The sequence below is a fragment of the Oryctolagus cuniculus genome, chromosome 2 (assembly GCF_964237555.1).
Source record: "Oryctolagus cuniculus chromosome 2, mOryCun1.1, whole genome shotgun sequence".
NCBI lineage: Eukaryota > Metazoa > Chordata > Mammalia > Lagomorpha > Leporidae > Oryctolagus > Oryctolagus cuniculus.
In genome coordinates, this window is record NC_091433.1 from 159,797,524 (window position 1) to 159,867,520 (window position 69,997).

Below are 69,997 nucleotides of genomic sequence, written 5' to 3' on the forward strand. Positions count from 1 at the left end.
AACTTACTGAGACTTGATTTATGGTCTCACATAAGATCCATTTTGTAAATATTCCATCTGCACTTGCAAAGAATGTGTATTTATTTTTATTTATTTTTTAAATACTTATTTATTTGAAAGAGTTACAGAGAGAGAAGCAAAAGTAGAGAGAGAGGTCTTTCATCCTCTGCTTCACTCCCCAAATGGCCACCAGGAGCCAGGAGCTTCTGCCGGGTCTCCCATGTGGGTGCAAGGACCCAAGGGCTTGGGCCATCCTCCATTGCTTTCCCAGGAGCATTAGCAGGTAGCTGGACTGGAAGAGGAGCAGCCAGGACTTGAACCAGCGCCCATATGGGATGCCTGCAACATAGGCAGTGGCTTTACCTGCTACGCCACAGCGCTGGCCCCATGAATGTGTGTTTAAAGTTATTGGGAGCTGAGTTCCGTATATATCAATGAATTAGAGATTGTTAGCCTTGTTTCCCAAACATTATAACTCCTTCCTGGGGTTTTCTGCTTGGTCTGGCAATCACAATTGAGAAAGGCATGTAAAAGTCCCCCAGCTATGGGACTGTGTGTTTCCCGTGTTTCCTTTAAGTTCTGTGACTTCTCTGAGGCAATATTATTAGGTTTCTACAACTTCAGAGTTGTTTTCTCTTCCTGGTCTATCGCACCTGCAGTAGCACAAACTCTAGTAATCGTGTTTGCCGTAAAACCTGCTTCACTTCGTGTTAATACAGCTGCCACAACTTGCTTTGTGCAGTATTTATTTCCCTTCCAATAATTCTGTTACTTTATATTTAAATTACATGTAAGCAGGGCGCAGTTAAGTTTGCTTTTGTCATTTTCTCTGACCATTATATACTTTATGCGGAATGCTAAGCCTTCTAATTTTATCATAATTATTATTCTATGGTTCTTCATCTTATTTGCTTTGTATGTGACTATTTTATGAGCCTTTCTTGCCTCCTTTTGGATTGAGCCAGTATTTTTATAGTATCATTTTTATCCACTCTTGAGAGTAATACATCTCTGTTTTGCTTTTAGTGGTTATAATCTGCATCTTTGAGGGGAAGGCATTGTGGCATAGTGTGTGAAGCTGCCACCTGCGATTCCAACATCCCATTTGGACACTGGTTCATGTCCTGGCTGCTCCACTTCCCAACCAGCCCCCTGTTAATGACCTGAGAAAAGCAGTGGAAGATTTCCAAAGCGCTTGGGCCCCTGCAACCATATGGGAGACTTGCAAGAATCTCCTGGATCCTGGCTTCAGCCTGACCCAGCCCCCGTCATTGCGGCCATCTGGGAAGTGAACCAGCGGATGGAAGACTGACCTGCGTGTGTGTGTGTGTGTGTGTGTGTGTGTCTTCTCTCTCTCTCTCTCTCTCCTTCTTCTTCTTCTTCTTCTTCTTCTTCTTCTTCTCTCTCTCTCTCTCTCTCTCTCTGTTACACTGACTTTCAAATAAATAACTATATATTTCTTTGACTTTCCAATGTCTAATACAAAGAAGTGTGTCTGCCACTTTCCAGGTAACACAAGAACCTCAGGCTACTTTAGGTCTTTACTGTCATCTTCCAACATATGCTGTCATTGTCAGATCCTTTAATTCTCCACACTCTTTAGACTCCACAGATATCATTTCTGTTGAACAAGGGGACTCCAAAAAGCTCATGGAAAATGTGCGTGATCTTTTGCCTTTTTCCCATGAACTTTGCAAAGCACCCTCAGATACACAGTCAGTATTCACTTAGATTTGCAACCATTTGTACTTTCTTCATTGCTCCCCATCCCTTTCTACATCTCCTAACTACATCTTTTTTAGGAAGCTGTTATTTAATAAATCTAAATTTCATAGGTACAGCTCCTGGAATATAGTGGTAGATTACATCTTTAAAAAAAAAAAACACTCAACTATTTCCCGCTAACTGCTACAGACCAGCCAGTGATGAGATTTATCAAATTCTGGTTTTCTCTTTTAAAAAAACATTTATTTCATTTAGTTGAAAGACAAAGTTATAGATAGAGGTAGAGACAGACAGAAGAGAGGTCTTCCATCTGCTGGTTCACTCCCCAGATGGCTTTGACAGCCAGAGGTGAGCAGATCCGAAGCCAGGAGCCAGGACTTTCTTCCAGGTCTCCCATGTGGTGCAGGGGCCTAAGGACTTGCGCCATCTTCCACTGCTTTCCCAGGTACATTAGCAGGGAGCTGGATTAGAAGTGGAGCAGCCGGGACTAGAATCAGAGCCCATATGGGACGCCGGCACTGCAGACAGCAGTTTAACCCACGACACCACAACACTGGCCCCCAAAGGGCCATGATTTTTGTCTGTTTTGATCACTACTATAACCCAGCTCCTTAAAGAATGCCTGGCATTAGCAATGTTCAGTAAATATTTATCAAATTAATTGAATAGAATAAACGGGGGAGGGAGGCTGCCTCAGTAGATTCCTTCTCCTCAGGCAGGCAATGTGTTTGCCTAGCCACCCACTCTTCTCCACAACCATCAATGATTTCTGAAGCACCCCCCCCCCCATACAAAACCCTGTGACACATGATTGGCTGCGTGGATCCTGGCTGGTCACCTCTCCCCACCCGCATCACACACAGCTCACATCTGGCCTCCATGTATGTTGTAGCAGCACGTGTGGGCAGGTGCACAAGACAGGAACAGCCAAGCCGCAGGTGATCCAGATAACACTTTTACTGTGAAACAGAGGAAGCCCCTCTGATGGAATATTCCTCTCCGAAATTGTGCCTTTCCTATTACAACCTGCGGCTGCCAGAAAACCGCACCGACCACAGCGAGGGCAGAAAGATGGCTCCTGGCACCGCTGGTTACCCCAAGAACGCACGCCGCCAGGAGCCCCACCCACTGTGCGCTCAGCTCCAGACAAGCCTGGGGTGCAGCAGACAGCGAGGACACAGAGCTGTGAGAACACGCCTGGTGAACCCCGTGTTCTCACGTCTAACCTTGGAAAACTGGCGGCAGAGAGACAGAGAGCTCCCAGGCTGAGAACCCAGAGCAGGAAAGGTACACCTGGCACGGGCCCGCCCGGCCCTCGACAGGGTCAACAGAAAGGGCAGAGCCCAGACACGGCCAGAAGCCTGGGCCCCCCACCGGGGCGGCACTGCGCTCCCCGTCTCCCGGCGAGGAGGAGCTACTGCTCAGTCCCAGGCACACTTCTCCTTCTGCCTGGGGCTGCCAGGGGTGTTTGTGTCTCAAGCACCACGGGTAACTCAGTCTGGGACGGAGCTCAGGTTCTCGCTGCCCTGACGGTGGTCTGAGTCCACAGATCTTCCGACACAGGTGGAAGCAGCGGGCCCAGCAAACTGTTCCGAGTGAAGACGCTGCATCCAGAGTGGGCCGGCGCTTTGGCAGTCACCTCTGGGCTGGCAGGGACCAGCATGGGGCCAGCTCCTGCTCACCAGGGGTCCTCGGATGTGCCACAAACAGTCATCTCCCTGTTTCTACATAAACACTCCCTGGACACCCACTGCTGGCCATTGGAGGACTCCTGGGATTCGGAACCTATTTTCTGAGTGGCCTCAAAGGTGCCGGTTGAAACGAATGATTCTTTCTGGCGATGAGGACTGGACATGTTGCGCTGGGCATGTCCAGTGCTCTCGGAGGGTGCTGGCCCGGCCTGATGGACAGAGCTGGCTCTGCTCCCCCGGCTCCGCTGCACCCTGGAGAAGAGTCAGGGTCACAGCCCTCAGAGGACAACCAGCCGTGGTCTGAGGACAAACGCCACCCGGTCTCCCGGTGGCCCTTGCACAGCGGCGAGGACTCCGCGTGGGCCCCGGTAAACCCAGCCCCAGCGCCATGCCCTGATCTTGGCCCTCGGAGCAGGAGGGCGGGCTAAGGTTTTCTGTTCCTCCAGAAGAAAACGCACAGCCTGGCCCTGGGGGGACCTGGCCCCAGGGGACCTGTGTGGCTGTGTGGGACAGAACCGCAGGCTGTTTCTGGGTCTGCTGCTCCTCCAGGGGTGGGGCGGGCAGGTGAGGGGACACAGCATGTGGCCAGCTTCTGTTCTCAAACCCCCACTCTCACTTCTGACCCTCACCATCAGCAGGGACTTTGCCTTAGTCCACCATGGCTATGGAAAGCTCCGCCGCTGGGCGGCTGAAACAGCGCCGCCCTGGCCATTCTGGAGCCTGGGAGCCTGTGGGGTCAGGCTCCGGGCAGGGCTCCCTCTGGGGCTGCGGGCTGCTGCTGTCCCCTCAGCTGCCGGAAGCTGGCTGATGTCTCTCAGAGGGGTCCTTATCCCGCTCAGGAGGCTCCAGCGCATGACCTAAAACCCCGCAAACCCCCACCTTCTCACGTCGTCACATCCGGGCCCCTGTCCTGGTGGACAGAACCTTGGGCGCACAGTAGGGTTACTGTCCTCATTTTATGAGGGAGGCACTGACATGGTAACAACTGGGCAGCTGCAGAGAAAGTCCTGGGGCCTCAGCTCCCGCTCGGGGCCTCCTCTGGGCTTGCTCTTAGGGAGTCCCTGGCGGGGCTCTGCCCATAGCTGACCGTGGCCTTGGACGCATCCCTTGTTCCCTCCGGCCCCGGCTTCCTCCTTTACAGGTGGGCACGGGAATCCTCACCTTGCCTAGCTCCACCAACCCGGGAGGTGGCCTGCCCAGTCTCTCTTGCTCCTCTAGTCATCAGCCTGAGGCTCGGGAAGAAGCCCCTCCCCTGGGCACTCCCTCCCCCTGCACACACACCACACAGTGGGGTCCACTTGCCTGCCGCCCGGCCCCCAGCAGGACACCTTATAGGGTGAGGTGCTGTGTGACCACCTTTCCCGGGGCCTGCAGGTGAGGAGGCGGAGCCAGCTCACCCCCAGCTGCTCTGGGCCGGCCCTGCCCACAGATTCACCCGGGAGCCCCTCTGGGGCTGCGTCCTCTCTTCCGGCAGCTGTGGGGGCCAAGGCTAGCCAGAGACGAGGGCAGCGCTGGGGGCCTTCCCCCCGGGCCCCCTCCCTGCCCCTTTCCCTGCCCCTTCACCTCCGAGGACCTCGGTCCTCACCTTAGTGGCCACAAGGGACTCGCTCTAGCGTCCAACCTCCCAGAGGAAACAGCACCAGTGCAGGACCCCAAGGCAGGGGTCCTCTTGAAACGGGGGCGGGGATGACCGGGTGGGGCCCACGTGATGGGGAAGGCTCTTTCCCGTCCCCTCAGGGCCCTGGAAGCTGATGACCATCTGCACCTGCCTGCGAGTTAATGAACGTGCTTGTACGGGAACTGCCCGACTGACGGGGTGGAGGGGCCGGGCCAGCACCCTCGGGGAGGGAGTGGGTGCGGCCCCTAACTCCCGTAGCAACTGGCTCCCGGCTCCCGGCCAGCCCGGCCCACCTGCAGGAGGAGGAAGACAGGGCCGCTACAGCTCTGTAATCACTGTTTTCGCTCCGCTCTGTTTATTCTGTTCAAAGCATGTTATAAAAATGTTCTGCAATTAAAGAAAAAAGAAACAGGAAGTCTTGTTAAAAACAGGCCTGCGGGAAAGAGCAGGTTCATTCTCTCAGCGCAGGGCGGGCGCCTCCTGCCGCACAGGAACCCCGGGGCTGTCGGTGTTGGGGCTGGGGACAGGAGGCAGGGAGCCTCCGCGCTGTGGCCGGAGCCCCAGGGAGCCAGAGGCGCGGCCTGCTCTGGCCAAGCGGCCTCCCCACGGGAAGTCCTGCCCAGCACCCTCAGTCCCAGGCCAGGGTCCCACTGTGTCTGCCTGGCTCCTTCCCCTCCAGGAGGGACGGCTCCCGCACCTGGGCTGTGGCCACCCATAGGCCACCCACTTGCTCGCAGTGCCCGGGCAGTGACCCTGTGCTCTGGCCTCAAGTCCATGGCCACAGACTCCGGGGGGCTCGCCTCCCCACGGATCCCCTCAGGGCTGGCTGAGATCTTCGGCAGGTGCCACATAGGTGGTCTGGCCCAGGGCCCTCAGCTGCAGAGCCACTGTCCCTGTTGTCACAGGCCCCGGCCAACTCCACGGCCACACACTCAGTGAGCTTCCCGCCTTCCTTGGGCTCACACAGACCCCAGCGTGGATCCCACCCACACAGCGCGGACATGCAGGGCCGCTGGAGAGCACTCTGCTAGGGCCCGCCCCCTGCCTGGTCCCCACCAGTGGGGGCCAGGGACTGAGCTCTGAGGTGACCTCCTCCAGGCGCCCCTGCCCTCGGCATCCCCGCAACCAGACCAACGCACCCTCTGCTGGTTTTCTTCCATTTGAAGGGAGAGAGACAGAGATCTCCCATCTGCTGGTTCATGCCCCAGGGACCCACAATGGCCAGGGCTGGGACAGGCTGGAGCCCCGGACTCACGCCGGGTCTTCCCCGTGAGTGGCAGGCACCCAAGCACCTGAGCCAGCGTGCGCAGCAGGAGGAAGCTGAACTGGGCGCATCTTCTACTGCTTTCCCAGGCCGTTAGCAGAGAGCTGGATCTGAAGTAGAGCAGCTGGGACTCGAACCGGCGCCCACATGGGATGCTGGCACTGCAGGTGACAGCTTTACCCACTACACCACAGCGCTGCCCCCAGACAGCCTCTTAACCCCTGCATCCACTGCCTCCCCCAACCTCCCCCTCCCACCAGGGCCCGCGACCTGGCTGCCTGCCCCTGCTTCCCAGCAGCCCTGCACTTGGAAGGGGCCCTGCGCAGCCTCCTGCAGCTGGGGCGTGGGGCGCCCTGCCCGCAGCCACCACCTGACCCTCCGTGTGCCCAGGGAGGCTGCCCGGTCATCTCTGCCGTGCGGTCAGGGCCGGCAGCTTGGAGCCCAAACGTGGCTCTCGGCCCAGCCCTTTCCTGTGGCCCCCAAGAAAACACGATGGAAAGGGCACTAGAGAAAATTCACTCAAACGGCTAAGACAGCAAAGTGTGTGGGGTGTGGGGTGCGTGCGTGTGTGTGTGTGTGTGTGTGTGTGTGTGTGATTATTGAGAGACAGGGAGGAGGGGAGAGAGCTTCGTCTGCTGGGTCATTCCCCCAGCCGCAAGGGCTGCAGCAGGCTGAAGCCAGGAGCCAGCAGCTCTTCCAGGTCTCCCATAGGAGCGGCAGGGCCCCGACTACGGGAGCCGTGCTGCCGCCTCCCAGGGCCACATTAGCAGGAAGAAAGCCGGAGTCAGGGGCAGAGCCATGCCTCACTCCTACACGCTCCGACATGGGACGTGGGTGTCTGAACCGGCTCTTAATTATGCTACATCAAATGCCCACCCCCATTATGCTTTTAAGCACAATTTTTAAAAAATTTTTTTATCGGCCGGCACCGCGGCTCACTAGGCTAATCCTCCACCTTGCGGCGCCGGCACACCGGGTTCTAGTCCCGGTCGGGGCACCGGATTCTGTCCCGGTTGCCCCCTTCCAGGCCAGCTCTCTGCTGTGGCCAGGGAGTGCAGTGGAGGATGGCCCAAGTCCTTGGGCCCTGCACCTCATGGGAGACCAGGATAAGTACCTGGCTCCTGCCATCGGATCAGTGTGGTACGCCGGCCGCGGCAGCCATTGGAGGGTGAACCAACGGCAAAAGAAGACCTTTCTCTCTGTCTCTCTCTCTCACTGTCCACTCTGCCTGTCAAAAAATTTAAAAAAAATTTAAAAAAATTTTTTTATCAGAGTTGGTGCTGTGGCATAGCTGGTTAAGCCTCCACCTATAACACCGGCATCCCATATGGGCGCCGGTTCAAGTCCTGGCTGCTCCACTTCCGATCCAGCTCCCTGCTTATGGCCTGGGAAAGCAGTGGAAGAAGGCCCAAGCCCCTGGGCCCCTGGACCCATGTGGGAGACCCAGATGAAGCTCCTGGCTCCTGGCTTTGGCCCTGACTAATGCAGCCATTTGGGAGTGAACTAGTAGATGGAAGATCTCTCTGTCTTTCCCTCCCTTTCTGTAATTCTAACTTTTAAATAAAATCAATAAATCTTTAAAAATTTTTGACCAGTATTTTAAAAGAAATCAGTTGGAACTGTTTTCCCAATGATTTCCGCCTTCTATCACGAGGCCCAGGAGAGACGTGCAGTGGTGTGGGCCGACGCCATGAGAACCCAAACATCGCTTCTCTTCAATGGGGCTCCCACCGCTGCTGCTTCCTCCCTCTCTGGGGTTCTGAGAGCCCTGACTGGCCACATCCCCCTAAGGAGGAAAAGGGGCTTCCCCCAGCCCGCTGGGTGACCTCCCATCCCCACCCCCAACAAAACCCTCTAACCCCCTCCCTGCCACAGGCACGGGAACTCAAGGATCTCCACCTCTGCCCTGAAATGCTCGCTGGCACCCGGGAACAGCAATGACCACCTAGGACAGAAACACAAATAACAGTGGCTCAAACAATTCAGGAACTTGTTTCTCTTTTACATAATGACAAGATCAAAGGTTGGAAATTCAGAGCAATTTATCATCACCTCAATCTAGCTTTCTCCCCTGCCACTGGAGGGTGTGACTTTTGAACTCATGCTCATAAGATGGTTTCTGGAGTTCCTGCCATCACACCCACAGTCCAGGCAAGAGGGAGGACTTTGGGCTCTATTGTGTCCCCTGGCTGAATGCTCGCTCCTGCTTAAGGGTCTCTCCTAGATCCCCACTTCCGCATCCCTCTTGTTATATGCAGGGTGTGGCTATGGCCAGCTTCAGAGTGAGGCTGGAAAATGAAGTGTTTTAACTGGGCCACTGACAACCCTAAAAGAACCAAGATTCTAGACGGGAAGAAGAGAAAAGGCGGGAGGCTGGCCAGGCGCTGGCAGCTCTGTCACACGTTCTTAACTCCAAGGCCCCCCCCATCAGAAGCCCGGGGCCGGCTTCACTCTCACTGCCTGGTCCCCGACCCAGAGGATGAACCCCCAAGAAAGGGAAAACGTGGTAATGATTTTTGTCACTCCCTCTTTGCTGCCCCCACCTGATCCTCCAGCCCCAGCAGCACTGTTTTTCACAACCAGCAGAGGAGGCGGGCACGGTGGCACCGCCTGCCAGGCGGCAGCTTCCCGCCTCCCGCGGCTGCACCGATAGCCATCCAGCTTCCAGCTAACACGTCCGGGGAGCCGTGGGGGACGGCTCCATGCTGAGACACTCCCACCACGTGGGAGGCACGCATGGCGCTCTGGGCGCCTGGCTTCAGCCTGACCCAGCCCCCATTGTTACAGACATGTATGGAAGATCTCCCCCACCTTGTTTGTTCAAACAAGTAAGTAAGCATTTTTAAAAATAGAGAAAAAGCAGCCACTCCCACTGCTACCCGTGGGAGCCTCAGACAAGGTTTCCATCCTCGCCGAGTCGTCCTGCATTCGCAGGGATACGCAGCAGCTCCTCCACTCGCTGTAAAGCCCTGGGCGCCTGCACGTGCCCGTCCAGCGGCCTACGTGCTGGATGCGCTGATGAAATGGGGAGTTTGCATGGCCCAGGTTCGAGTCCCGGCAGCACCTTCATTACTAACGTGTGACGTCGGTGACGTTTCCCGGGCACACCGGCCCCTCAGGGTGCATCCGCTCACTCAGTCTTCCAAGGAGCTCCTTGGAGCGGTGCTGCTGCCGTCAGTCGCCTTCCCAGGTGCGGAAGAGGCGGCTCAGCGCAGGTGCACAGGTGCGCAGGTGCGCAGGTGCACGGCTCCCCGGAGGCACGCGATGAGTTCTTGGCCTGGAGCTTCAGCGCAGAGCTTTTGACCTCGAATCGCGCACCTTTCCAATGTTTCCATCAAACTTCCGCCTTCAATTCCCTCACTTTCAAAATGAAGGAATTAATTTGGATGATTTGCGATGCACGGCGGTCCATTCAACACAGCATGGGAGACACACTCAAATCTTACAGCAGTCACATTTACAAAGTAAAACAAGTGGAATTAATTTTTTTTTAAAGATTTACCTATTTGAGAGGTAGAGTTACAGAGAGAGAGGAAAGAGAGGTCTTCCATCCACTGGTTCACTCCCCACATGGCTGCAACGACCGGAGCTGTGCCGATCCGAAGCCAGGAGCTGGGAGCTTCTTCCGGATCTCCCACGTGGGTGCAGGGCCCAAGGACTTGGGCCATCTTCCATGGCTTTTCCAGGCCATAGTAAAAAGCTGGATCAGAAGAGGAGCAGCTGGTACTAGAACCGGCGCCCATATGGGATGCCGGCGCCACAGGCAGAGGATTAACCTACTGCGCCACAGCGCCGGCCCCAGGATTAAGTTTAATAATAAAGTTGAAGTATAATTTCAACATGAAATCGTAATGATTGAATCTTTGCCTGTTCGTTCATAAAAGCCAGTGTGTTTACCACGCCTTCAGCCCATGCCCACTCAGATCAGCCACACTCCAGGAGCAAAAAAGTTGCCACTCTCAGCCAGTGGTCACCATAGCTCTAACATTAGCTCTAATGTTTGAAAGGGAAAATTAAAATTAAGCTCTGCTGGGGCCGGTGCTGTAGTGCAGAGGGTTAAGCTGCTGCCTGCAATGCTGGCATCCCATGTGGGCACAAGTCCCAACTACTCCATTTCTGATCCAGCTCCCTTCTAATGCACCTGGAAAAGTGGCGGGAGATGGCCCAAGTGCTTGGGCCCCTGCACCCACATGGGAGACCTGGAAGAAGCTCCTGGCTGCTGGCTTTGGCCTGGTCCAGCCCTGACCATTGCAGACATGTAGGGAGTGAAACAGCAGATGGAAGATCTCTGTCTCTCCCTCTCTCCCTCTGTCTCTCTGTAACCCTACCTTTCAAACAAATAAAGTAAATATTTTCAAAAAATAAAATTAACCTCTGTAATTCAAGTTTTCATTACCATTTATTTTATAAATTATTTAAAATAGTTATTTTCTCTCCTTTTTTGCTGTAGAAAACTATAGAAAACCCAGGGAGCTTTACTTAGCGCCATCACAAAACACTACTGCCATCTGGTGGCAGTTCTCTGAATTGCAAGCAAATTCCCCAAGAGTTGATAATCAGGTTCTAGAAATGTTTTTCAAAGCATGTTCTGCTGACCCTATCTGGTCCAGAGGAGCTGGTTAAAACTGCACATTGCCTGGCCCCACTGAATAAGAAGCTCCAGGACAGATCTCAAACACCCACATTTAAAATAAAGCACCCAGGGGTGACCTTTAGCATAGTGAGTAAACTGGCCTCCTGCAGTGCCGGCATCCCATTTAGGTGCAGGTTCAAGTCCCAACTGCTCCACTTCTGATCCAGCTCCCTGCTAATGTGCCTGGAAAAGCAGAGGAGGATGGCGATGGAACAATGACATAAGGTTCAGCCAGTATAGCCCATTGCCTGAAAGAGAGACAAAATCGGAATTTATCCCTTGCCCCTGAGGATCTCAAGTGAGTCTCACACCCATTTGTCTTCACCCCACCCCTGAATTCTTCCCCAGGTTCAGAAGCCTTGGGGCCAAACTTGAAAGACCTGTATGAAGGAATTCACCTCCACCAGCCCACCTAAGATATTAAAAAAAAGCCCAGAGCTGGGGTCTGGGCTCTCCGCCATGTGTTGGGTCTATATACATGTGAGCAGCTGGTTGACCTCTGCGAATTTGTTTTCTCTAAATAAATTCAGTCTGGCTGCAAGTTCGTATTCTGTCTCCTCTCTGTTCCGCATCTCTTTTTCTTACAGATGGTCCAAGTGCTTGGCCCCCTGCACCCTCATGGGAGACCCAGAAGAAGCTCCTGGCTCCTGGCTTCGGATCAGCCTAGCTCTGGTCATTGCAGCCATTTGGGAAGTGAGCCAGTGGATGGAAGACCTCTCTCTCTCTCTCTCTCTCTCTCTTTCCAACTCAGTCTTTCAAATAAATAAATATTTAAGACAATAAAAATAAAATTAAAATAAAGCACCCGAGTTTTTGTCACATGCACTAAAACTGGAGAATGGTTGCTCTAACGGAGGTGCAGAAAATTCAGTGGCAGCAAACTTGGGGAGGCGCCCGCTTTCCCAATCTGCTCTGAGATGCAGGCCATCTCAGTCTACCAAGCTCCAGGCAGCTGTTTCTAAACCCCTCACTCCCAATGCACACACAGAAAGCCAAAAAGAATCCACAACCCACTCCAGTCACCACACCACACCTCCCTCCCTGATGCAGCCCCCACCCCCTTCCCTCACCCTCGCTCCCTCCCCGCAGGGTCCAGCCAGGTGAGTCCCCTTCCCAGTGAGCAGTGAGCCCCGCCACTTCCCTTCCCACGGCAGACCAGCACTCCCTGCCCCCAGCCCCGGGGAGAATTTGTCCCTGGGAATGCAGTCCAGGTAGCACCTGCTCCAGAAGCCCCACCTCTACGGGGGGGGGGGGGGGAACCTGTAGGCTGAGCGGTGCTCCCCTCCCCCCAGGGTGCCCGCTCTGGGGATTGCACGTCTGACCCCCACACAGCTGTAAGCTTGAAGGGCAGAGCTGTGTCCCTGGTCTGTCACTCTGCAGCCTGGCAGGACGCGGCCACAAAGCAAGCATCGGTACCTGTTTGCTGGTTAATAACCGTGCCTGACTTTTTTTTTTACAAGGCAGTAGTGAAAGCTACCAAGGAGAGGGTACCCAGGGGGGGTCTGCATTTCGCAGGCTTCATTCGAAGGCCCTGGGGACTTGGTTGCCGGCGCTAAGGCACCAGGACAGGCTGGTCGAGCGCCTGAGGCAGGGTGGGCCGCAGTGGGCACAGGGAGAGGGCAGGAACACAGCAAGCCCAGAACGTCCTCGCCGCCTCCCAGGAAGGGAGCCATTTCCCCAGAGGACAGAGGCCTGTCGCATCTCGCCCCGCTAATCTGACGGGAGCCAGCCAGGGAAGGCGTGCTGAGGCTGGGAGCCACAGGCTGCTGCGGCCTCCGGGGACAGGGGCACGAGGGGAGGGTAATTGACTTGTCTCCCAGATTTATTTATTAATTCCTAGCTGTGCCATTTGATGTGGTTTCCAGGAGGCACGCCGCCGTGGAGATGTGCCCCCTCCCTGCCCGGGCCCCCTGTGCTGCCGTGGCCCTGGGGGAGGGCTGAAGCTCAGAGCCAGCCCCCCAGGGAGCCGGTGCGGGCGGAGCCCAGGCGGGAGAATGAGGGCCAAGGGTGCGGACCCCGCACAGGCCTGCCGCGCTGCGCACAGCATGTCCGGCAGGGGGCGCTCGGCTGTGCTGGGGGCACCTCTCGGCTTCAGCTTCTGCAATTAGTACGAGCGAGTGTTATAAACGGGACAGCAGGGTAAAGCAAACGTGGGGCGTCCGTGACCCCGAGAAGCAACGCGGGCCGAAGCTTGCATCCTGCTGGAGCCGAGGCCACACCTGAATGTGAACAGTTACAGGGTGGAGAGGAGGGGCGCCCACCGCAGCGGGGATGCGGAGCCGGAACGAGCCCCTTTGATGCAGGGTTGGTGTGCGGCAGGATGAGTACGGAGCGGGGAGTAGCAGCCGCAGCCCCCAGCCAGGCAACGCTGGGGCGGTAGGGGCCGAGGGGCGGGGCCGAGGCGCGGGATTCGGACCTCCACCAGGAGCCCCAGGCAGCAGGGTCCTGACCTTCAGCCAGCACCGGGTCAGTCCGGGAGAGCTTTCTGTGCCCGGCAAGCTTCGTGCTGTGTGGGTCCCCTCCCTGGACCTCCAAAGACCCCTCCCAAGCAGAGGGGAAGTGACAGCAGGGGCCTGGAGCGCCTGCTCCTGCACACAAGCCGGCTGGGCAGCCCAGGCTCGCTGTGGGCTGGGGCCCCGGGCCCCTCGGGAGGCCGTCTCCCTGCAGGAGAGCCGCTGGCGCTGGCCAGGCCCCTCACCACTCCCTCTGTGTCACCTCTGCTCCCCGTGTCCCAAGATCTCGGAAAGGAAGGTCCTGGGGCCTTCGAAGCAACAGGACAGAGCTGAGGAGCGGAGAGGCCTGCCCTTGTAGAGAGCAGGACCAGCCCACGGCCTGAGGCTCATGCCCAGCTCCTGCCTGTGGGCCCTGGCCTCTAGGAAGGCCCCTCCTGTCTTCCTCCCCGCCAGAGGGCCCCTCACTAAGGCAGGTGCATGTGGGGTGGACCCTGCAAGGGCGACCTGTGACTGCCGATGCTCTGTCGCCTCCCCAAACCCTCCTCCACAGAAATGAATTCTCCCCTGGCTTCTCCAACGGCCTCCCCCACCCCCACCCCGATTCTGCTCCCCACTTCTCTTCCCCCACCAAAGCCTCCCCCAGTGTGCCCCAGAACCATCAGCAGAAACTCCAAAATCCCAGAAATCTGTCTCCCTCCTCGCCCGCCCACCCGCAGCCCCACGCACACCAGGCTCCGCCAGCCGCTTCCAGCCCTGGGGATCTGTGCTCCCCAGCCCACCAGGACCCAGACCAAAGAACCCTTTCTCTCTGCCTCTCTCAGCCTTGCCATTAAGGTGAGTGAGGGACCTGCTTTGGGCACAATTTTATTTTTTAACATATACTTATTTACTTGAAAGGCAGAGTTACAGAGAGAAAGAGATCTGGTACACTTCCCCAAATGGCCATAAGGGCTAGGGCTGGGCCAGACCAAAGCCAGGAACCTGGAACTACATCCGGGTCTCCCACGTGAGTGGCAGAAACCCCACTACATGGGCCATTTTCCACTGCTTTCACAGACGCATTAGCAGGGCACTAAATCGGAACTGGAGCAGCCGGGACTCAAACTGGTGCCCATATGGGATACAGGCATTGCAGGTGGCGGCTTAACCAGCTGTGCCACAGTGCTGGCCCCTGGGCACAGATTTTAGGGAAATACCAAAAAGCTCAGTAATCCAGACAAATCATATTGTAACCAGAGGTGGGCCTGTGGCAAGGACAGTTTCAGGGGCTATGCCGCCCGTCAGAGTGCTGTCTGCTCATCGGGCCTGAGCTGTGTCTCCATTCACATTCATTCACCCAACAACGCAGGCCCTACTATGCGCAGACCCGGGCCCAGCCTGGCCAGGCTGTGTGCATGCTCGCGCTGAGTGGTACACATGCAAGCCACACTGTGTGCACACCCAGGTGGAGTGGGATCCGCCCCTTCGTGAGGCCTGGCCGGAACTCGCACTCAGGTTCCCACCCCAGCCGGGCCTGGCCTCGCTGGGCTGCGGTCACACCCAAGGGCTCCCTTGGCTTTTACCTCTTCCCACTGGTGTGACAACCCCCCAGTCACAGGCGCTACCTGTCCAGAGGCCAGGCCACTGTGGGCAAGGACGGCACAAGGGGCCGCGGCCTGGCCTCTGTCTCCCAGGCCCATCCAGCCCAGCTGGCACGTAGGGGAGGGGCTGTCTCAGCGCTCTCAGCTCCGGGGCCTGCAAACACAGAAACAAGACCTGAAGAGCCCCCAAAATGGGAGCGGGACTCTGGCTCCGCCCCTCCGCCCCGCCCCCACCAGCTTGGGTGCTCTGTCCAGGGCGCCTTGGTTACTAACACCCCTGCCTCCCCACACCACGGGGGCCTGCTCACTAACTCCCACTTCCATCGGGTCACTCCCCTGCCTTGGGGCTCCCCAGCCGCTCAGGCTGAGCGGGCACCCGAAGCCCTGCCTCCCCCTTGCCCCTCCCAGCTCCTCGGGAGCAGGGCCGCAGCCATCCCATAAAGCTCTCGCCTTTTCCAAGGCAAAGCCTTGCTGAGCCTCCTCCTTCCCCTCCTCCTCTTGGAATGGGCTCCTGCCCTTAAGTCCTCCCCACCTCACAGGGCACACCTCCTCCGAGAAGCCTTCCCTGATGACCACAGCCCCAGGGACCGCTCCACCGGGCCTCCTCTCTGTCCCAGATGCCTGTCCAACCATGATACGCCAGCCCCTGCTGAGGATTTTGCCCTCGCCTCCTGGACTCCCAGCTCCCTTAGGCCAGCACACACACACTGAGCAGGCACACAGGCTGCTCTGGGCCCTGGCCCCCGGCAGCACACAGCCTGGGTGACTCTCTCCCTGCGGTGCTGGTGCCACCGGCAGGGCTGCCCTTGCAAAGCTGCAGGCTCCCGGTCAGGCTGGGGCCTGCTCGGCTGGGCGGACCCACACACATTCTTTCAGAATTAAGCACGACCCGCTGGCTCCGGATTCCAGGACAAGCATCATCCGGTTTGCTCTTGGAAGCAGCTTGCTCCCTCCCTGGGTGGGGAGGCCCCCTCGGTTCCAAAGGAAAGCTCTCTGGTCTCTGGGGCAGTGACCTCAACAGTTGCAAAGGAGGGTGAAAGGTCACATCTGTGGCGCTTTGCAAACCTCACTCACCTCCTGCCCGGTGCTCATGTGGCACACGTCCACTGTACTTGCAAACATGCACGGGCACACACACACACATGTGCATGCAAGCAGTGGGGACAAACATACATGCACACACATGAACACATGCAAGGCATAGCCCGAGATGTGCACACGCGTGCATGTGAACATACATGCACAGAGAGAACACACATGTGCACATACAAATGTAAGCATGCCAAGATGTGGTGAGCTGCGGAAAACCACCTCAGCTCAAGAGACAGAACACTTTCAGCAAAGACAAAATAACAGTGTTCCAATCACACTGCCCCCTCCCGAGTGCAGCAGGAGAGAGCTTGGGGGCCATCGCTGTGGCATAACAGGTTAAGTGCCGCTTGAGATGCCAGCGATTTGTGTCCTGGCTACTCTACTTCTGATCCAGCTCCCTGCTAGTGCACCTGGGAAAGCAGCAGAGGATGGCCCAACTCCTTGGGGCCCCTGTCACCCATGCGGGAGCCCTGGAGGCAGCTCCTGGCTCTTGCCTTCAACCTGGTCCTACCCTGGCTATTGTGGCTGTTTGGAGATTGAACCAACAGATGGAAGAGTCTGTCTGTCCATCTCTCTCTCTCTCTCTCTAACTCTGCCTTTCAAATAAATAAACGTCTGGAACAGGCTGCAGCTGCCTGTGCCTGCAGGGTGGATGGCAATGTGGGGGCTCCAAAGGATCCCCCAAATACACTCAACACTCGGCTCCCAGTGTCACCCCCATGACTCTCTTTGCTTCACAGACTCCTCTCTCTCTCTCTCTCTCTCTCTCTCTCTCCCTTCTTCCCTCCTACCAACCTTCCTTGTGCTGGGCCCTGAGTTGGAGGACATCAGGGTCCAGAACGGTCCTGTGCATAAGACAACAACATAGGCAATGGGTAAGTCTCCTCCGGAGGTAGATGAGTTCCGGAAGCCTCATGGGGCACTGGGGAAGGCTTGGGTGGTTGAGCCAGCCTCTGCCATGGGCTCCCAGACTGTTCTGGAAGGTTACAGAGAGAAAGGGAGAGACAGAGATCTTCCATCCGCTGGTTCCCTCCCCAAATGGCTGCAACGGCCGGGGCTGGACCAGGCCGAAGCCAGGAAGCAGGAGCTTGTTCCAGGTCTCCCGTGTGGATATGAGGCCCAAGCACTTGCACCATCTTCTGCTGCTTTCCCAGGCACATTAGCAGGGGGCTGGATTGGGAAGTGGAGCATCCAGGTCTCCACCCAGCACCCATATGGGATGCGGGCATCGCAGGTGGCGTCTTTACCAGTTATGCCACAGCGCCAACCCCGTGGTACCTTGTATAGGAAAAGAAACTGCTTTTTTGAGATATCTTATTTCTATAATGGAATAGTGTCTGAATAAGTATATCAGTTGTATCTACTATAGGAAATCTACTATAGGAAATTGCTATCTACTATAGCAAATTGCCACCTCTAAACATATGGAGAGCCCCCAGTGATGAAAGCACCCATGATACGAACAGCAGCGTCCAGCTTTGGTCCCTGGGCACTCCCCTGGAGGCCCTGCATCCGGCCTCCACCACCCCCGCTACCGGCTGAACCATGTCTCCCCCAGATGCCTGTGCTGAAGAGCTAGCCCCAGGCCCCCTAGTGTGTAGCTGTACCTGGAGATGGGGCCATCAGCGAGGTCGTTACATTTACAAGGGGTTGTCCGGGTGAGCCTCAACCCAGTCTGTCCCATGTCTTCAGAAGGAGAGAAGAGCGGGACCTGCGGAGACAGCAGGGAGCTCGGGCACAGAGGGCCAACAGCAGGGCAGCCAGCTGCCCGCCATGGAGAGGCCTGAGAGGAATCTGAATGAGCTTTGACCTTGGACTCACAACCCCCAGCAGCGTGAAGAAATGCATTTGTGCTGTCGGGGGTGGCCGCCAGCTCCAACGCAAGCCTTTTTCTAGTTCCTGTACCAGTCCCACACTCCCATCCCAGGGAGGACCACGGCCACCCTCAAGAAAAAAGCGCTGGGGACAGGGACCCTCAATGGCCCCGACCGTGCAAGCGGTCGCCAGCTCTGACAGTGCCAGGCCACAGCCCCCTGACAGCTGCCCCAGGGCCCTCTAGGGGACACTTTGCCATCGTCCACCCTACACCAAGCAAAGTTGCCACGAAGGATGTGGGCCGAGAGGAGCAGCTTGGGCCACGCATGCTGAGTCTGGCGCAGTCTGGGGACACAGAGCTGAGGGGACCCTCGGCAAGCCAGGGTGTTCCTAGGAGTCCCCAGGCCAGGGCTACAGGAGCATGGCGCTCCCCACCCCCTCCTTCCCAGGGATCTACAAGGCAAGCCCCTCGGCTCAGGCTGCCCTCACTGGTCCCTCAGAGCTGGCACAAGTCCTGCTCCACTTCCAATCCAGCTCTCTGCTGTGGCCTGGGAAAGCAGTAGAAGATGGCCCAACTCTTTGGGCCCCTGCACCCAGGTGGGAGACCCAGAAGAAACTCCTGATTCTTAGCTTCAGATCGGCACAGCTCCGGCCATTGCAGCCAATTGGGGAGTGAACCATAGGATGGAAGACCTCTCTCTCTCTCTCTCTCCTCTCTCTCTGCCTCTCCTCTCTCTGTGTAACTCTGACTTTCAAATAAATAAATAAATCTTTAAAAAAAAAAAAAAAAAAAAGAAAAGAACTCACTCCAGAGGCCACCAGGGGAAGCAAGGGCAAGGGTTCTTGAGCCAGGGTCAGCACAGGGGCCGGGCCAGGCCTGCAGCAGAGCAGTGCCCCCGCTGTGCTGCTCTGATTCCATTCGGAGCCTGCAAACCCTGCTGTGCAGGCCAGGTTCGCCTGCCTGCCTGCCTGCCTGCCTGCGCCCCGCTGGCCGCAGCCGGTTCGCTTTGAGTGCTGATTTATGGGAAACACAAGGTTGCCTGAAATCCCCTTGAATTCCTCCTCGGTGAGGCAATGGTTCTGGGAGGGAGGGCAGGACTCTGGCATCCCAAGCAGGATGGGGAGATGGAGGCGGGTGCATCAGAGCAGCCGGAGCTGTCTCGCGAGAGGGAGCACGCCCAGGGACCGGAGCTGCTCTCTCCGGTGGGGGCCTGCTGCCGCTGCTGTCCCGGGGGACCACACGGAGCCCTCACGTGCCATGGGATTCCATGCAGCGCCGAACATACACGGGCCAGGAGGCAGGGGTCTCACCGTCCTGGAGAACAGAAACAAGCTATCTGCAGAAGAAGCCGCATGAAAATGATTCTGTTGTCACAGAATTTCACAGCAGGCCACCTCCCCGGGAGATACTTGAAACAAACTGGCCCAGGCAGTAAAAGCAAAGAGGAGCAATGCCAAAGCCAGGACAGTGCTCCTCGCTTGGGGGGGGGGGGCTGCCTTGGGGAGCGCTGCAAGGAGCACCCTGACTAGATGGGTCGTTTTACTTCTGACACTCACACGTGGCTCCACGGGCTTCGTTAAGTTAGTTTGTGGGAGGATTTCTGCACGTCTCCCTGCTTTCACTTGCTGTTTGCTCTCACTTTTCTGGTTTGGTTCGGTGCATCTGACTTATTTATGACACCCACGCCATCAGGAGAATGAGACCTGAAGGGGTTGGAGGACGGAGAAAATGTTCCAACCTCACACCCCTGGATGCAAAGTCCCGGGACAGGGGTGGGGGTGGGGGGCTTTCCCATGGCTCGGTGACTCTAGGAAGGCAAAGGAAACACATGGGGTGGCGGGGGCCCTGTAGCCCCATTCCTACAGCACTGCGGGATGGGTCGGGGTGAGGCCCTCGGGGGAGACCTGTGGCTGCCCCACTCACATCTATGGGGGTGAAAAGAGGCAACTGGAAAGCACCCACTGAGCTCAAGGCAGCAGTGAGGAAGCAGCCCCTGTGCTTCCCGGCTGGGGGCCAGAGCTCGGTCATCTCCCAGTGCAAGGACCACTCTCCCCGAGCACCCCCACTCTGACCCGTGTGCCCTGGACTCCCCCGCCCCCAGTAAACCAGGGGCTCCTGAGAGGCTGTGCTGGTTCAGTACCGAAGTCCAGGCCACAGCTGCAGCTGCACGCCCTGAAGTCGCCGGGGTGGCCCGGGGCATGGCCCTTCCTGGCTTCTGCTCCAACTCCTCTCAGAAGTGGAATTCTGGGGCCCGCACTGTGGCACAGCAGGTTCAAGCCCTGGCTGCAGCGCCAACATCCCATATGAGTGTCAGTTCAAGTCCTGGCTGCTCCACTTCATTTGGGCTCCTTGCTGATATGCCTGGGAAAGCAGTAGAAGATGGCCCAAGTCCTTGGGCCCCTGTACCTGCGTGGAAGACCCAGAGAAGCTTCCTGGCTCCTGGCTTCAGATCAGTGCAGTTCTGGCTGATGAGGCCATTTGGAGAGTGAACCAGCAGATTGAAGACCTCTCTTGCTTTCTATCTTTTTCTCTCTCCACCTCTCTCTGTAACTCTGTCTTTCAAATAAATAAAACAAATCTTAAAAAAAAAAAAAAAAAAAAAAAAAAAAAGAAGTGGGAGTCTGGCCTGGGCCCTCCTCCTTTGCTGCCTCCTGCAGCACAGCCAGGCCCTGGATACAGGACCCAGCTGAAGTCTCGTTGTCCAGCACACCAGCCTGGCCTGGTCACAGCCTGGGGTCTTCCCATAAATCCCAAAGGTTTGTGTTTTACATTTTTATTTATTTACTTTCATTTTATTTGAAAGGCACATTTACAGAGATAAACAGAGAGAGATCTTCCATTCGCTGATTCACTCCCCAAAGGCCTGCAACAGCTAAAGCTGAAGTCAGGAGCCAGGAACTCCATCCTGATCTTCCACATGGGTGGCGGGGCTCCAAGTGCTGGGCCATCAGCTTGCTATTCCCCAGGCTACACCTTAGCAGGAAGCCAGAATCAGAAGAGGAGCCAGGACTGAAACCAGGCACATGTCCAATAGGGGCTGTAGCCATGGTGCAACAATACCCCCTCTGGGTTTGCATTTTTTTTTTAATTTAAACATGGAAGACCCCTGTGGAGCAGTTCTGGGGAGGGATGCCAGCCCCTCCCCCTCCCCGCCCGCAAGCTGTGTCCTCCAGCCAAGCTGTGGATGCTGGTCTGAAAGACCAGCTCCATCCTCACAGCCTGAGTGGCCCTTGGCCTGTAGAGCCCTCACTCCCAGTAGTCACCAGGGCAGGAATGAAGCCACCACACGTGTTCCCTTGGCCCAGGCGCCTGGTCAGGTCTCCTGCTTGCCTTGTTCTCTGCACATGTGGCTGTCAGGGTTCTGGTCTTGTTCATTCATTCAATCAACATACAGGAAGCATCCACCATGCGCTTGTGCCTTGCTGAGCCCTGGGGGTTTAGTGGTGAAGCAACAGGCCCAGTCCTTTCTCTGCAAGATGTATCCAACCAAGTTATTGCGCTATGGGGACAGCATGCAGCAAGGTCACTGTCGGACAATTGGATTCAGGCTAGCCATCAACCAGCCAGACCCTTCTACAGATGAAGGGACGGGTGCCTTGGGTGACATTGCTGCCCAAGGTCATGTGCTCATAGGGTGCAGAGCCAGGACTCCGAGCTGTTTCCATGCCACTTGATGACGCCAGAAGCCCAGGGACCTGGGGCCAGTGTGAGCCTGCACTCACTGCCACGCTGGCCTTGGGGAACCAGGCTGAGCCCAGGCAGGTTCCTTCTGGGGACAATGTGGGGCCCTGCAGCCCCTTCCACCAGGAGGCTGCACATTGGGGAGGAGCTGAGGTCACGTGCACAATGCCAGTTTGCAGGCCAAAAGCTGCCCTCCCCTCCTGGGAGACTTCAGGATCGTCCCCAAACCTGATGGCTTTCTAGGGCTCCTTCCGTCTGCCAGAGGGACCACGCGCCTCCTCTTGCACCAGCCAGGACCCCGGGAAGCCTTGCTTGACAGTCCCTGCCACACGCTAAGTCCCACTCCGACCCCAGAGAAGGGATGCTCATTGCTGTGGCGGCTGCCTCTGCCCCATGCTGCCCAGGGCCCAGGCCCAGAGGCCTCCACAGGCCCTGGACTGTGTGTCCTTCCCTGGAAACAGAGCAGGAGAAAGAGGTTGAGTCCTGGCTGCTCCACTTCCAATCCAGCTCTCTGCTATGGCCTGGGAAAGTAGCAGAGGATGGCCCAAGTCCCTGCTACCTACGTGGGAGACCAGGATGAAGCTCCTGGCTCCTGGCTTTGGCCCAGCCCCAGCCATTTGGGGAGTGAACCAGCGGATAGAGGATCTCTGGGTCTCCCTCTTTCTCTCTGTAACTCCGCCTTTCAAATAAATAAATAAACATTTAAAGAGGGACAGAAGGGAAGCCGGGCTGGTTAAGCTCGGGGAGGTGAGAGCTGAGGCTGGTGGGGGCTGTGGGCAGTGTGTGCTGTCAACCCTTTTCTCTTTATGCTCCAGAGGGCGCTCTTTCCCAAGGTGCACCTGCACCCACGAGGGCCTGCCTCCCCATCCCCAGGTTCAAAGCTTCCCCTTATCCCCTGCACACAGAGGCCACAGGCAAGGGAAGCGTGGCCGGGCCTCCAGTCCTTGCCAGGCCCAGGCTGCCCTGCAGACTTTCAATACAGAGAGGATGGGCACTCCTGACTGCAGAGGGAAGGCCAGGGCCTGAGATGTGGGGGCAAGAAGGTTCCAGGTGTTTGGGGGGTGGGCAGCAAAGGGAGCCAGAGAATGGGAGGGTGTGCTGGGGGCTGGGACCAAGGACACACACGCTCCTGGGGATTTGTAAGAGGCCATCAGGTGAGGAGGGCTAACCTTGACTTTGCAAATGCCACTTTGAATGCCTCGTAGGCAACCAGGGTACAGGATTGACCGAACCCCTCCTGCTCCTCACGCCCTCCTCCCTGCACACAGTCCAGCGGGGGGTGGGGGTGGGGTCCCAAAGTCAAAATTGTTTGGGTCACAGAGAGAAAAGAGTTGGCCACGAATGTCGCCAGGACAAAGAAACTGTAGGACAGGCGGCTTCCTGTGACCTGTCCACCTCCGCCCCAGGTTATGGACATTGAGAAAAATCACCATCACAACAGCTCAGCTCCATGAAATACAAACCTGGGCCAAGCCCTGTTGTCTGCTTCTCTCTTTACACAAATAACTCATGGGGCAGGCAGAAATCTTCTCAGAAACCTCAAGGCTGAGAAAGTGCTTAGTGTGACTTCACACCCCCTGGAAATGGGGACAAGGTGGCGCGCTCCAGTCTGAGCTGTGACAAGACCCTGGCTCCTGCTAATGAGCACCAAGCTCCCTCTGACCTCCTGCTGGGACCCCACTGTGCCCATCAACCATTACAGTTGTTGGGCCACTCAGGTGCAACCCAAAACCACCTGCCATCAGGGCCACCAGCGAGACTGCCCGCAGTGGGCTGGGTAGGCCCGGGCCTCTCACCCTCCTGCCAGCCCCGGAGTGACCACCAGTGGGCTGGGCTGAGGACCAGAGGCCTCGAGGCCCATCCTGGTCCTCCTGGCTGACCCCCGCTCATTGCCATGCCCCTCCCCGCCCCGCACTTCTTGTTTTTTTCCCCTCAACCTGGTTGTGCAGCAGGGGATGCTTTTTAGGCTGCCCACTTCCTTACGGCACCCCACACAAGACTTAGCGTGCTTTTCACAAGCAGGGCTGCTTGAGGAGACAGAACAGGGACAATCAAATGCCCTCCAGAGTTTCCCAGGTGGCACCTGGCCGGCCAGCGTCCTCCCTGGGAACTTTCACCCTCGCCCTCCTCCTCCCCCAACCTCCCGGTCACTGCCAACAGCCTGCTTTCCTAAATTGATGGATCTCCGATCTCCGCCAAAGAGAAGGCAAAGCCAGATCCAGTCCCACCCCCCACCCCTTGCCCTCAGGACACATGGGAGAAACAGGGGGTACATGCCCAGGAAGATGCTGGCTGCTTCTTTTGAGGGAAAACACACGCTCCAAAGAAGCCTCTTGACGGGTTCCACTCAGAGCGAGCGGCTGCTGGGTGAACAGCTCTCCTGTGGAGAGATACTAGTGATTGGCATCACACACACACACACACACACACACACACACACACACCCCAGCAGGGCAGGGCGTGGCGATGTCATAGAAACCTGCGTTTGCATACACACAGCCTCCCCCAGCACCAGCCTGGCCTGGGACGGGGCAGGGGGCAGGGGCAGGCCAGGGTCCCAAGCCCCTTTCCTCCCATATTTCCCAACCCTTTGAACTGGCATGCTCTGCTCCACAGGGAGGAAGGAGAGAGCCAAGCTCTGTGGGCCAGAGACAGAGGGAAGATGCCCAAGCCCAGAGGGACAGGGGGCCTGGGCTCCTCCCTCCACGGGCCCAGAGATGGGACAGCAGGGTCTGTCACTGCACTGGGGCTGGGGTACTACAGGAAGCCAAGTAAGCAATTTGAAAAGAGCATGGCAATGCTGCCTCCATATACCCACCATGGCACCCACGGGAGTCACAGCTGCAGTGGGTTGAGGGCAGCATTGCCCTTAGCCTCAAGGACAACAGCACCAGCTTCGTCTGCCTATCCAAGGCACAAGGAGCCTGGGCAGCTGTGGAGGGTGCCCAGGCCTTAGGGTTCTGACCTGTGAGTCGCACCCTTCAGACCGCATCTAGCTGGGCGAGCTGACCCCAGCAAGGAGGGTGCAGCAGGCCGAGTGAGCCGAGCACAAGTGTGCTCGCTGCTGTGTGTCCTGCGCACCTGCCGGCCCAACAAGCCCCGTGCACCCTCACTCTCCCGCCTTTCCCAAGAGGAGTCCCCCCTCTAGGAAGGATCTGATGCCCTTCTTTGCCTCGATGGACAAGTAATAGCTCCCAGCTGGGTGTGTTTCGCTCCTATCCCACCCCTCCTCTCCTGAGAGCTGAGACTCAGATGCTCGGTTCAATTTTTATTTTTTGTTAAGTTTTAAGATTTTTTTATAGTTCTGCTCAGATATTTTGTTTGTCTCTCTCTTTTTATTTATTTTTTTTTTTGTGAACATTTCTTTATTTGAAAGGCCAAATGACAAACATAGGAGAGAGAGAGAGAGAGAGAGAATGAATCTTCCAGGCAACTGCCAGCTCACTCCCCAAATGCCTACAACATCCAGGACAGGGCCAGGCCCAAGGCAGGAGGCAGAAGCTCCATCCAGGTCTCCCACATGGGTGGCAGGAAGCCAACAACTTGGACCACATGAGCAGCAAGCTGACTGCAAGCCCAAAGCAGCCAAGCACTCCAATATGGGATGTGAGTGTCCCAGGGGGCGACTTAACCTGCTGAGCCACATTGCCAGCCCTTGTTCAATTTTGGAATTACCCAGTGGTGGAGGGGAGGGGAGCTGGGGGTCCTGTTAGGGAGGAGAGTATGGAGAGAAAGAGGAGTGTTCAGAGGCCCCAGCAGCCCGCAACAGTGAGTGTTTCCCAAGCCGCCTCCAATCTTCCCCAGCTCAGTAACCCTCGACTGGTCCTCAGACTGCGGCTTTTTCTTCCATCCATCAAGGTCCTCGATCCAGACCCATCCACCTGCAACCCAACTTCCCTCACTGCCCCTCCTGCACCCTGGGCTCCAGCCAAACTGAATTCGGGCTCGTCCATGTGTTGCAATCTCCTGTTTCCCCTTCCATCAGTGCCCCTCTGAGAAGGGGCCACAGGCCCAAGCCCTCCAACCAGGCTTCAGCCAAAGCCACTTCCTCCACGAAGGCTCAGTGCCCCCTCCCTTGAACTCCGGGAGAGCTCGCCAGGACCTGGCTGGCCAGCCTTCCTCTGTTCTCAGTGGCTGCTCTTTCGGGCGGTGGCCCCCTTGAGATTTGGGTCATGTTACTGTTTCACATTCTTCTGCCTCCCAGATGCTTACCAAGGGCCTGGGGAAGCAGAGGCATGGCGAACCCGTGCAGGCAGACGTGATGGGGTCCGGACTCATGGCCATGGGGGTGGTGGGATGTGGTGGTGGCCCTGCGAGGAGGAAGGTAGGTGGTGGCAGGGGTAGGACCTGGCCGTGCCTCTTCCCCTGGCTTTCATCCTGCAGCCGAACAAGTCAGCTTTGGGAGAGAAATGAAAACACCAAGGAGGTACAGCCAGCCACGCACCCGAGCTCTACTCAAGACCCTTTCTCCTCCCCATTCTCGAGTGGAATGCGTTATGAGGACACACAAACATGGCCCCAGATAGAAACACTGAGAGCTCCTGTGCCAGGGCGTCCCCCGGGGCGGAACACAATGCAGTCATAATTTATTGCATTCCATGTTTTCACTTGCAACTTTATTTTTACAGACATTATTTCAGAGGCTGTAGCTTCAACACAGATGGGAAAGATTGTGGCTTTGTAATAAGAGATGGTTTATGACAGCCAGCTCACTGCTCTGTGTTTGTATGTGAGTAAACGCACACCATCATGTCCCTAGGTGGGGCTGGCAGATGCCTTTATTATGTGTTTGGACTTTGATCCAACAACTCTGCCTTCATCTTTGCTGGGGACCAAGCCCTCCGGATGCTCCCTGGTGGGCAGGAGAAGGGGACGGGTCAGCCTTTGAAATGCGTTCCCTGCTCTGGCCATTCCTTGCAGCTTCAAAGGGCTTTGACCCAGAGACTTGGGCCTGACTCCAGAGGGCAGGGTTGAAAGGAAGGGGAACGCTGAGGGTCTGCATATGTGGCGAGGGGTCGTATGTGTGGCTCTGCTGTGTGATTTGCTGTTGTCTTTTTCTGAGAGCAGAGACACAGGGTAGCTAGAAAGTCCAGCTCAGGACACCTCTGCTCACTCGTGAGCTGTTCTCACCCCTGGACAGGATGGTTTCACACCCATGAACACTCTCAAAACCATGACCCAGGGCCAGCATTGCGGCACAGCAGGCTAAGCTGGCGACACCGACATCTATATCAGAGTGCTGCTTCAGGTCCCGGCTACTCCACTCCCCATCCTGCTTCCTGTTGATGCACCTGGGAAGACAGCAAAGGGTGGCCCAAGTATTTGGACCCTTGTCACCCACGTGGGAGACCAGGATGGAGCTCCAGGCTCCTGACTTCAGACTGGCCCACACCTGGCTGTTGTAGCCATTGGAGAGAAAACCAGTGGATGGAAGATCTCTTTGTCTCTCTCCCTCTCTCTGTGTTTGTCTTTCAAATAAATAGAAAATAATTAGGTAAATAGGAAAATAATCAAATAAATAAGGCTTTAAAAAATAAAACACAATCAGACTTTAGGTGTCAGGTCTGCCATGCCATGGTTTGCTTAACCAAGCTCATTTATGGGAGGGTCTTCAAAAAGCTCATGGAAAATGAGTACAATGAAAAAAGTTATACACGAATTTACTTTTTTTTTTTTTTTTGGTGTCAAAATAACCTTTTCATTTCCTTTCATTGTGCAGACCCCTTGTAGGCTGGGAAGAAAAAGCACAGAAAGTAGAGAATGGGAAAGAGCTAGGAGGGACGTGGGGGAAAGGAGAGGCAGAGGAGACAGAGAAGGCCAGGAGGAGGGACCGAGCTGGGGCTGAGCCCCACAGCAGAGCCGCCCCAACACACACACACACACACACACACACACAGGGGCGGCCAGGCCCCCGCTGCGGCCCACACACAGCCTGTAGACGCCGGGCCAGGGCGGCGGCAGGCAGCCGGGAACATGCCACAGCAGCCCTGCTTTCTGTCTGCAGCCTCGAAGGGCGTGTGCATCGGAAGCACTGGGGACTTGGGGCTGAGAGGGAGCGGGCAGGAGGCGGCCCGGCCGCACCCACGAGGAGGTCAGCGTGGAGGGGCCGATGTGAAGCGCCGGTCTCCACCCCAGGCCAGCCAGCAGAGCTCCGAGGGCATGGCCTGCGGTGGCCTGGCAGGTTTTGACCCCCAAACCTTTCCATGTTGCACAATTGCAACCCTGAGATTCTGGGGGAAGCCGTCCTTGGGGGACCCGAGGACGCGGGAACCTGTGCCCAGAAAGCCGCGGCCTTCGGGAGCCTGGGCATGTCAGTCATCTCTCCTCTGCCGGTGAGCTGTCACGCTCACGCCAGGGCTGCAGTGGCGGGATGGACGCTTTGCAACACCAGTGGGGGAGGACTCCGCCCCAGGCAGCCAGCAGCTCCGGGAGCCAGTGCCCAGGCCCTGAGCCCTTGAGGAGTCTGGCCCCGGTGTCCAGCCCAAGTTCCAGGAGAAGGTACAGCCGGGGTGGAGGACGCCCTCTCATCTGGTGGCTCCCCCCCTCTAGGCGTCCTGGGCCAGGGGAGCGTCTGTCAGTCACAGGGCTCCCCAGTCCCCGGCTCTGGAAACAACTTCGGGCCCTGGATCTCTGCCCTTGGACTTGCCAGTGCTGGGAGCCAACTATTCCCATTTTTGCTCAAGCCTGTGTGAAATGGTCTTCTGTCACTTGCAGCCCAAAATGTCCCAGCTATTACATCAGTCTAAAAACTATGAGATACTGTGTGCTTCAAACCCCACAGTCAAGTCAGAGCCAGAGAATGGTCTTCCAAGGGCCAGAATCCCACAGTTTCCTGGGAGACAAACACAAGAGACCTCTGCCCAGGGCGGCTGGAAACAGCACTGCCCTTAGCGTAGGCAAGAGAGGCCGCTGCTTGGCCCTACACTTGGGAGGGTCAGCGGTACGCACCTGCACACGCACGCATGCGCACAGACACACGCTTGAAAGGCCAGCCGCGCTCGGTTCCAGCGCAGCGCACGCTCTCGCCCTAGCCATCAGCCCTTGTGGTGGACACCGTGGAGGCCTTGATTCCGAAAGAGGCTGCATCTGCGGGCCATGGGAGCCTGTGGTGATGCGGCTGCCCACGTCTGCGATGGCCCCTACTCCGGGTGCAGGAGAGACATTCGGAGGACGCTCTGAGGTCGGGCGGAGACTGATGGGATTCTTCCTCTCCCACAGCAAGGCCGACAGCAGCAGTGCACTGTGGAGCAAGCCTTGGCTCCCTCCTATGTGTGGTTCCAGGGGTACTCACAGATTAGCACAGCATTTGCCACAGTTGCACATGGTAGCTGAGGAGTATTTCCCGGCATGAATAATTCATACTTCTCCTCCATCTGCATGCATGTATGTCAAGATGTGGCATGCATGAAGCGTGACACTGATTCTTTACACTGGCAGCGGACAGACATGGAACAATGCTGCAACTCTCAGCTTTTTGTACAAATATTTAAGAGTTCATGAAACTTTCAAGACAAATTAAAAACTCAATTTAAATATTTTACTTAAATTTTTGCCTTAAGTACAATTTATCAGGTACATATTATATTTGTCTTTTAATTTTAATAATCATTTTGAAGGTTGTTAGAAAAATCACTTTAAAAAATGTATATGACTAATAATGTTAAGAGGCAGGAGTTTGGCATAGTATGCATCCCATATCAGAGTGCCTGCGTCCACATCTCAGCTCCACTCAGATTCCGGCTTCCTGCTGATGTACACCCTGGGAGGCAGCAGGTGACAGACCAAGTGCTTGGGCCCCTGCAGCCACATGGGAGATCTGGAAGAAGTTCCTGGCTCCTGGCTTCAGCCTGGTCCAGCCCCAGCCATTTCAGTCATTTGGGGGAATGAACTAGCAAATGGAGGATCTCTCTCTCTCTCTCTCTCTCTCTCTCTCTCTCTCTCTCTGTAACTCTGCCTTTTAAGTAAGTGAATGTCTTGAAAGAGAAAGAAAGAAAGAAAGAAAAATATAGCTTGCTTTGTAAGTTAAATATTTAATGCGCAGTCCTAGGTGTCTGGGCCTCCACTTAGGTTCTTCTCCGGGCAGGGATATCATTGCAATTCATAGAGGAGGAATCTGACCAAGACAGAGGCCAGAGGACTGCAGTAACCAGAGAGATGTATGGGACTTGCAGGGCCAGAAGGAATGCATAGGCAACCTGAAAAGACCGGCGAGGGGCGTGGGGCCGGGCTGGGGGACTAGAAGCCCAGTGGCCCGGTCTGCAGAGCCAGCCCCGCCCCCCCCCCCCAGCCACGTCTGACGGCCTGGGCCGGCCTAGGACCTGGTGAGGGGACACGGCAGGGGTGGACCCATGCCCAGAGCCATCCCGCAGCCCGGCTGCTGCTGGAGAACACCAGACCTGCAGCCAGGGCCTGGTGCCGACAGCCGGGGGTCTGCACGTGGCCCCGGGGCGGGCCTGGCCAGGAGCGCAGCTGCCTCAGTGTTTCAGCTAAGCCACAGCCAACGTCCTGGGGTCTGGATCAAGACTTAGTGAGCCACAGAGAGCAGGGAACTGTGACTTTGGATGTCTACGTTTCGGGTTGGTCCTCGATTTCCCTAACTTGTGATTTAGGAAGCTGCGTTGTCCCCCTCGGAGCCCATTCTGTGACACAGGGAACACTGGGCTCAGAGTGGGAGTGGGATCGCAGGCCTACCTGCCCCACCCCCCACCCCAGTGCAGAGACTTGGTTTTCTGCACTATAAGATGGGAGGAGCTGGGCCAGAGAACCTCAAAGTCCCCAGCACAGCCTGGGATCAGACTTCCTTCCCTAATCCTCTGCCTACGGCGCCAGCACACCGGGTTCTAGTCCTGGTGGGGGCGCCAGTTCTGTCCCGGTTGCTCCTCTTCCAGTCCAGCTCTCTGCTGTGGCCAGGGAGTGCAGTGGAGGATGGCCCAAGTGCTCGGGCCCTGCACCCGCATGGGAGACCGGGAGGAAGCACCTGGCTCCTGGCTTCGGATCAGCTCAGCACGCCGGCCGTAGCAGCCATTTGGGGGGTGAACCAACAGAAAAGGAAGACCTTTCTCTCTGTCTCTGTCTCTCTAACTCTGCCTGTCAAAAAAATAAAAATAAATAAATAAATAAATAAATAGAATTCCTTCCCCAGCCCCACCCATGCCTGGCTCCAGATCCAAGCCCACATCCGGCCCAGCGTGTACTCAGCTGGGGGCCAGAGAACACCAAGGAGCCTGCAGGCCAAGGCTTGGCCGAGCCTCCGTGCCCTCTCCTTTGTGCTGAAATCCCACCCCCCCACAGCTGGGGGACACCTGGCTCTGGGCAGAAGGGGAGAAACAAGCGCTGGAGTGGGGGACGCACAGAGAATGAAGACACACCCGGGCCAGGCGGCACGCGGCACTCTCAGCCGACGATGGCGTAGGGAGGGCCCGGGGCCTCCAGATCCTCACACCAAGCCAACACTTGATTTGTCCACCAGAGGTGAAGACAGGACTGGCCTCCTCCCCAAATGCCCTGAAAGTGCTCAGGCTGTGGACCCAGGAACTGCTACGAAGGGCGCACCATCGGTGCCGTGGGAAAGCCCATCGCCAAGACAAGACCCCGCACACCAGGCCTGTGCGTCTGAAGCTGGAAGGTTCCAGGAGGTCCCGAGCCTCTGGTCCAGCACACAGGTGGCTGTCCACACCCTTGTAAGTCAGAAGTTTCTTCACTCCTGTGTGCAGGTCTGTGACAGAGCCCACGCGTGGATCTCACAGTGTCACGTGTGCCACGAGCAAGATGGCAGAACAGCTGCTGGCTACTGCCCAGCTTCGAGGTCAACGGCCTTGGCTTGAACTCCAAGTTTACCAGTTACTAGGCTTGTGACCTTGAGTTGACCCCTGTCAGAGGACAAAATTACAACATAAAGCCCTTAATTGGCTTTATATTGCATTCTGGAGTCAAGCTACACTTCATTCCATAAAACAGAATCAATGACCCAGGGAACCAAGCAGAGGAGGTTGGTTTTTATATTCAGAAAACGGCTGAAGAAAACAGAACAAAAATGCAAAAGACAGATCTGTCATTGCAAAGTGCCCTTCCTTGCAAGGTGAGGACACGGAGACGGAACAATAGGAAAATACTTGTTTGGTTAGTAACAGGTTTCTCCAAGTTACTTCTTTTCTACAAGGATTAAGGGAGAGGGAACTTAATGATCAAGCCAGCTGAAACCAGCCTGTGTGGGACATGTGGCTGTTAGCTGTGTACTCCCTACTTCGTGGAAAGTCAGATCTGCAGCCTAGCTTCCATCCAGTGGCTGTGGAGGTTGAGGGCTCTCACCAGGAAACCCAAGGACACCACAACGGGGATCCCAGTTCTTCCTCCTGCCTGAGGCCCCACAGCTGCCCTTGTCAGCGCACACACCCCAGCGCCACCAGGCCAGGAAAAACTGGGGGGGAGGGGTGCTGAGAACCGAGCACTTTTATCTGAGAGAAATTAAATGCACTTAGCACCACAGCCGGGCTGTCAGGCCATGATGCTTAAGTCACATTGAACATTTCACTGTTTTCCTCACTGATCACACGGGCAGGGGATAGGCCAGGTTCGTTATAGACTAATACAGAAGGAAACCACTTCTGCTCCGCACAGAGGGATTACAGGGGAGTTACACGTTCAACCCTGGGAGTAGGCATTCAGCCTAGGGATTAAGATGCCCACCTAGGCCGGTGCCTCGGCTCAATAGGCTAATCCTCCACCTTGCGGCGCCGGCACACCGGGTTCTAGTCCTGGTCAGGGCGCCGGATTCTGTCCCGGTTGCCGCTCTTCCAGGCCAGCCCTCTGCTGTGGCCCAGGAGTGCAGTGGAGGATGGCCCAGGTGCTTGGGCCCTGCACCCCATGGGAGACCAGGAAAAGCACCTGGCTCCTGGCTTCAGATCAGCGTGGTGCACCGGAGGCAGTGCGCCGGCCACAGCAGCCATTGGAGGGTGAACCAACGGCAAAGGAAGACCTTTCTCTCTGTCTCTCTCACTGTCCACTCTGCCTGTCAAAAAAAAAAAAAAAAAAAAGATGCCCGCCTGGGTTAGATCCCCACCACAGCTCCCAACTCCAGCTTCCTGCCAAGGCAGACCCCGGGAGACGGTGCCGGCCAGGTAATTGGGTTCCTGCCACCCATGCGGGAGACCTGGATTGAGTTCTCCCAACTGCAGTCTAGCCAGGCCCCAGGCTGGAATTTCTGGGGAGTGAATCAGCACACGGGACAGTCTCTAATAGATTTTTTTTTAGTTGCAATCCTGGATGCACCACTGCCCCACTTCTGACTAAGGACAATGACTCTGGCCTCCAGGCCCCGAGCTGCCTCCTGCAGGAGGTGTGGGACCCACTGGTGACAGCGCTGGACAAGGTCTCCCTGCAGCCCCGGTGCTCACCGGGCTCTCCTGGGCTCACACACACCGGGCTGCCCCCGGCTTGCTCTGTGTGTTTTCGAGGGGAAGGACAAGGTTTTCATTCTTTCCAGGTCTTTTCACGCAGGGCACTTGCCTCTCCCTAGCTCTCCAGGGAGGTGGGAATGTCGGGTAGAACTGAGACCTGGGAAGAAGGGTGGGGATGAGCACATGCAGAGGGCAATGCTGCCACCTGCTGGTCCCACGAGGAGAAGCAAGCAGGGTGGACCGCGAGCCCCTCAGCGCCTTCGCCAGATTCTTGGGCCTGTGCAATTCCCTTTCTCTTCCCAGAGCTACGCCTCACCTGCTCCCTTAGCCACCTGGTGTGCAGGCTGCAGCAAGATCAGGACCCATTGCACGGACAAGGAAACTAATGCCCAAGAAAGGGCGGGATGCAGCCTGAAGTCACACGATGGGGGTCACTTAAAGGCAGCCTGCCTGCCAGCCAAGAGAGCTCACAAGAGGGCCCCCTCGCCCTACACCCACACACCAGGGAGAGGGCTGAGGGAGGAGGGGCCGTGCATCGCCCTGCTGGGACACAGGCGCCAGGCAGCGACCTGCGGTTGGTGCACAGCCTGACACGTATGAGCGCATGTCCGAAGGTTCACAGAAGCATGGGGCGAAAAGCTCAGTCTATTGCGGTGCAGAAAACTGTGAAAGCGTGCACGGGGGTGTCGTACCACGCATTTCCAGGAGCGCCCCCAAGACCCTGTGCACACACCGAGTGCCTCCTCGGGAGTCCCAAACGCTGTAAGCCGCAGCAAGGGCAGCCAGCTGCCAGGGGTTCCCTCGGACACCTGCTCTGATGGCCGGGATCCGCCCACCCAGGCCCTCCCGGGGCCCTGCTCACAGTTCCCAGCCTATGCCCCAGGTCCCCAGGCCCTGGACTTTTGCATCACGGCGGGCGGGACTCCCCAAGTCACAGGTGCCTCCCCCAACTGCCCGCGGTCCCCACCCTCGCCTCCTGCTCCGCACCTTGGTCCGGAGGACACGGGAGTCCAGGTTGCAGCTCCCGCTTGTCCTGGGGGCCCCAGGCCCCTCTCCTCCTGCTTGTCCCGCCACGACTGTCTCCCATCTGTGAGAGACGCCAGGTAGTTCTGAGCCAGGCCTGAGAGCCCGGTCCTCAGGTGGCCAGGGGGCCGTGGGCTCCACCCACCACGCACATCACCTTTGGCAACACCCGTGAGGGGGCGTGAGCGCCTCGAGGGAGGCGATGAGAGGCTTTGCAGGCGCAGGAGAGCTCCCCCCGGGGGAGTCAGGACTAACAAGCTGAGGTTTGCGTGCGTCCAGACGTCCCAGTGCGAGAGGCGAGAGGGACGCTCTTAGCACACGTTCCCCATGAGTCGTCTCAGTGTCCAGGCTGCCTTTCTGTGGGGAACACCCGGTGGCCGGGTTGTCCATTCAGTAACAGAAAAAGGGCACCTACTTTGAACTCTGAACTTTGAACCTGTGTTTTGCCTATGGAATTTTCAAGTGACATTTTTTACCTAAGTCTAATAAAATATTTTATTGATTCTGACAGTGGGATTGTGAGGCCGCGTCTGTCCCCTAAGCGGCCTTCGTCCCAACGCCCCCCGAGAAGCTCCTTAGAAGTCTCCACGTGGAGCTAGTGCAGGCGAGGAGACTTGAAGCCTTGCTGCGGTCGCGGTGGGATGAGACTCTTCCATTACTGAGCCCCCATATACTGAACAGGTGCTACAGGGCCAGCTCCCAAGGCCTGAGCCGTCTTGGAGTCATTTTCCCAAACAGCAGGTGCAGGCAAGTCCGCAAGGGACTGTTCTGGGGAGGACATCGGTGGCCAGCAGGCAAGCAGCGGCCAGACGCCCGGGGCCATCTCTCTTCTGCTGGGGCACCCTGGGCCCTGCTCTCCTCTGCCTCCCAGTTCTTCCAGCCTAGACCGGCACTTGGCCAAAACATTCTGTAGGGCCGTAAAAGTGCTTCTTGTTTCCTAAGCCGCCTCCCGCCCACACCTGCCAGGAAGCAGCACGCTCCACTTTTCCAGGTGTGTTTTGCATTAGGCCCCAGGTGGCCTGTAGGCTGCAGAGGAAATACCTGTATGTGGAGGGTTCTGTGGCTGGCAGGTTCTGGGCTCCGGGACTGGGAGCCCTCGAAGGCAGAGCCACAGCGCCACTGTGTGGTAGACTTCCGACTTGCAGCCAGGCACCGCGACTCGAGACTGGCCCAAGAAACCTCAACTGGTTCATGGTGTAGTGCCAGGACAACCCTACCTATCAGGCTGAGGTCCTGGCCACGTCGCTGACCCCCCGGCCCTCAGAGAACGCCTGGGTTTATGAGGGGGCAGGCTTTGTTTCTCTCATTGCTTCTGTGTTGCAGAATCCGGGCAATTGCACAGCTTTATTGAGCTTCCGTGTCCTACCTGTAAAATGGGATTAATGAAGGGGAATAGATGAGGTAAGACAGGTCACAGAGCAGCGGCTGGCCCCGGGCAGGTGCTCAGCCCACGGTTTCCTCTCCCTCCTGCCGCAGGCTGGGTGCCCGGGAGAACTAGGCCCACTCAGGGCCACAGGACAGATATAGGAGACACCACGAGCAGCTGCTTCGTCAGCCACCAGCTGCCTCCCCGAGCCCCTCCAGCCTAGGGTACCAAACACACAGAGCGGCCGGGAACCCTGAGACCTGGGTGCTGAAACCGGGCATGTTCCAGGTGAACCCCTCTTCTGGCAGTCTGGCTCCAGGACTTGGTAAATACACTATGGGTTGGGGGATAGGAGACCCACGGAGGTCGCCCACAAATCTGCACTCTCACAAGCCTGCAGGTGCCTGGAGCTCCAATGCTTGCAGGCCATGGTCTCTCTTTGCCATCGGTGCCAGCCTTACTCTCCCAGCCACAGTAACCCACCAGAGGCAGGGCATGGCACGCCCTCAGTGGTGAGACTTTGGAACGACTCTGAAGAACTTCGAGAACACCGGGCACCTCAACCTGCAAAGCACACCAGCCACGGCTGGGCGCGGGCTCTGACCTCCCCTTCAGGGTTGTTCCCACCTGTTCTTTCTCTATTATCTGTGCGTGCACTCATCAAATAGTTGTTGTGTCCGTACTGGCTTCACACAGGAGGAAGTTACAGCCTAGAGACGAGACAACCAAAACAAACCCTGAGAACTCTCGATACATTGGGAGGAGCAGGGGGAGGCTTGGGTTCAAAGGCATCTCTGAGGAGGTGACGTGAGCTGGCTGGGCAGCCAGCCACGCAAGGTCCGCAGCAGGGAGTTCCAGAAGGGACGGCAGCAGAAGCGGGCAGTGGCGGGGTGTGTGCTGAACCCGGCCACTGAGACACCAGCTATACCGCATCCATCCCTGGTGCGCACGGCTTCAGTCCTGGGCTCTGGCTTCTGATTCCACCCTGCTGCTGACACAGACCCTGGGAGGTCGTTGGGTTCCTGCCACCCATGGGGGGAGTCCTGAATTAGGTTCCTGGCTCCCAGCTTGCAAGTATATGGGAAATGAACTAGCAGATGGGAGCGTTCTCTCTCTCCAACTTAATGAGTTAATTAGTTAATTTTTAAAAACAGTTGAGAAGCCAGGAACAGAAAGACAAGAGCAGCCAGGGTGAGCAAGCCAGGACAGGGTGGCAGAAGCTGAGGCTGGCCAGGTGGGCAGCACAGCTCAGGACCGCTGGAGCCCTTTGCTTTCACTCTGCAGGCGGGAGGAAGCCGCCGATGGCCTGGAGCGAGGAAACAGCGGAGTCCGATCTGTGTTACTCAGGCTCATCTGGGCTTCTGCATGGGGCAGAGGCAAGAAGCGGAAGTAGGGAGCCGGTTAGGAGGCCACTGCAGGGATGCCAGCAGGACAGGAGCAGACCTGTGGCCAGGGGAAACCGCAGGGCCCAGCACCCTCAGCAGAGGGAGACTCGGGACCTGCAGGGGACTTGGAGGGGCCGTGGAAGGGGCTATGAGTGCTGTCTGCTCCGCGTCTGAGCTGGAACCCAGGGCCAGGGGCTGGAAGGACCATTCTGTGGATGAAGAGAGAAGGTTTGAGAAGGGTAAAAGGCAGAAGCTGCACTGTGCGTGGAAGCGGGGCCACCCACGAGGTGTCCACGTGGAGAGGACAGTGTGCGAGGGACAGGCTGGGCCTTGCAGGTCCAAAGTTCCGGGAAGTACACACTGGTTGCGTCCCCAGGCCGGTGTGACCGATTGGAAGGTGGTGGCAAGTTTTAGTTTACCAGAAAGAATGCTGCCTCTTCCCTCTGGAAGGAAGTCTTTAAAAGACATTTGGAAAAAGTGGTCACCAGAATAAAATGCTGCACTGCATCGTGACAACGGCATCTGTCCCCACCCCTGTCTGTCCCAGGACGCAAGCCCAGGTCTAAGTGCTGAGGCAAAAGGCGATCTAACCACGGCAAGTGCGGGGGAGCCCCGTGCTTAGCACCAGTGACTTGGGCACCTTCAGAGCACGCTCTCTGGTCCTCACCAAGGCCAGAGAGATGGCTGCTGGGAGCTGCGAAAACCCTGGGTTACAGGGTTTTGACAGGCAGAGTTAGTGAGAGAGAGAGACAGAGAGAAAGGTCTTCCTTCCATTGGTTCACCCCCCAAATGGCCGCCACGGCCAGTGTGCTGCACCGATCCAAAGCCAGGAGCCAGGCGTTTCCTCCTGGTCTCCCATGCAGGTGCAGGGCCCAAGGACTTGGGCCATCTTCCACTGCCTTCCCAGGCCACAGCAGATAGCTGGACTGGAAGAGGAGCAACCGGGACAGAATCCGGTGCCCCAACCGGGACTAGAACCCAGGGTGCCGGCACCACAGGCGGAGGATTAGCCTAGTGAGTCGTGGCACCAGCCTCACTCATGGTCTTTCAACTCGATCCTGGGTTTTGCATTTTTTCTTTCTTTCTTTTTTAAGATTTATTTTATTTATTTGAAAGACAGAAAAAGGTAGAGAGAGAGAGAGAGAGAGAGAGTGTCGCTCCCCCTCTTCGTGGAGGAACGACACAGGACCCTGCGCTGTTCTTTTGTCTGCTCAGCCCTTCCCAGGTTTGCTGCTGGTTCTTCCCGGGTTGGCTGCCGTCCCTTCCACCTCCGTGGAAGGGCGGTTCCCCCTGCCACATTCCCCACTTCCGCGGGGGAGCGGCACACCGCCGGCCGGCTCTCTCAGGGGCTGCACAGGTGTTCCTTCAGATAGATGTTCCCCTTAGATGTTCCTGGTGCATGTTGTCGCTCTCCTCCTTTATAGTCCTCTTCCACCAATCCCAACTCGGCTGCCCACACGCCGAGTACGCTGCTCTCCTCCAATCAGGAGCAAGATCAGCTCCTGCAGCTCAGTCAATCAAATTGGCGAGAGGCAGCTGCGTAGAAGCTGTTACTCCCTTCTCAGCGCCATATTGTGGGAGAGCAGATGCACAGAATAAGTCTTAATTCCAGTAACTTAGTCTAGTCCGAGTTGCTCCCCACAAGAGACGTCTTCCATCCACTGGTTTACTGCCCTATTGGCCGCAACGGCCGGAACAGCACCAATCGGAAGCCAAGAGCCAGGAGCCTCCTCCGGGTCTCCCACATGCGTGCAGGGGCCCAAGAACTTGGGCCATCTTCCACTGCTTTCCCAGGCCATACCAGAGAGCTGGATTGGAAGAGGAACAGCAGGGACTAGAACCGGCACCCATATGGGATGCCAGCGCTTCAGGCCAGGGCGTTAACCCACTGCGCCACAGCACTGGCCTCTAAGTGCATTTTCAATGTGGGATATTTTCAACTCACCGTGGGTTCACAAGGACAGATCCCATCACACATCTGCATATCTTTTATATTTCTAAACAAAAAGAAAACAGGAGGCTCCCCACATACCTCGAGACAGAAAAACGCAATGCATGCACTCTGATTGGCTTATTCGAGGTCACATGGCCATCTCTGAACCAACCAGTGCACAGTGTGGCCGCCAGGCAGGTGCATGTCCATGCCACCTGAGACTGCCCATGTGGTTCATTGTGTCTGGAGTGGCGCAGCATGGCACCAGAAGAAAGGGGAACCAGATACTGGAGAGAGAAGAACAAAATCTGCTGTGCAGAACGTCACTTCCTAAAAACAGAACCGCGGGGCAGGCGCTCGGCCCGGCAGTGAAGACCCAGTCGCGAACCCCAGCCGTGAGACACCTGCGCCCCATCTTGAGGACTGTGGGCTCCAGCTTCTTGCTCTTGCAGCTCCTGGGGGATGGTAGGTGGCGACTAACGACATTGAGTCCCTGCCGCCTACATAATAGGATTCCAGGCTGAGTTCCTGGCTCAGCCTTTGGCTGAACTTAGCCCTGGCCACATGGGCATCTGGGGTGTGCACCAGTAGCTGGAAGAGCCTCTCTCTCTTACATAAATAAGAATATTACAACCGAAAGCAATGTTAGAATCCTCACCAACCTCCCAGCCGATGCCAGAATCTCTCCCGCCATGCTCCAGGGTCTGCTCGAACCCTTTGAAAGCGGGGCACACTCTCATCCCAGTCCTGCACAGAGCCAATCGTTTCAAAAGCAAGTTTGCCTCCTTGATGTCCGCACCGTCTCTGTCTCCAGGGCTCTAGTCCTACATTTGTATTCTTTCTCTAGGGCGACCCTGACAGTGTCTGTCCCTTCTTCCACCAACACTGGAGATGCATCCGTCCTCAGGATTCTCCTCTCCAATTCCCATGCTTCTCGGAGTTCCCACGTGGCCGCGTGGGCGGCTTACTGTTCTGACTGAGGAGGCCTTGGGGCACCTGCATTTCCAGGAGCAGCTCCATTGTGTCCAGGACTTGTGAGGAAAGGCGGGGAACTGCAACAAGAGGGCCCAGCTCCTCGCCCGCCAGGCTTCCCCGGAGAATGGACGCCCCCAGCTGGGAAAATCAAAGCATTGCAGCCCATTCATTTTGTAGCTTCAGTGCCGGCAGAGGCTGTATGGTGGTGTACGGTCACCTGCTCTGGTGCCCCCGCCTCCCTCTCCACGGTGGGTGTCCTGTGGCCCGCAGGTGAGCAGGCAGGCAGGTAGCCAGGGGTCATCGCTTCCCCTGCTGGGCCACCCAGGACTCCTGACTGTCCTCTTTGCCAATACACAGAGGAGGAAGCAAATGCGTCGATGTAGAAGGAACAGCTGAAAGATGGCTAGGAGGAAGCAGTGAGAAGCCCGAGGCTGGAGGGCACTGTGCTCTGAAGTTCCAACGTGAATCCCAGTGCCTGCCGTGAAGGTGTCAGAGGTGCGGCCATTGGGGAGTGATTGAATCCTGAGGGTGGGGTTCCTAAGAGAGGCCTCAGGAAGCGGCCTTGTCCCAGGTCAGAGCGGCACCACACAGCCAGGAGGTCCATGGGGAACTGGGAGACGGGCCCTTGCCAGCCGCCGGATCTCCAGGAGCCAGGGTCTCACACCCCTCTGTCTCCAGCACTGAGAGATGCATGTGGCTGTGACAGCAGCCCAGGGGGCTGAGCCGGGGTGGGGGGCCGGGAGAACAGAAGGATTTGGGGTTTGGGGTTTTGGGCTTTTGTTTTCCTCTTTTTTTATTTATTTGAGAGGCAGAGTTACAGAGAGAGAGTTCTTTCATCTGCTGGCCTACTCCCCAAATGTCTACAAAAGCTTGAGCTGGGCCAATTCAAAGCCAGGAATCAGAAGCTTCTTCCTGGTCTCCCATATGGGTGCAGGGGCCCAAGGACTTGAGCCATCATCTGCTGCTTTCCCAGGTACATTAGCAGGGAGCTGGATCAGAAGAGGAGCATTCGGGATATGAATTGGGGCCCCAGGCAGAAGCTTAGCCTACTATGCCACAGCACTGGCCCCTTTGTTTTCCATGTTTGAAAGGCAGAGAGAGACAGACAGACGTTGTCTGAGATGCCCACACAGCCGGGCTGAGTTAGGCTGAAACCAGGAGCCAAGTCCCCCAGGTGGGAGGCAGAGACCCAAGTACTTGGGTGGTCACCTGCTTCCCCTTGGGGTGTACATTAACAGGAAGCTGGAATCAGACTCAGAGCCAGTACTCACACCTGGTCTCTCTGATACAGGATGCAAGTGTCCCGAGTACCATCTTAAGCACTGCACCAAACGCCTACCACAATCAGTTTTGTTTTTTAAGTTTTTATTTATCAAAGACATTGAGACAGAGAGAGAAACAGAGAGAGACAGAGAGAGAGCTCTTCCCTCCATTGGTTCACTCCCCAAATGGCCACAACAGCCAGGGCAGCTCTCCAATACGGGATGCCAGTGTCGCAGGCAGTGGCTTAGCTCACTGCGCCATAAGACCAACCCCCCAAAACTTTTTTCATGAAAAAAAAAAAAAAGAAATCCTTTCTAAAGGATATCTCATGTACCTGGAACATGATACATATATGTGCCCACGGGGATGGCCCTCAATGGCCGCTCTTCTGACTTGCCACCAGAGACTGGAAATCAGGGCCATTCTATGGAATCTCCCAACAGGTAGGCAAACGTGATTTTTAACGTAGACAGCAGGATGGGCATTTGGCCCAGCAGTTAACACGCCACTTACATCCCATTTTGAAGTGCCCAAGTTGTTGGAGTCCCAACCCCACTACCCATTCTTGTTCTCTGCCATTGCGAACCCTAGGAAGCAAGCGGTGGTTCACGAATCCCGGGTCTGATGCTGTGGCATGGTGGGTAAAGCTGCCATCTGCAACTCTGCCATCCCATATGGGCGCCAGTTCGAGTCCCAGCTGCTCCACTTCTGACCTGGCTCCCTGCTAATGCCCCTGGGAAAGCAGCAGAAGATGGACCAAGTGCTTGGGTCCCTGGTCCCACATGGGAGACCCTAAAGAAGCTCTTGACTTGTGGGTTTGGCCTGAATCAGTCCTGGCCATTGTAACCATTTGGGGAGTGAAACAGCAGATGGGAGGTCTTTCTCCATCTCTCCTTCTCTCTCTACAACTCTGACTTTCAAAATAAATAAATCTTATTTTAAAATCAAATAAATAATTTTTACAACTGTAAACACTTTGCAAGCCTGTCTGCAAGCTAGATTTGCCCCACAGACTGCTGCTCGGTGGCCCCTGCCTCCACATCATGAATGCAGTATACAGTAATGCATCGGTAACCGGGTGACAGTCACAGCAGCCGGGTCACGCTGCTGGCACAACAGAGGGCACACGCAGTGCAGTCCCCAGATCCTGTGCCTGCAAGCAGCTGCCAGGCCAGGCATCCCCCACACTGAACTTTGAACACAGACCTACAGCTATCTCTAGTCAACTGTATCTTGTCATGCATCAAAACCTTCACTCCGGCCCGGCCTGGCTCTGCTCGTGTTCCAAACTCTCCTGAGTCTGCACTCTCCAGCTCTGTGACTCCCACGGCTCTGATGAGCTCATGTCGGCCAGCGCTGTGTCAGGCTTCTGTCCTGCTGGTGGCCTGGGGCTGTGCAGCCGCACTTCAACCTTGCTTCCAGTCTGCCCATCTCATAGTCGCCCCCCCCCCTTCCTGGAGCCATGTGGAATGCATATAGACATTATATACAGGCCTAATCCACCAGTCTGGTGCTCATAATAATGCCTTGGTACTTGGTGGCTTCTAAAGCGTTTTCTCCTAACTTTCTGGCTTGAGTTTTCTCACTCGCAACAACCCTTAAACAACCGCTTTGTTGCAAGCACCCTGCAGTTCTAGCCGCTCGGGACCGAAGCATGAGGAACATGGACACGGCAGGTGAGCGGGGAAAAAAGCTTCTTAAGTGAAAAGAGAGAGCAAAAGGCAAAGAGAAAGCCCCCAGCAGCAACCCAAGAGGGGTCCCAGAAGAGATGGCCCTGGGGAAGCAGCCTAGGGGGTTGTCTGTAGCCTCTGGGTCGGGAGGAAGCTTGTAGAGGGCTTTGCAAGCATGTCAGTGGGCCACTCGCTGCTGGGGAGCCAGTGTCGGAGCCGGACGGGCCCAGTGTAGCCGCAGCCTGTTTGGCTCTCAGTCTGTCTGTCTTGTTTTCCAGTAGTCAGGTGTTCTTTCTGTGCATTTCGCTGGTGTTTCCCCCTATGCGTCAGACTGGAGTCACTGGAGCCCTCTGTCCCCGGCTTCCTGCCTCAGACCTCAGCTAGCCGTCTCCTGTCCCTATCCCTACCGACATCACGTTAAGACTTGGACTCCAGGGGCAGGTGTTTGGCCTGGTGGTTAAGTTGTCCTTATCTGATACAGAAGTACTGAGGCTCACTCCTGCCTCTTTTTCTCCAGCTGCCTGCTGCTGCGGACCCTGGGAGGCAGCAGGGATGGCGCAAGTGACCGCCACTCTGTGGGAGACCTGGGTTGAACTCCCAGCCTGACCCGGTCAGTTGGGCAGGGAACCAGCAGATGTAGTCTCCCTTGACCCCAGCCTCCCGCCCTGGCCCTCCTCTCAAGTTAATAAAAATGTTTAACTCCTGATGTAGTTAAAATCTTTTTTTTTAATGGACTATAAGCCTGCCATTAGTGATCTTGTTCATGACCCACGGGTCATGTCCTAGCTGGAAACTTCTAGATTAAGCGAGGAGAAATCGACTCCTTTAGCTTCCTTCCTTCCGGCACCAGTATCTTGCCAGATGCACTAGTCCCCGAAGCCACCACCATTCCAACAGTGACAGTGCTGCGAACTGAAACACTGTCGGACCGTGAGCGTCGTCAGAACGTGGAAATGCAGCCCCAATCCTGGAAGCTTGGAAGAGCGGCTGGGGGCGGTGGGAGGGCCCCTAGTGGGCAGGACGGGCTGGTCTTCCACGCACTCGCCCTCGTCCTCGGCGTGAAGAGACCCGGCCCCGCGCTCCGCTCTCGGGCTCGGGCTCTGCGTCAGAAACCCGCCTCGCAGTCTGAGCCGCTCTCTGCGCTGTGCCTTTCGGGAGTGCCCATGTTTTCACTTCTGTGTCCCCCGCCCGGCCCCACTCCCACCCAGCCAACCCTGCTCCTGGCTCTGCCAACGCCTCCTGCGTGTGCGGGGCAGGGCGCCCCCTGAGCCCGCCCCGGTGAGGCCAGGCTTCCCGCGCAGGGGCGTGCGGCGAGCCTCCTGCACCGCCCGGGGCCAGCACGCTCTGTGGGGCGGGCCAGGGAGCTCCACCGCCGGGGACAGCGACACTCAGTGGGGAGCGCAAACCGCCTAGGCGCTGTCCCCAAACTGCGATTCCCACAAAGAGCGCCGGGCCAGTGGCTCGGGCTAGCTCCGCAGGGCGACGTGTCTGTACCAGCCAGGGGCTCCCGCCGCACCCTGGTGCCATGGCCGGGGTCTGGATACAGTTAAGGGACCCGCCAGGGAAGAGAACTTGGAGGGAGTTCCCCCCACCCCCGCCGGGAGCGTGTGCAAGTGTGAGCTGGAGGATGCTGGGCGGTGGCAACAAGTTAACTCGCTAAAGGAGAAAATCCCCACTTCGGTCGAGGAGACTAAAGGGAGGCTGACGCCTTTCTTCCGCCTCAGAGACAAAATGGGAGCCGCGAACTTCCAAAACGATCGTGCTCCAGGTGAGGCTCGAACTCACAACCTCGGCATTGCTCTGCATGTACTGCTGTATAAGTACCGCGCGCTAACCGATTGCGCCACTGGAGCTCCGCTTAGCCGGTCGCGCGCTGGCTCTATCAGGGTTCACTCAGCCCGGGGCGGGGCCTCTGCTGAGCATGCGCGTCCGCGACTCGGCGGACCCGAGGTTTTCGGCAACTTCCGGCTCGGTGTCGGGCTGCGCCCCGCAGCTCACCCAATGGGTGTCAGCCGTGGGGCAGAGAGAAAGGTCACCCGGACCGCGACGGCCGGGCCCTGAGGCCTTCCGGAGCGAGCGGCTCTCCCCGCCGCCGCTGCCGCCGCCGGGTCCTCTGAGGGGCGGGCAGCGCCCGGCCTAAGGAGCCGGCAGGAGGGCCGCGCCACGGCGCTGACGCGAGCCGGGGCTGAGGCTGAGTCGGGAGGCCGGGGCTGCGGGGTTGCCGCCCGCCGCGAGGCCCGACCCGGATCCTGCGGGAGCTGAGAAACCCTTGCACGAGCGCGTCCTGTGGCTCGCGGCTGGGTCCGCCGGGACGCGGCCCGGACAGGCGGTGGCCCCGAGCCGCGTCGCCGCGCCGGGCCCTCGGGGGCCCGCGGTCCACCCGGAGCGGGTACCGGGATGCTCGGCAGCCGACCGTGCCGCCGGCCCTGCGAGGGCGCCGTGTGGTCAGTGGGTCACAAAGGGTTTACTTTTAAAACCAATAGATCCCCAAATACCTGAACGTCCGTTTCTTTAAAAAAAAAAAATTCTGTAAATTGTGTACCCAGGGCTGAGTGATGACTGTCCTGGGCGTCTTTCCTCCATAAATAAGTAAATTAATAACCTTTTTAAGAAGGTGTACCCCATACAATCCAGGTTAGATTTATGGTTATAATTATTATTGCTATATTCAGTTTTTTATTATCGTTTCTAAAGATACTAACACTGGATCGTTTGTGGCGGCCCTGGGCCTGGCCCCTCCCTGGCAGCTCCGCCAGCTACTTGCACCCTGGGAGGGCAGCGGGCGCCACCTGCACAAAGCCGCCATCACACCCCTGTCTTCCTCCGGGCTGGACGCTCTCACTGCTGTGTCGACCGCCTGGTTGGGCGACCCCTGCTCTCTCCTAGGAGAGCTAGACGGGCGACCACCAGAGTGGTGGTGGCAGTGCTGGGGAGGAGCCCGCGGGAGCAGGCCGTGGGGGCTGCAGGAAAGTCATCTGTGCAGTTTCCTGGCCAGTGACTGGGCCACGGAGCAGGTTGCACATGGCAAGCAGGAGGATGCTCCCGGGCTGATGAGGCCTCGAAATCAGAGCAAAAGGAGTTAGCATGATCCTGTTGACAACGAGGAGGCAGCGCCAGACTGTCACCCAGGGGCCACCTGGAGATGTTCATAGGAAGCTCACCAGCATGGGCAAGCTGGATTATCCGGCTGGAGAAAGGAGCCAGGTGGCAAACCAGGAGAGACACACAAGGAGAGCTCAGGGGCTCTGAAAAGGGATCGCGAATAACTGTGACCCATCAGGCATGGGCTCAAGTCGTGTAACTCAAAGGCCTGAGTGATTTTTCTAAGGTTTTTATTTATGTAAAAGGCAGAGAAAGGGAGAGAGAGAGAGATCTTCCCTCTGCTGGTTCACTCTCTGTAGGGCCGCAGCAGCCAGGCTGGGCCACACGGAAGCCAGGAGCTTCTTCCAGGTCTCCCACATGGGTGGCAGGGGCCCAAGCATTTGGGCCATCTTCGGCTGCTTTCCCAGGTGCATTAGCAGGGAGCTGGATTACAAGTGGAGCAGCCGGAACTCGAAGAGGCACCCGTGTGGGATGCTGGCATCGCAGGCAGTGGGCTTTACTCACTACACCACAACACCGGCCCCGACAGAGTGATTTTTGACAAAAATTCTTCCCACAAGTTGGAAGCAGCTGAAAAGATGAATGTGTGGTTTGCTGGGAATTTATTTTTCCTAAATTGAAAGGAGTTAATTTCCTGGTAAATAAGAGAGTTGTGTCTTCTGAAATCCAGCGGCCTGTGCAGAGTCCACCCTTCCTCCCTGTGGAGACTCCCAGGCTGAACCCACCTGGTGAACCATGGCCCCTGGAGGTCCACCTTCCCTTCTCACAACCCCCAGTTCATGGAGCCGCTCCTTCGTCGTGTCAGCAGAGTGACCGGGTCCACCTGTGCACAAGGGACAGGCAGTAGTTCCCTGGAGGGAAGCTGAGTGGTTTGGCCCCTAAGGAAATCAGGGCTGTACCAGAGAAACCTGGAGAGTTCTTTTCTTTTAACATTTATTTATTTGAAAGACAGAGTTACACAGAGAGAGAAGGAGAGGCAGAGAGGTCTTCCATCTGCTGGGTCACTCCCAGTTGGATGCAATGGCTGGAGCTGCGCCGATCCGTACCCAGGAGCCAGGAGCTGCTTCTGGGTCGCCCATTCAGGTGCAGGGACTCAAGGACTTGGGCCATCCTCTACTGCTTTCCCAGATAGGAAGTGGGGCGGCCGGGACTTGAACTGGTGCCCATATGGCACGCCGGCACTGCAGGAGGTGGCGGCCTCACCCGCCATGCCACAGCACAGGCCCCAATCCTGAACCTTCGAAGCAGAGCTCAGAACTGCTGCCGCTGGAGACGTTTCCCAGCAAAGAGGAGTCTCCCAAGACCTGCACATCTTTCACCTGCCCCAGATGTGTCTGAAGAGCAGGGAGCGGAGGAGTCCTACCTGTGGTCCTCACTGCTCCTCTGAAAGTCCTCAGGGACCTTCCATGCCACTCTCGCTTTTCTCATCCACATCCATAAACTCAGGGGTCGACCCGTTGAGAGCTTTCCGACCTGTTTGGACCGGAGAACCCCTTTCACCACAAAACTCTTTCCCACACCTGGAAATTATTCTAATCATTTAGTAATTTGTGTAAGATATGTCAAAAGTGATTTTTAAAAATAAAGCTTATTTTAGATTCGTGTATAATTTTAAAATGGTAATACCTACAATACAAAAAGTCAAGTCTCAACTTCTGTTTGCCAAGTAAAGCAACATGTTTGATTTCTTTTAATTATGTAAGGGGAAAGCATGCTTTGTGAGCAAATAACTTTTAAAAATAACATTTTGTATTGGGACAAATGTACTGTATATTAAAATGGATGGAATTGAATGACTCATTGTAATGTCAGAAATAGGCAGAAATTGCTCTCCTAAATGAATGTTTGGAAGTTATCCCTTTTGCACTTTTAAAAAAGAACTGGTTTATTTTTATTACTTTCATGTTTTTGTGTCTAAATGATGAGATAAAACAGAAGGATTCAGACTGCAGTATGCAAATATTCTGCAAGTAACATGAGGTGGGTGTGGCTGGTCTTTGTCCCTAGTGACAAAAGGCCAGATCAGGTATGACAGTGACAGTCACGCTGAGCCCGAGGCAATGTGCGTGCCTAGTGAATGAAGATCTGGATTCCCATCTGTAGAGTGATCCCTTGATCCTCAATTTATTTCCACAAGCTTTTTGTTTTTGATATTTTTAGCCAGCGTTTCATGATGGCTATATATTAAGCAGAACATGACTAAACAGGAATGCTACTGTGGAGGAGTCAAAACCCATGTGAGGAGCTGTCATAGCAACACACGTGGCGCTGGGGACTGCGTGTGTTCTGGTCAGCATGTGTCCAGGGTCTCTCAGGGCAATTCCGTTTTCATCAGGAGGGGAGGAACCTAATAATTACTCAGTTCTCTAGCTAGAAGTGTAAAAAATGCCCCTGCCACCTGTAGCAGTGGGGACCATCTTGAACACTTCGGATCCCCTGTGTTCGGCAGTGTCCGAGGTCCCCTTCCTGTCCTCACCAGCGCCACGTGGGCAGATGACCTTTCTTCTTCCCCTTGGCCCCAGCTCTAGGGGAGCGTGACGCAGAGTTCAGCTGATTGCACACACGCTGAAACAGGAAGACAGTTCGAGGGAGCATCGATCCCTTTCCTCTGGAGTGCAGGCAGAATGAGGAGGTGAGAGCCAGACAGAGGAGAAGAAACGAGAAGGGTTGGTAACAACCAGCCTGGAGGAGAGAGGGAGGGAATGGACCCTGTCCAGTCCGATTTTGTCTTTGAGACGGTTTTTCAGAATCTACCAAAGTTTTAAATGCATATATCCTCCTACCCAGCAGTTTCAATAGGATCCCCTCCTGTAGAAACACGCATATTTCTTTTCTCCAACCTAAGGAGACCTCGATTGTTAAACGTACCGTAGTTTATGTACCCTTAAGGAAAAATAGACTACCATTTTCACTGTGACACGGTACTGTCACATCACTTGGAATTTTTATTTTGCACTTATTAAAATAGCTCTTTTAGACAGATGTATCTTTTTAAACTACCCCTCTTGAGAGCTGCTGCTTTCGGCTCAGCTTCTCAGCCTCGGTTTCCTCCACGGAGCAGCAGTGAAGCCTGGAGGGGGAAAGCAGCTCAGAGCCGAGCTCGCCCCGTGCGCGTCTCTTCTCCCTGCACTCTTGGCCCCTGAGCCCTGGACGAGCAGGGCAGCTTCCGTGCCTTCACATCGACGTGTGTGTGTGTGTGTGTGTGTGTGTGTGTGTGTGTGTGTGTACAGGCTGTCCGAGATCGGGAGGGTCAATAGCTAGCGTAACCCCATAATGTATCCTCCAAACAGGACATGTGTGAGAGTGAAGGGGGCACTGCTGCTGCCAATACTGGAGCAGCAAGTGTGGACGATCTGGAACACGTGGTCCTCCTGGTCACGGCTCCCTTTTGCACCACCATAAATACCTGAAACGTCATTTGGGGAAAATCCCTGCTATATGAATTAATTAATTAATTAATTAACTTGAAAGGCAGAGCCTCCACCCCTTTACCTGTAAATCTAGGACACCCACTTTCCCATGATGCACCTGCATCTCATCTGGGACCAGGAAGGAGAGCCATCGTGGTGGCCACAGGAAGTTAAACTCGTGGCGGCACCATGACACTCCCATAAAACCTTCCAAACACTAAACCCCACCCGAATCCTATCCCGTTTGTATAATCAATTAGGGAACCCCTTGCCCCACAAAAGGGACTGCCACATGGTGGGTGGCCCTTTGTCCTTTTGGCTTCTTGCCCTTGCTGTTGGTCCTTTCCTGACCTCCTCCCAGGATGTCCCCTTGTGGGCAACTCTCTGGCCCACTCACCGTGGGTATCTCCACGTGGGGCTGCCCACACTCTGGTGTGAATCGATCTCCCCTCTCTCACTTTAAATATGTGCTGCTCGCGTGTGCGCACTGTATGCATGCCTCTGCCTTCGATTCTTATCTCTGCTGGGGCAAGAGCTTGAAATGTGAGAACTGAGGTCCATCTCCCTTCCCGGTGACACTGACGGAGGTAGCCGTGCGGCTCCAGGGTTTCACTAATATTCAGGGTGTTCTTTAGGCTCAAATTTAGGAGTGGGTAGGAAAACTCACTCTGTGGGGCTGAAGAAAGGGAACTGGAGTAAAGCGACCTATGTTCATGTCTCTGCTGAACTGGTCAACAACTTCAATAATTTTCCAGTGGGCTAGCGTTGTGGTGGAGCAGGTTAAGCTGTTGCCTGCTACAATGGCATCCCATATAGACGCCGGTTCGAGTCCCTGCTGCTCCACTTCTGATCCAGCTCCTTGCTAATGGCCTGGGAAAAGTGGCCAAGGATGACTCAAGTGCTAGGGCCCCTGTACCCACGTGGGAGTCTGGGAAGAAGCTCTTGGCTCCTGGTTTGGGCCTGGCCCAGCCCTGGCCCATTGGGACCATCTGAGGCATGAACCAGTGGATGGAAGACCTCTGTCTTTCTCTGTGTAACTCTGCCTTTCAAATAAATAAATAAATTTTTAAAATAATAATTTTCCATTATACGACAGACCACAGTCAGTTTGGACATTCTCCTATTGATGGACATCTTGGGCTATGTTCTGCTTGAGGCTATTATTCTTATGCAAATCCTTTTGTTCTATTTTCTCTTAGGAAAGTACAAGAATAAACTTCCTGAGTCTGTTTATGTATAGTTTTGTGGGTTTATTTTTTTAGCATTTTTGTTATTGTGGTAAATTACACACAACTTAAAATCTCCCATGCTAACCATTTAAAGTGTGTTCAATTCAGTGACATATTAGTACTCTCACAATGTAGCACAGCCCTCCCCACTACCTTTTTCATTTTGTTTTGGTGCTGAAACCTGGGATTAAGTCATTTTTGTATTGTGATAAAATATACACAACAAAAACTTCAGCATCTTAACCATTTTCAAATGCGTGATTCAGTGGCATTAAGTACATTCGCATTGCTGTACAGCCTTCACCGTGGCCTTAGTCTGTTTTGGGTTGCTCAGGACACAATCCCACAAACTGGATACGTTTTAAAGGAAAGAGGTTTGTTCCAGCCCTTAGTTCTGGAAGTCTGTGGCCGAGGGGCTGCATCTGGAGCTGGCCTTGCTGGCCGGGTCCTCAGAGCGTGAGGCAGCAAGAATCCGGGAGCACGCAGGTGCACCCATCTCCTGTGGCCTTTCCCTCTTCTTTCAAAGCCTCAGTCTTCAGCCGTGGGGGCTCCACCCTAGCGAGATTGAGTGTCCAGCCCTCCCAATACTCACAGTGGAGACTCAACGTGAATTTTGGAAAGGATAAACTACATTTAAACCACAGCATTCCACCCTTGGTTTCCCAGAACTTGTGTCCCTGTCCCACACAACACACAAGTATTCGATCCAAATATTCCCAAACTCGTAACTCAGCCCTACATAAAGTCTGAAGTGCAAAGTTGCTCTGAGACTCCGGTCTAACTCCTTCCAGCCGTAAAGTCCAGATGATGAAAGGAAACTGCTACTCCCAATATGCGGTGGTGCGGCAGGCACAGGGTGTAGTTCCCACCGCCACAGGGAGGGGTAGGCAAATAGAAAAAGAGGAAGATTCGGCTCAAAGCCAGACCAAAACCCAGCAGGGCAGACAGGAAGTGTTGAAGGCCTACATCCTACACACTGCACCCACTGAGGGACCGGTGGGGAGCAGGCTGGAATAGCCAGGCCCCTGCAGCCTGGCTGGTTGCAGGCCACATTGTTACCCTCTGGGTTGGCTCTGCACTTTGCTTTCTGCAGCAGGTGCTGCCCATTGCTGGTACCTAGGATCCCCTCTGCAGCACCAGTGGCACGGCTCCCCTTGGCGCCACCCAACTGGGGACTCTGTTGGGGCTCCCAACCCTTTAGCAAACATCCGCCTGGCCTCCCAGGCTTGCCTTGGAAATCTCAGTGGATGCTGCCATGACTCCTGAGCTCTTATGTTCTGTGCACTTGCAAAACGTGCTCCACATGAAAGCCACTAAGGCCCGACCCCAGCATGAACCACACCGCGGCCTACCTGAACCAGGCTGCAGCCACGGAGCTGACCCCCAGGCGGCCCTGGGCAGTGGGCCTGAGCCCATGGTGACTGCACTGCCCTGGAAGCGGGGCCTGGAAGGGCCTGGAAGGGGGGAGGCAGCCCTCCCGGCCTCTTTCTCACTGACCCGGTGCAGAGCCAGTGGCTCCCTTTTGTCTGCCGATCTCTTCAGCAGCCTTCCCTTCACTCCTTGCCTGGCCAGACCATACATTTTCCAAATCTTCCCTTTGGAAAGAGGCTCTCAGATCCTGCTGAAAGCAGCCACAGGCACCCACACCACCTCTTCCACTTTTTGTTTAGAAATTTCTCCTGCCAGGTTTCCATCATTCTTAAACGCGGCATTCCATAAGCTCTGGGGAGTGGACACCATTGAGCCAGATTCTTTGTGTATGAGCGAGGCTTTTCCTCCATTTCCAACGGGACCTTCACACCCACCTGGGGCTCCCCTGGTCTCCTCACCGGGCTTACCCGTGATGCTCCTAGTGCAGCATTCTAGATTTTCCTTAAAGCCCCTCCAAAGTCTCCTGACCTCTAACCTGTTTCAGAGCTGCTTCCACGTTTCCAGGCATTCCCTGTGCAGCAGCAGTTTTCTTTAGGTGTCTACTTTTTGTTGCTCTGACAAAATTTCCGAGGCTGGCGCTTATAACGAAGCGAGACTTGTCCAGCTCATAGTTTTGGTGCTTAAAGTCCAGGCAGCATGGCCCCAGCTCTAGCAAGGGCGCCCCTACCTGTACTGCTCACGGCAGTCGGCCTCACGGTGGGAAGGTGCGCAAGGGGAAGAGACAACCTCGCAAGACTGGAAGTCAAAGAGGGAGAAGGGGTTTTGATAACTTGCTCCCGTAAGAACTAACTCCAGACCCCATTAGAACCACCTTATTCCTTCTCAGGGCAGCACCCTCAGTGACCCGACCAGCGCCCACTGGTGTCTGCCTCATATAGGTTACACACCCTCGCCCTGGGGACCACACTTCCAGCACACAAATCCCTTGGGAGACCCTTTCAAACCCCATAACCAAACCCTAGCAACCACTGCTATGGAAACCCCCCGAAACGACTGATTTTCTAGAACCACAAACCAAGTCTGCTCACCCAGTGCACAGCAAGCCGATCACCGCCCCAAGGTGGTAGAAAAAAGGTAGGAATATGTTGCCAGGCGCAGAGCAGGGAGTCGGACATCGCAGACTCGCTCAGGGGTTACAGGCAGTGCAGCCTGCAGTGGGGTCAGGTATGGGAGTGCGTGATGGGCTCAGGTGTGGGCCTCTGGTTGGTCCACAGTGTGCATGGGGGGAGGGTCAGTGTGCTCCTTTGGAATGACAAAGGTCTGTCTGGTCTAGGTGTGAACTGGGCACTGCTTTGTTTGGACAACACCATGAGTGTCTGCAAAGCGCTCAGCATAGAGGTGTCAACCATGTTAACCATGGGGGAAATGTACGAGTCAGGGGCTCTTACCCATGTCTCAATCCCTTACCTTGATGAGTCAGTCTTTACAGAGGAACTGTGGGCTAAGGAGCCGCACTGGGGCCTGACAGCAAGCAGCGAGGGCACTGGGGTAGGGGCTCGGCTGCAGCTCCATCCATCTCCTCAACCTTTTCACCCTCCCAAGCTAAAACTCTGCACCTGTGAAATGACAGCTGCCCAATCCTTCTCCCCCAATCCCGTGTATTCACCAGGATACCTACCTACAGATTTGACTATTCTAGGTATTCGTGCAGGATTTCAGTCCTGTCTAAAGCGGAATAACGTTCCACTATATGGCTACAGCACATCGTATCTATACACTAATCCGTCAGTAAACATTCGAGTTGTTTCCCTCTGTAGGCCAGAGTGACTAATACTACTGTAAACGCTGTGTACAGATGTCCGTGGGGGTCTCTGGAAGTGCAAGTGCTGGAAGGCACCACTAATTCGGTGGTTAATTTTCTGCCGAGTCACAGTTGCGTTTCCCACAGCCGCTGCTCCACTTCATGATGCCCAGGAGCCCAGCCCCTCCACGTCTTCACCCGCACTTTGTCATTTCTGTTCTTTTGTTGTTGTTCTTGCTACTGCTTCTAATAATAGCCATCCTCTCAAAATTGGATTGGTTTTAAGATTTATTTTATTTATTTGAAAGATAGAGTTACGGGTGAAGGGGAGAGGTCTTCCATCTGCTGATTCACTCCCCAAATGGCCGCACCAGCCAGGGCTAAACCAGGCTGAAGCCAGGAGCCAGGAGCTTCTTACTGGTCTTCTAGGTGGGTGACAGGGGCCCAAGCACTTAGGCCATCTTCGCTGCTTTCCCAGGTGCATTAGCAGGGAGCTGGACTGGAAGTAGAGGTGTCAGGAATTGAACCAGTGCCCATACGGAATGCCGGCGCCTCAGGCGGCAGCTTAACCCACTGCACCACAGCACCGGCCCCCAAACTGCTAATTCCCTCCACCACCTCAGTGTCAGTGACTTGCTTGCTCCACGCTGGGTGAGCGCATCTAGGCTGGCAGCAGGGGGGGGGGGGGGGCGGGTTCTATTTTATTTTTTAGGAATTTGTTTCTTTGAAAGTCAGAGTTTCAGAGAGGAAGAGAAAGAGAGAAAGAGATTTCCCATCCATTGATTTACTCCCCTCTGATGGCCCTGACTGTCAGGGCTGGGCCAGGCCAAAGCCAGGAGCCAGGAGCTTCTTCCTGGTCTCCCATGTGGGTGCAGGGGCCCAAGGACTTGGGCCATCTTCTACTGCCATCCCAGGCCATAGCAGAGAGCTGGATCAGAAGAGGAGCAGCTGGGACTCAAACTGGGACCCATATGGGATGCTGGGTGTTGTTGGCGGCAGCTTTACCCACTACACCGTAATGTCGGCCCCATAGCTAGGGGGTTCCATAATGGATTCCTCCGGCAGGTTTGGGGCTATTCTCTGACAGGCTCCTGAGAGCACGCACTTGTCCACTCCCACACGAGGTGACTGGGATGCATGCCAGGAAGAGCGAGGGGAAAGCCCCGGATGGAGGAGGGGAGCTGCTGACACAGTGCTGGGAGCGGAAGCAGCAGTCAACGGCCCCTGGCAGGAGGGGAATGAGGACTGGCAAGGGGAGCTGTGGATGTCTCGCTGCGAGGAAGGAGGGAGGAGACGGAGGGCCACCTGCCCTCCAGCAGGAGAAAATGGAAATGTAGTCAACATATGCTAAGCTGGAAGCCCAGCACGGAGCTGGCCTGTGGCCCTCTCCTGTGGACCTTCTGCTGGGAGCCACTAGGGTGGCGTAGACTTCCTGTTCTACTGCAGGCAGCTGAGAGGAGCCAGCACTGGCCTGGGCACACCAGGGGCTTTCTCCTTGGCTGCCCAGCAGGGTCTTAGCTAGGTTAGTCACCTCCACCCGAGGGCCAACAACCATTCTCAACCAAAGGAGGCCTCATATGGGAAGACCAACTACTTTTAATACGTAATGCCCCTTGGGGCCAGCGCTGTGGCACAGCAAGTTAAAGCCCCACCCTGCAGCATTGGCATCCCAATGTGGACGTTGATCCATGTCCCAGCTGCTCCATTTCTGATCTAGCTCTTTGCTATGGCCTGGGAAAGCAGTAGGAGATGGCCCAAGTCCTTGGGCCCCTGCACCCACATGGGAGACCCGGAAGAAGCTCCTGGCTCCTGGCTTCAGATCAGCTCAGCTCCAGCCCTTGCAGCCATTTGGGGAATTAACCAGAGGATGGAGAACCTCTCTCTCTCTCCCCTCTCCCTCTCTCTCTCTCTCCTCTCTCTCTCTCTCTCTTTCTTTCTGGCCCTGCCTCTTTCTGTAACTCTTTCAAATACATTTAAAAAAAAATTTTTTTAAAGACCTCTCTCTCTGTAACTCTCTCAAATAAAACAAATAAAATGTTTTAAAAAAATATGTAATGCCCTTGATCTTAGAATCTAGCCCCAACCCCCAGATACAAATCACTGCCTTAAACACAGGTCTTAATATAGAGGATTAAGCTTATAAAAATACATCAGTCAGGAGACAGAAAGCATGCCAGTTATTTAAGAGATAATGTGATCCAGAGCATTGTTAACTAAGTTTAAAGTTACCAAGTAGGGAACTGAAGAGTCAAAAAAAGATATTTGCAGTGTCTTTTGCACTTATCATGTAAGCAGGGACTCCAAGAAGCAGCGGCCAGCCTGGCTGAGGGAACAAAGGAAGAATTTAAATCCTTGCAACTTTTAGTTGGAGGCACAGACTCTGCAGAATTGAAGGAAGCAAACCTGGTCTCAAAGAGAAGCAGTGTTAGGATGGGATAGAAAGGTAAGCAGGCCGTGCCCTAGTCGACACTAATGGCACTGCTTAGCCAGCTGTGTTACACTTGAGCTTTGGCTTCTGTGGATTAAAGGAGAGAGGGCTTGGTGCACAGCACAGGGCCTGGCATGGAGGAATCACCCAGTGTGGCAGCCAGAGAGCTGGTCACTGCTGTGGTTATAGGAGTAAGACACCTCTCCCCCCAACTCCGCCCTACCCCATCTCTCAGACCTCACACCGCATCAGGACCCCAGGGAGGAATTGTCCCTCCCTGGTTACTTGACAGGAGGCCTGGCCGAGGAACGGCAGTTCAAAGGTTAGCAGTGTCTCCAGAGTTTCCGCTGGGTTCCCAGAAGTGAGTATGGGATTGACATGCTGTAGACCAGTGCCAGGGCCCCCAAAGACAGACAATAGCCAATGCTGCAAGGATGTGGGTGAATCAGAACCCTGGGAGCACGTAAGACGCACAGCTACTTTGAGAAACAGTCTGACAGTTTTTCAGAATGTTAAACACTAAATTCAATCAGTGAAAGACATGAATATAAAATAAAATACATGGGGGCCGGCGCTGTGGCACAGCAGGTTAAAGCCCAGCCTGCAGCACTGGCATCCCATATGGGCTCCGGTTCTAATCCCAATTGCTCCTCTTCTGATCCAGCTCTCTGCTGTGGCCTAGGAAAGCAGTAGAATATGGCCCAAGTCCTTGGGGCCCTGAACTCACATGGAAGACCCGGAAGAATCTCCTGGCTCCCGCCTTTGGATCTGCTCAGCTCTGGCCATTGCAGTCATTTGGGGAGTGAACCAGTGGAATGGAGGATCTCTCTCTCTCTCTCTCTCTCTCTCTCTCTCTCTCTGCTTCTGCCTCTCCTTCTCTCTGTGTGTAACTCTGACTTTCAAATAAATAATTGTTTTAAAAAATACAATAAAATACATGAGCACACAAGGAAAGAGAATCACACTGGACTGCAGCATGAGGACAGGAGCCTGCACGGGATGCCTAGAAGAAGGTGGCTGGATTAGACAGAAGCAGGACGCTGCCCCCAGAGGCACAGCGCAACCAAGAGCAGAGCCCTTCCAAGAGTACTTGGAGCGTCCATCTGGTGCTCCACACCCAAGGAGGAAGAAGACGTGGGAGGGAATCCAGGGACCACTGCTGCACTGAAGCAGTGGCAGGCCTGTTGGCCCCCAGCACTTCCCATCATGGATGGCCCAGGCAGCTGTGATGGGGTTGTTTGTCCTAAGTAGAAGCAAGTGGGAGCAGAGAGACAGAGCAGCACTCTAAGTAGCTGGGAGCACCTAGAGGAATGGGCAGGGGCAGGTGCTTGGCACATCTGTTAAGATGCCTCTTAGGACACCTGTATTTGAAAACATCTGGTGATCCATGTTCAACACAGAATGGAAAATGTAGCAAAACTCACTAGGCAAACATGACCTTATGGAGTAGCCAACTCATAAGAGGAACTTATAGAGAAGGGAGGAGGAAGGTAACTTTGTAACTTAATAGGGACTTCCATAGTACTCAGCTAATGAGGAACTGGGGGCGGGACCTGTGTGCTAGGATAAAAGCTGCTTGCTGTATCTGCTTTGGGTGTGCCTGATCATGAGACACCCGATCTCGCAAGGCTGATGAAGTCTCACTTTCGCTGCACTTCCTGAGCCTGAGTCCATCTCTTGAGTGGACAGGTGAGGGTACTGCCCACACCTGCATCTCATGCCACAGTGCCTAGGTTCAAGTCCCAGCTCTGCTTCCAATTCTAGCTTCCTGCTAATGCACACCCTGGAAGGCAGCAGTGATGACTCAAGTAGTTGAGTCCCTGTCACTCATGTAGGAGTCCTAGATTGAATTCCTGACTCCCAGCTTCAGCCCTGGCTGTTGAAAGCTTCTGGGGAATGAACTAGTGGATGAAAGATCTCTGTCTTTGGCTACCTGCTTTTCAAATAAAATAAAATTTACATTTAAAAAAAGATTATTTATTTTGGAAGTCAGAGTTAGAGAGAGATATCTTCTATCTGCTGGTTTACTCCCCAGATAGCTGCAAAGTCCAGGGCTGGACCAGGCCGAAGCCAGGAGCCCCCCATGTGGGTGGCAGGGGCCCAAGTACTTGAATCATCTGCTGCTGCTTTCTCAGGCCATTAGCAGGAAGTTGGATAAGAAGTGGAGCAGCCAGGGCCGGCGCCACGGCTCACTAGGCTAATCCTCCGCCTTGTGGCGCCGGCACACTGGGTTCTAGTCCTGGTCGGGGTGCTGGATTCTGTCCCGGTTGCCCCTCTTCCAGGCCAGCCCTCTGCTGTGGCCAGGGAGTGCAGTGGAGGATGGCCCAAGTGCTTGGGCCCTGCACCTGCATGAGAGACCAGGAGAAGCACCTGGCTCCTGCCATCGGATCAGCGCGGTGCGCCGGCCACAGCGCGCTGGCCGTGGCGGCCATTAGAGGGTGAACCAACGGAAAAAGGAAGACCTTTCTCTCTGTCTCTCTCACTGTCCACTCTGTCTGTCAAAAAAAGAAAAAAGAAAAAGAAGTGGAGCAGCCAGGACACAAACTGGCCCCCACATAGGATGATGGCATCGCAGGCAGCAGCTTTTCCCACTAGGCCACAATACCAGCCCTATAACATAAATAAATATTTAAAAAACGGAAAAGGAAAGCAGACTACCCAATCCCTAAAGACCAGATGTGGAGATCCCTGCTAGGTGGCAGGTCCTGCCAGCCCCAACTGCAACTCTGGCTCCTTCCTCAAACTCCCTGTAGTCCCACAGAGCTTGGCAACCATAAAGATGACTCTGCACAAGGAACACCCAACAATTCCGAAAAGCCAGTACCTTCAAAGAGGGCCAGAGATGAATCACCTGTACCTGGGAGAATTTTTTTTATGATTTATTCATTGACTTGAAATTCAGAGTTACAGAGAGAGAGAGAGAGAGAGAGAGTCTTCCATACGTGGATTCACTCCCCCAAGTGGCTGCAATGGCCAGGGCTGGGCCAGGCCAAAGCCAGGAGCCAGGAGATTCATCCCGGTCTCCCACGTAGGTGCAGGGGCCTAAGCACTTGGGGCATCTTCTACTGCTTTTCCTAGGTCATTAGCAGGGAGCTGGATCAGAAGTGGAGCAGCCGGGAAACGAACCAATGCCCGTATGGGATGCCGATGCTGCAGGTGGCGTCTTTACCTGCTTTACCACAGTGCCAGCCCTGATACCCAGGAGAATTAATAGAGTGAGCAGAACACGACTTTCTGGCAAATACTGGCAAGCTGTTCACCAGGCCTGCTTTGCCTTGCCCTGCTGTCATGGCTAGGATAGGTTCCATGGGTTCCAGGCGATGAGATCCAGGCAGAACGCCGAACCCCACGCAAGCCACTCTGATACTAAGCAGCCTGCTCTCTCTTCCCTCTGTGACAGCTGTGTGTCCGTATCCAAGGTGATGGCAGAAGTGACACCGGGCTGGAGAGAAGATGCTCTTGCGGGGGCTGTCCAGTCCGAGCCCCGCATGGCTGGTGGAGCAGCGCTGCCACCCTGTACAGGAATGGAGAAGGAACTTCCCTTTGTCCACTGAGGGTATCGTGCTTCACTGTGGGTGGTTTTGTTTTGTCCTGTTATGGCAGCTAATGTTAGCTTCACAAATATAAAGTTCACCTTTTAACAGATTTTTTTATTTGAAATTCAGAGTGACAGAGAGAGAGAGAGAAAGAGAGAGAGATTTTCCATCCACTGGTTCACTCCCCAAATAGCCACACAGCCAGGCTGAAGCCAGGAGCCAGGAACTCCATCTGGGTCTCCCACGTGATTGGTAGGGGCCCAAGAACTTGGACCATCATTTGCTGCCTTCTCTGCACATTAGCAGGGAGCTGGGTTGGAAATGGAGCAGCAAGGACTCGAACTGGCACTCTGACCTGGGGTACTGGCATCACAGGCTGTGGCCTAACCCACTGCACCACAATGCCAGGCCAGTGAAGTTCACGGTTAAAAAATATGCAATTTCCTTGGGACCGGCACTGTGGCGTAGTGGGTAGAGCCGCTGCCTGCAGTGCCAGCATCCCATAAAGGTGCGGGTTTGAGTCCCAGCTGCCCCACTTCCAATCCAGCTCTGGATACTGGGAAAGCAGTAGAAGGTGGCCCAAGGCCTTGGGTCCCTGCACCCTCATGGGAGACCCGGAAGAAGCTCCTGGCTTCTGCCTTAAGATGGGCTTAGCTCTGGCTGTTGCAGCCAATTGGGGAGTGAACCAGCAGATGAAAGACCTTTCTCTCTCTCTCTCTCTCTCTCTCGCTCTCGCTCTCTCTCTCTCGCTCTGCCTCTCCTTCTTTCTCTGTGTAACTCTTTCAAATAAATAAATAAATCTTTACAAAAATATACAATTTCCTTGAAGATATAAGAGATTGTCCATGAGATCAAGACAGGCAGTTATGGGAGGGAACCAATCAGAGGCTTTGAAAATATAAATGTCAACTCACTGAAACTTAAAATTCAGTAGCTGGCCGGCGCCGCGGCTCAGTAGGCTAATCCTCTGCCTTGCGGTTCTAGTCCCGGTCGGGGTGCCGGATTCTGTCCCGGTTGCCCCTCTTCCAGGCCAGCTCTCTGCTGTGGCCCGGGAGTGCAGTGGAGGATGGCCCAAGTCCTTGGGCCCTGCACCCCATGGGAGACCAGGAGAAGCACCTGGCTCCTGCCATCAGATCAGCGCGGTGCGCCGGCCGCGGCGGCCATTGGAGGGTGAACCAATGGCAAAGGAAGACCTTCCTCTCTGTCTCTCTCTCTCAAAAAAAAAAAAAAAAAAAAAAAAAAAGAGAGAGAGAGAGAGCGAGAGAGAAAGAAAGAAAAGAAAAGAAACTCAGTAGCTGAGCTGAAGAGAATACCTGAACTAAACAGAAAAACAGCAAACTGGGCAATTTGAAAAACATTCCCAGGGTGCGCAACAAAAGGGGGACAGGAGAACAGTGCAGGCACAGGGGGATGAGACCTGAAAGTGGTGACATTCTCTGAAATTCCAAAAGTGGGTCATAGAACAGATAAGAAACAATGTCTTGTAGAGATAGCTAAGAGTTTCCCAGACCTGAAGAAACACACACACACACAGAGAATGAACCCAGGAAAAAGTAACGGACATAAGTAGAGAAAGTAAAACATTAGGGCAGTGTTGCTTGTGTAAAAGCTTTAGACATACTCTAAACACAATAGCTGAGACGCCCCGTGGGGCGCTGGCATCCTGTATCACAGTGCCTGGGTTCAAGGCCCGGCTCCACTTCTGATTCCAGCTTCCTGCTGGGTGGAGCACTCTTGAGGCAGCAGCTGAGGGCTCAAGTACTTGGGTCCTTGCCACTCACGGGGACACTCGAATTGAGCTCCGGATTCCTGACTTAAGCCTGGCCCAGCCCTGACTACTGCAGGCCTTTGGGGAGTGAACCAGTAGATGGGAGAGCTCTCTTTCCCTCTCTTTCAGATAAAATGAAAATAAATAAATAGAATTTTTTTTGACAGGCAGAGTGGACAGTGAGAGGGAGAGACAGAGAGAAAGGTCTTCCTTTGCCGTTGGTTCACCCTCCAATGGCCACCGTGGCCCGCGCGCTGCGGCCAGCGCACCGCGCTGATCCAATGGCAGGAGCCAGGTACTTATCCTGGTCTCCCATGGGGTGCAGGGCCCAAGCACTTGGGCCATCCTCCACTGCACTCCCTGGCCACAGCAGAGAGCTGGCCTGGAAGAGGGGCAACCGGGACAGAATCCAGCGCCCCAACCGGGACTAGAACCCGGTGTGCCGGCGCTGCTAGGTGGAGGATTAGCCTAGTGAACCACGGCACCGGCTAATAAATAGAATTTTTAAAAATATAGCACAAGCATTGCGGCTAAGGAATTCCAAAACGAAGCAGAAGCGTGCCCCGACTCTCTCGCTGTTACCTTGTTTGTGGGTGGATATAGCTGTAGATTAACAATGTGCATTATTAGAAATTTACAAGTTTCAGTACATACATTTATTTACAGAATAACCACTAGACACACAGGAATAGAATGTAGAACGACAATGAATCAAAGAAAACCTAATCAAAAACCAAGTACAATGGACGTTGTTAGTTGTCTCCCAGGCAAGGTTTCCCACCTCAAAGTCTCGAGAGTTTTGTTCGAGTATCGCCACAGTCTTGGGTGGGTGGAGCGGTGAGCTGAATTCACCTCTAGCTTCAAGTATAAACTGAAATTGGACTAAGCCAATATAATATCCCATTCCTTTGCTCCAATAATTGGTGTGGGCACATGAGCCTCCTATGGCCAGTGGGCATACCTGGGTCTCACCTGCGGGCCAGCTTGTCCCCTAGGTACATTTGGCAATGCTGGTTGTACCAAACTAAAGACAGCTCTGCTGCTTGTAGGAAGCCAGCGTTGCTGCAATGTGCAAGACATAGGACAGTCCCCCACAGCAAAGAATCGCCCTTGCCAAGTCCACAGTGCTGAGGTTGAGAAAACCTGGTCAACAAGGAACCTTCCAGAAGATGGAAGAGAGAAGGAAACAGTTTCTTTCCTGGAGCCCCCAGAATAATGCCACTTTCATAATACCTTGATTCCAGTCTTCAAGGCCTATTTAAACTTCTGACCTCTAGCACTTTAAGATAATAAACCACTAAGTTTGTGGTAATTTATTATAGCAGCAACAGGAAACTAATACAGCATGATATTTGGAAAACCCAAAATGAGATGTCAGGAGTGAATACTGTTAAACAGAATGTGTGGGAAGCCATGGATTTGGACTGGCCACCTGCAATGGGCCCTGGGCCCTACAAACCAAACCAACGTAGAGTTCAAGTGCAGAGCCAGAGTTGGTTGCAGGAGGCCCTGCAACCTGTTAACTAGCTAAGGCATAGCCAGGCATCTACATCGCCACCTAAGCTGTAGCCTCCCTCCCATTTGTGTATAAATGTCATATCCTGTTGTTATTGGAGCTCTCAGACTCAATTTGGTTCTAGGAACTGCCTGATACACGAATTGTTTTTGTTCTGTTTGCTTTGTTTTACTTTGTCTCTTTGCTAAAATAAACTCCATTTGACCTAGCTTGCTTTCTCCTCCTTATAGCACAAACATATAAATAATTAAGTACATTCTCTTTTTTTAAAAGTTTGTTGATTTTTATTTGAAAGGTAGAGCAATACAGAGACAGGGAAAGAGAGAGAAATCTTCTATCTGCTGATTCATTCTCCAAATGTTGCAACAGCTGGGGTTGGGCCAGACCAATGCCAGGAGCCCAGAGCTCCATCCAGGTCTCCCCTGTGGGGGGCCCAATCACTTGCGCCATCACCTGCTGCCCGCACCCCCCCCCCGCCCCCCCCCCCGGGCTTCGTGACAGCAGGAAGTGAGATCACAAGCAGAGTAGGAACTCCATCCCAGGCACTCCGGCACTGGATGCGGTGCACCACATCCCCAAACACATTTTTTTTTTTTTTGACAGGCAGAGTTAGACAGTGAGAGAGAGAGACAGAGAGAAAGGTCTTCCTTTTTCCGTTGGTTCAGCCCCCAAGTGGCCGCTATGGCCAGTGAGTTGCGGCTGGTGAGTTGCGGCCGGCGCGCTGTGCCCACCCAAAGCCAAGAGCCAGGTGCTTCTTCCTGGTCTCCCATGGGGTGCAGGGCCCAAGCACTTGGGCCATCCTCCACTGCACTCCCTGGCCATAGCAGAGAGCTGGCCTGGAAGAGGGGCAACTGGGACAGAATCCGGCGCCCCAACCGGGACTTTCAGAACCCAGGGTGCCGGCGCAGCAGGCGGAGGATTAGCCTAGTGAGCCGCAGCAACCGGCCCACATTTTCATATTTATTTTATACTCCTTCATGGATTGAATCCAGCTGCTAGATAACACAGGCTGTCACACTGGATTAAAAAAAAAACTCAACTCTGCGCCATCCATGCGGGTGTATCTCAATCAGTGACACAGAAAGCTTATGGGAAAACATACACCCATCGTCTGTTACCTAGTTGTTATCATCCTTCAAAGGTAATGCCGTAAAGTAGCATTTTATCCGCTCGTGATCCAGTGGGTCAGATATTGGGCCTGTGCTCAGTGGGGCAGGTGTGCTCATGTCCCCTGGGGTGACCCAAGCAGCAGCAGTCATCTAAGACGGTCTCACACAGCTGTGCTGGCTGGTGGCGGGACCGGCTCTCCACATGGCCGCTCATCCTAGGAGGCACATGGTGGCGGCAGTACCCTGGTGATGAGGACTGGACCCATGTGTCCCATGTCAGTCCTGCTGGCTCCTGAATTCAGAGCAAGCCACAGTGCTGGCCACGATTCAGTGGGGAAAAGGACTCAGCCTCTGCACGGAGGAGCGGCCGAGTCACATTGGGAGGGCGACAGAGTGGGAAGGGAAGGAGTTATTGTGGCACCTGGAAAACACCAATGCACAAAACAGGTGTGGAATAGTAGCACCAGCCAAACTTGAAGTCAAGGGGAAAGAAATTGAAAAGAAATAATCTGAGTGATAAGAGGAACATTACAACAAAAAGAATAATTGTGAACCTAGCTTCATCTAACAATGTAGACTGAAAATATGTAAAGCAAAATCTATGAAAGTATAAGGAGAAATTGACTAAAGTTTATTGACCTTTTAAAAAAAAAAGATTTGGGTCGGCACTGTGACTCACTTGGTTAATCCTCCGCCTGCGGTGCCGGCATCCCATATGGACACCGGTTCTAGTCCCGGTTGCTCCTCTTCCAGTCCAGCTCTCTGCTGTGACCCGGGAAGGCAGTGGAGGATGGCCCAAGTGCTTGGGCCTCTGCATCCACATGGCAGACCAGGAAGAGGCTCTAGGCTCCTGACTCCTGACTTCAGATCGGCATAGCTCCGGCAGTAGCAGCCATTTTGGGGGGGTGAACCAACGGTAGGAAGACCTTTCTCTCTGTCTCTCTCTCACACTGTCTAACTCTATCTTCCAAATAAAAAATAATAATTAAAAAATTTTAAAAAGATTTTATTTCTTTGAGAGGTAGATTTACAGACAGAGAGGAAGAGACAATGAGAAAGGTCTTCCATCTGCTGGTTCACACCCCAGATGGCCTCAATGGCCAGGCTGGGCCAATCCGAAGCCAGGAGCCAGAAGCCTTTTCCAGATCTCCCACGTGGGTGCAGGGGCGCAAGCACTTGAGCCATCTTCTACTGCTTTCCCAGGCCATAGCAGAGAGCTGGATCAGAAGTGGAGCAGCTGGCACTCAAACCAGTGCCCATACGGGATGCCATTTTAAATAGAGAACGCATTCTCAGAAACTGACCATAGGCTCAGTGGCTAAGAAAAATTTTAGGGGCTGGCGCTGTGGTGTGGTGGGTAAGGCCACCTCCTGAGGTGCTGGTTTCCCATATGGACGATGGTTTGAGTCCTGGCTGCTCCACTTCTGATCCAGCTCCCTGCTGATGTGCCTGGGAAGGCGGCAGAGGACGGCCCAAAGGCTCAACAGCTGACCACTCTGAGGCCTGTCAGCAGGGGCCCAAGGTGCTGTCCACCTGCTGGGGCCTTTCCAGACGGTGACTTAAACGTCTCTTCCTCTGGCTGCTTATGTGAATCCTTTATCAGGCACCAGCTGATTAAACACAGCGTTTCACTGAGTCCTGCGAGCTGCCTTGCAAAAGCACCAAATCCAAGGAGGGGGCGATGGGAACCCCAATTTGGAGCTGGCTAGTGACCAAGCCTGGAGTGGGGGGAGATAGTTTTGTGGGACTGAGCCCTCAACCATGTGACACTATCTCCAGGTAGACAGTGTCAGAACAGAATCAGAGACAAACCAAGGTGGGCTGGGAAGGGCCGGTGCTGGAGCCATTGGTTCTGTCTGTTCGAGGATGTAAGGATCAGACTACTATCACCAACCAGCTTCGGCTAAACCCAGAGGCAGCTACTGTCTCAGAGACCTGGGGCAGACAAGCGCTCTCCAGGGCAGGCCAAAGCAAGGCCCCAGTAAGCAGGACACGCCTGATCCCAGGGCTGGTGCTATTTGCTTCTGATTCTGCCTGCTCCTGCTGTGAGTGGACTCCTGTGTGCAGAGGAGACAGGTGGCTCCTGGGAGCAGGTAAGGTCGAGCAACCATCAGGAGCCTGAGCGTCAGCACCCAGGAGGCCTCCAGACAGCTGGCACGAAACAATGCCCAAAGGTCTGGATAAAGGGGGAACAGCTTGTTTTCTGAACACAGGAGTGAAATAGTGGCCGAGCCCCGACCTTGGAGGCTTGCCAATCAAGCAGACCAGACACAGCATTTTACCTCCACAGCAGGAACCAGAGAGCCTATCTGACAATGATTACACAGCAGCACTTAGTCTGCAGATAGCGTTAATCTGGGTAATTCAGACCCAGCAAATCTGTGGCCTCCGTTACTCACGTTGTTGGACTCCATCAATTAAAACACAGGGTGCCTGCCAATCTTTCCCTGGTGCTGTGTAACAGAATTTCTCTTGTTTTTTTTTTTGTTTTTTTTTTTTTTTGAATGCAAATTCATTCATGCCTGGCTGCACCCACCCACCCACCCACCCCTCCACTTAACAAACACCCAAGCAAACAGAACACATCGCAGATCCCTGCTGTTTCCGGTGTCATCTTTTCCATCTCCTCTGGTTCCTTGCAAATGCGAAAAATAAAGAAGGTGGTTAGAGTTATTCTGGTGCCAAAGAATGTTCTAGAAAGAAATGCACAGCTCACATGCACTAAATAACTAGCAAAAAGACAAAGGATGGAGAAAGGGGGAGAACGGGATGGCGGAGAGAAAGCCTGCGTCCCGGCTGCCTGGGGTTGACCTACACCATGGGAGGCTCCCCAGACGGCGAAAGTAGGCCCCAGAAACGTAGGTACCTTGGCATGGGAGCGCAGGAGCTGCAGGCCTCGGATTCGGACCTCAGAGGCCGCAGTCATTTCCTCCAGCCCCTCCTGCCTCTGCCTCACCTACCCGCTCCTGCAGTTCTAAGAATTCTGAGTCCTGAGGGGGTGGGGCAGGTGGAGACTACCTTCGCCTGCTCTGCCGCTGTCACTGCACCCCCGCCCCGCACACCCAGGTCTACATTCGCACTCCCGCCAAGTCCTGCGCTGGAGCCCCTCCCACCGGCTCCGGTTTGTCTGCCCACCAGACCCCGACCCCCTCCCACCGGCTCCGGTTTGTCTGCCCACCAGACCCCGACCCCAGGATTAGCGAAGCCAGGACCTCGAGGGCCCATGGCTCCACCGGTACAGCAGCTCGTGTGTTGTGCAACCACGAGCACGCGAGGAGCCTGAAACGTGGCTGGTCACCTGCTCGGCGCCCACCTCCCTACGCAGGCGCCACGGGAGTGCGGGGCGCCCCTGGGCTGCGACGCAGGGGTGGGGGCCGCTGGTCCCTGTTCTGTCCCGGGTGCTCCCGCAGCATAGCACCTCCAGCTGCTTTCCTCGCCTGGCCCGGGGCAGAGCCGAGGCAGCGCCGAGGCAGCAGCACCCCTGTTGGGGTCTTAAGCCTGACTGTCCCCTGACCAGCAGGGGGCAGTACAAGCACTTCCCGACAAGGCAAACGGGAGAGGTAAGGTCCACGGGGCAAGCACACCACAGCAAACATCCGTGACTTCTGTCAAAGCAGGAACCACTTTATTGAGGAAGCGTGCAGGCTTATAAAGCTTATGAAGGACATGCGCAGTAGGGGAGCCAATCAGTGAAAAGGTCATGGCACAGGTGGCCCATGCACAGAGGCACCTTAAGCCAGGTATAGGGATCACGCACTGTCCATGTATCAGGAAATAAATCGGACCTATTCCTGCAGGTGGCCTGATGGCGCGGTTTAACCGCAGCGGCCGCAGACACGCCCCCTGATCATCCGCCAGGCGCCATGCTGTTAGGAACTATTTTAGGCAATGCCCAACACACCCCATCCTTCCTCTCAGGTCAGACTGAGCCCACACTGCTTTGCATCCCATTTTCCAGATGGGACAGCTGAGGCTTACATCCAGGGTCAGCGCCACTAGCTCGCTTGTTTGCCTTCTCCCCACAGCTACCACATCGTCTAGAGCGGCCTCCCGGCGACAAGAGACCAGGAAGAGTCGGGATCGCGTGGCTTACGTCGGGGCGTCCCCAAGACGTGGGCCGGCTTGGTGGGGCTGGCCTGGGGCCGAGCCCTCGCACGGAGGCCGCTGCCAGGCCGGGGAGGGGCCGAAACGGCCTTTGATCCCAGGTCCATGCGGCTGGTTGAGAAGGCGGCCGGCGGGCACGGGGCGGGGCGCGCTCCTCCGACGGCTGAGCGGGAGGACGCGCGGCACGGAGAGGACGGCTCGCGGAGGACGCGCGGGCGGCAGGCATGGAGCGCCCCGTGCGAGTGAGGACCTGGGTGCGGGAGAACCGGGCCTCCTTCCAGCCCCCAGTCTGCAACAAGCTCCTGTGAGTCCCCGGCACTCCCAGTGCGTTCCGGGCGCGCTGCCGCCTCTTCCCCCGTTGGCATCTTCACCTCCGGCTCCCTGGGGGGCTGCTCTCGCCGGGTTGGCGCGGGAGGGAAGGAGCGACTGTTCCGGCTTCCGCCGCTCAGCGTGTTCCCCTTTTTGGGGCCTCAGCAGTGGGGACGGTGGCGGGCCCTTCTGAGGGTGGCGGGGCGAGGCGGCAGGTGCCGTCCTCCTGTCCTCCTCGGGGCTGGGAAACAGCTCTCCCATCCCAAGTGAAACCCGCGCACTTTGGGAGATCTCAGTTTTCAGGGCCCCAGAATGACAGCAGAACCTAGGTCTGGGGACAGACCTGTCCCGGGAGGTCTTGTACATTGCTGTCCCCAGGGTCTCTCTTTGCAGGTGCACACAGGCTAACGTCAGCACTACGCCCTGCCCAAGCCACTTGTGCCAGCAGCCCCTCACAGGACTGGCCCTTCCACTGCCACCTCTGTCCAGCACACCTCTGAGGCCCTCCCCTGAGGCCCTGTCATCTCCCTCCCTGGCCCTCAGCTCCGTGTCTGGACCTCCCGTGCCTTGCAGATCCAAGCTCACCTTTGCAAGGGGCGAGGGGAGGATGCCTTAACCCACACAGCTACAGCCTCCTAGTCTGTGCCGGTGTTTTGCATCATCTCATTTAATTGTCACAGTCACCCCGGAAGGTTGAGATTTACATAAGGCATTTCCCCAGTGTCACAGAGCTGGTGTGGATCATGCTGCAGACTCAGGCCCATGGAACAATTTGACTCCAAAGTCCTCGCCTGCTCTTGGTCCCTGTGCAAGACTGCCATGGTTAATGGTCAACGTCTACCCCTCCAGTAGATCTCAGTAAAGTTGGTTTAAACAAGCTTTTGGGGTTGCCTGGCAGGCGCCAGGCCAAGGCCAAACTCCCTAGCTGGTGCCCCTCTTGATCCAGCCTTCTTGCCATAGCTCCCCAGGACCACCCCCACCTGGCCAGGACCCCTGGGCTTCCAGGGTGGGGGCCTCTGCACCCAGCTGTCCCCTCCTAAGCACCCTATAGCTTCTCTCCGCTCCCTGAAGCCCTGTGCAGCTTTTAGTCCTTCCTGGCTCAGCATGGCCCCAGCCACCTCCTCCTGCCCTGAAACCCTGTCTGTATTTTCAAACATGGGGCAGGATATCTGTGTGTGTCTCGTTCACTGGGCCCTACCCCCTAAAAGGGAAGGAAGAGAGAGATTATCCCCTCCTGTCCCCATGCCTGCCCTCAACAAGACGACACTAGTGGGGGGATCCCGACCCCAGGCCCTCCCCCTAAACATCCCATCGTCACCAACACAGGCAGCCTCTACCCATGACCCAAGGACGCCCAGCCCCAGCACCTCGCCTGCTCCGGGGAAAGCCCTCACCCTCCCAGTAGCGGGGTCACCTGACAAGACCCTGAGGCCCCACCTGGACACATCCCACCACTCCCTGTGCAGGATGGGGCAGGGGCAGGGGGTGTTTGCTGTGCAGGGTGACAGGACACCGGCTGTGTGCTGGCTGTGTGCACCGCAGACAGGGCATGGGCCTGGAGTCAGGGAGGCTGGACCCCACTCAGGTTCTGTCATTCCTGGCAACATCACCCTCTCTGAGCTTAAGTCCGCTGTTAGTAAGACAGCTGTGTTAGGTTTACTTTATCAAACACTTAACTAGGGCTGACTCTGTATGCCAAGCCCTGTTGTACAAACTCCCAAGTAGTAACGCAATTCACTCATTTAACTCT

General features: G+C 55.4%; 1 protein-coding gene, 1 long non-coding RNA gene and 1 other non-coding gene across 4 annotated transcripts in view; 1 reads left to right on the forward strand and 2 right to left on the reverse strand.

Annotated features, from left to right (window-relative positions):
• Positions 1 to 10,678: 10,678 nt before the first annotated feature.
• On the reverse strand, positions 10,679 to 18,872 carry LOC138848712 (uncharacterized). The gene is made up of 3 exons (XR_011386807.1): positions 18,679 to 18,872; positions 17,664 to 17,767; positions 10,679 to 11,179 (listed from the first exon to the last, which is right to left on the reverse strand). It is a non-coding gene; the product is annotated as an uncharacterized lncRNA (long non-coding RNA).
• A 25,452-nt stretch (positions 18,873 to 44,324) lies between these two features.
• TRNAI-UAU (transfer RNA isoleucine (anticodon UAU)) lies at positions 44,325 to 44,417 on the reverse strand. Its single transcript is given in 2 exon segments — positions 44,325 to 44,360; positions 44,380 to 44,417. It is a non-coding gene; the product is annotated as a tRNA-Ile (tRNA).
• Positions 44,418 to 67,845: 23,428 nt separating this feature from the next.
• HAAO (3-hydroxyanthranilate 3,4-dioxygenase) overlaps positions 67,846 to 69,997 on the forward strand; it is a 14,551-nt gene continuing 12,399 nt past the window's right edge. The window contains exon 1 of one of the 2 annotated variants that reach the window (XM_008254469.4): positions 67,846 to 68,242. In XM_008254469.4, coding sequence (XP_008252691.4) covers positions 68,163 to 68,242 — 80 coding nt within the window. In that variant the 5' untranslated portion in view covers positions 67,846 to 68,162. The remainder of the gene's footprint in view (positions 68,243 to 69,997) is intronic. The other variant, XM_002709739.5, reaches the window with a different exon arrangement.